Consider the following 70,195-nt stretch of genomic DNA (forward strand, 5'->3'; position numbering starts at 1 on the left):
AATGCTCATGCGGGCAATGACAGTGAGACCTGGATGGGCGTGATTGGGAGGAACGGCTCCCCTGATCAGAACCCGAGTGGTGTTCTGTTACTGGACTTCTGTGATCATCACGGATTGCCCAAGACACCTTTGGCCGTGGTTCATTAGATTTGAGGCCCCATGTTTTGGACACTCAGGTGAAGAGAAGGGCGGAGCTATCAACTGATCACCACTTGGTGGTGTGTTGGCTCCGGTGGTGGGGGAAGAAGCCGGTCCAACCTGGCAGACCCAAACGTATTGTGAGGGTTTGCTGGTCTGGCAGAATCCCCTGTCAAAAAGAGTTTCAACTCCCACCTAGAGCAGAACTTCGCCCACGTGCCGGGGGAGGTGGTGGACATTGAGTCAGAGTGGACCATGTTTCGTGCCTCCATTATTGAGGCAGCTGGTTGGAGCTGTGGCCGTAAGGAGGTTGCTGCCTGTCACAGCGGTAAGCCGTGAACCTGATGGTGGACACCACCGGTGAGGGATGTCGTCAAGCTGAAGGAGTCCTATCAGGTCTTTTTGGCCTGTTGGACTCCAGAAGCAGCTGATGAGTACCGGTTGGCCAAGCGGAATGCAGACTTGGTGCTCACCGAGGCAAAAACTCTGACGTGGGAGGAGTTCAGCGAGGCCATGGAGAATAACTTCTGGACGGCTTCGAGCTAATTCTGGTCCACCATCCGGCATCTCAGCAGGGGGAAACACTGTATATAGTGGGGATGGAGTACTGCTGACCTCAACACGAGAGGTTGTGAATCGGTGGAGAGAATACTTCGAACATCTCCTCAATTCCACCGACATGCCTTACCATGAGGAAGCAGAGTCTCTGTCAGAGTCAAGCTCCTCTGTGGAAAGGCCCTGGAGGTGGAGTTCCTAACTCCTGCTTGACACGTCTCTGCAACATCGCATGGACATCTGGGACAGTGCCTCTGGATTGGCAGACCGGTAGTAACCGGTCAGACCGGTTAAAAAGTAACCACCAGACAGGTGGTTCTCCTTTTTAAGAAGAGGGACCAGAGGTTGTGTTCTAACTATAGGGGATCGCACTCCTCAGACTCCATGGTAAGGTCTATTCAGGGGTTCTGGAGAGGAGGGTCCATCAGGAGGTCGAATCTCAAATTCAGGAGGAGCAATGTGGTGTTTGTCCCAGCCATGGAACAGTGGACCACCTCTCCAGCCTCGACAGGGTCCACGAAGGGGCATGGGAGTCCGGCCAACCATGTCTACATGTGCTTTGTGGACATGGAGAAGGTGTTCGACCATGTCCCTCTGGGAGATCTGTTGGGGGTGCTTTGGGAGTACGGGGTATCGAGTCCCCTAAAACAGGCTGTTTGGTCCCTGTACCACAGATGTCAGAGTTTGGTCTGCATTGCCGGTAGTAAGTCAGATTTATTTCCAGTGATGGTTGGACACCGCCAAGGCTGCCCTTTTTTGCCAATTCTGTTATGGACAGAATTTCTAGGCACAGTCGAGGTCTTGAGGGTGTGCGGTTTGGTGGTCTCAGCATTACATATCTGCTCTTTGCAGATGATGTGGTAGTGTTGGCTTCTTCAAGCCGTGATCATCAACTCTTCCTGGAATGGTTCGCAGCCGAGTGTGGAGCGGTTGGGGTAAAAATCAGCACCTCCAAATCTGAGACCGTGGTCCTCAGTCGGAAAAGGGTGGAGTGCCCTCTCCAGGTCGGGGATGAGATCCTGCCCCAAGTGGAGGAGTTCAAGTATCTTGGGGTCTTGTTTGCGGTTGAGGGTAGGATAGAACGTGAGATCGACAGGCGGATCGGTGCAGCTTCTGCTGTGATGCGGACTCTGTATCAGTCCGTCATGGTGAAGAAGGAGCTGAGCCAGAAGGCGAAACTCTCAATTTACCAGTCGATCTACGTTCCTACCCTCATCTATGGTCACAGAGTGTGGGTCGTGATCGAAAGAATAAGATCCCAGATACAAGCGGCTGAAATGAGTTTCCTCTGCAGGGTGTCTGGACTCTCCCTTGGAGATAAGGTGAGAAGCTCGGTCACCCGGGAGGGGCTCAGGGTCGAGCCACTGCTCCTCCGCATTGAGAGGAGCCAAATGAGGTGGCTCGGGCATCTTGTCAGGATGCCACCTGGACGCCTCCCTGGTGAGGTGTTCTGGACATGTCGCACTGGGAGGAGGCCCCGAGGACGAACCAGGACACACTGGAGGGACTATGTCCCCCAGTCCCAGCTGGTTTGGGAACGCCTCAGGATCCCCCAGGAAGCGCTGAATGATGTGTCTGGGGAGAGGGAAATCTGAGCTTCCCTGCTTAAACCGCTGCCCCTGCCACCCGACTTCAGATAAGCGAAAGACAATGGATGGATGGATGGAGTTGTACAGGCTATAAGTTCCATTAATGGTAGAAAAAGTTTTGAAATGGTTTATCGTGGTCTAATTCTTTTTCTTAAACTTAAAACCCTAGAATTGGAAAACGGGTGTGGACACTTTTTCTAGCCACTATGTGTCAGTCCTGTGACTGACAGGAGTTCAGTTTACCCCATCTCTGACAATAAGATCTATGTAGATGTGATACTAACCACATTGTAGTAGGTCTTGCTGATGATTGAGGTGTCGAAACCTTTTGGGGGACTTCTCATCATCCCGGACTTTGGTTTGTCTACTGGCTTGTCTGCACAGTAAGAGAACAGGAGATAAATATTCAGACCAGTAGCACACTTAGCAGAGTTGAAGTATTCCATGGACTTTTTATCAGAAACAATCCTATCGTTTGTTGTTGTTTTTTTTAGGGGGCTTTCTATAAATAATGTTTGATGCCTGGTGACAAATAATGTCAGGCATGTGTGATGATAGCGTGCAGCCTCACAGCAAACAACTGATGTTAGCCAGACCAATCCACAGCCAGCCCCCTGCAATACAGCTGATATTCTCTACACTGAACTTTCAGGATGTTCCTCTCCATCCAGCATCTGTGGAACTTCCTGGCTTTGTTTGTCAGTCCAGTTTCCTTCCTTTCCTTCCTGCCTTTCTTTAAGAAAAAAAAAAAAAGAAAAACAACACAACTTCCAGCTGTACCCATTTAGCTTGAGAATGTGTATGTTTGAGCATTCACTGCTTTGGACGTCCTTGCATAATTATTCTCAGCAATGCAGATGTGATGATAGAGGTGTATTGACATTGCTGCACCCACCGCTTCCTTTCAGTTCCCGCACATAGTTACTGGGGAACCAGCCAGTCTTGCCATTGAGCGAACCTTCCCACCAGCCCCCATCTTCCTGCCTGCTAACGTTTATGATGTCGCCCTTGGAAAAAGAGAGTTCGTCCTCATTTGTCTGCTGGAAAGGGAAGCGTGCCTTGAAAAGAAAATGGCCACACCCACTGCCCTCAGACATGTCCTGCGACAGAAGAAATGCACATGCATCAAAAGTCCAATAGGGAAACAGAATGTGAAATCATCTCTGCTTGTTGACTGCTATCAGGTGAGCGATATTTGCTACCTTTGCCATGATAACTTACAAGGCTGTGATACTGAGGTGGCTGCAGTTTGGAGGAATGACTTTGACTGTTCAGAGAATCAAACGATTTAATCCTCAAAGTGGCGGAGTGTGGCACACAAACAGAGATACCTGAATCTGCAAAACGATAATAACAATGAGCCATTGTAAATTCAAATCATATTTTTAAAATGCATTCATGCAAACACTGTTACCTTCAGTGGCTTTGTTCAGTGAGACCAAGCAGTTTAGGACCTTGGTGAAGTTCAGCCCCTGTAGGAGGTCACTGACCTCAAAAGGCTGCAAAATTTAGAAGAAGGAATATATGCAACATCATGACCATATTAAGATGCACAATCAGGTGATAACATCCTCTTGTTATAAATGGATCATTACATCAAACTACAGTACAATGACACACGCCTGCCTGAAAGCACTGTGTTTCGGTTGGGGTTTAGGATGCCATTCCATCTACAGTCTGAGGCAGGATTACTCCAAGTCTGAGCTCCCCCTGGTAATCTCTCCATTACACACAAAACATGTGCGCACACATGCACAGTCATTGTCAAAATACTTATAAGGTGCCTAATCTTGTGAAACAACACACTAACATTCCCAAGGCATAGCTGGAGCACTCAAGGTGTATTACAATGGCTGATGAAAAATATTATACATTTATTATCACTTTGAAAATAAACCAGAGCCCTAGTGCTGTGCAGTCCAGTGCAGCACTCAGTGATTAATGTAGACTGGTTGAGTAATAGAAGCCATCGCTCTAATAAACTCTTTCGCCTCACTCACTACCATTGGTTTAATTTACAATTGTCCAATTTGTACTATAATTAATTGCTGCAGTGCTGCATTTAAATGTTCTGTATTACAACGTAATCAGCCGCTTCCAAAATAAAATGATGAGTGGCCATTACACAGGTTACTTACAATTTACCACCATTTCCATTAGTTCAGTAAGGCTGCTACTGTCAAATAATATTGACTCAATAATCTATTTTATTGTTTGAATGAAAAGAGTGTAAAGGTACCAGTGATTGGCCATGGAGCTATCTATTCAGATGAGAGATATCATTATTTTCCTAAGGGCCAAAATATATTATCACAATTGTTTCTAATAAATCAGTCAGCTCCTACTGATTTAGAAGTCCTCCACGATTGGAGAGACAGACAGAATCGTCTGGATTACCATGCTTGATGTCAGACAGGCTGCCACTAATGGAGGCCTTGGCGTCCAGCATCATGGTGCACTTCTAATCAACCTGATTGGAAAATCCACTAGCTGCATGACATGTTGCATTACATCAGCCTACTACTCTCCTCTCCTTCATCTTTTGTTCTTGACATTCAGCCCTCCCCCACTCCAACTCCCACCATGCGGGCATCCTCCCCATTTTTTTACATTATGGACATCAGCATTGGACCCTGTGTTATATAATCTGATCTTTTCCATTATGACCTCACATTCCACAAATGTCAATAACCTGTGTGTGTTATCGAAGTCTGAAAGCAGCACTGAGGCAATACATCTGCTGCTGCATTCAAATTTAAACTCCAATTAAAATATTTTTATTGTAGTATTTGCAAAGAATATGTATCAGACAAACACCAACCAAATACATTCTAAGGTCACAGTTGAAAAAAGAACTATTCCTGCCTCCTGTTCCCATGACTACCGCTGGCTGGATGAATTTACACATTAACTTGACATATTTATGCAGTCATACACAAGTTGATCTGGTACTTTGTTAGTACTTAGTAGTGTTAATTGTATCCCTGTATGAACGTTTCACTCAACAGAAACCCTGAAAACAATTATCTACGTATGGTTTTTGTAATTCACGCTCTAATGTATGAGTACATTCAATGTCCCATTTCCGCGTTAACGTGACGTTTCCTGCCAAATAGTGCACACCTGTTAACTGTCCATTGCATGCTTCCACACCTGAATACAACAGGTTTCGGACGAGTAAAAGACATTTCAAAATGGTGGAAACTATAAATATCAACGTGGGCGTACATAGAAATGTCATTTAAGCATTTCAATAAAAACATAAATACAGTAACCCACCTCCAAGCCGAAAGCTCCGATGCCTTTGATGAATTCGCTAATGTTGAGTTGATACTCGCTGTCACTCCTCGGTTCCTGAAAAAACTACACATAAGAAAGCGTCCAATTAGAGCAGTTTATAACCCAGATTTAAAATGAAATAAAACAAAATAGTAAAAAAAAAAAAAAGGAGTGCTTTTCTACACAAAAATAACGTTTATTTCAAGTGTGGTTAGAGCTGGTAGTGATCACTTACGTCAGTGGCTGGCTACAATTCCGGTTGCGGTTTCAAACTAAAGATTTGTTTTGACGTCCTTTTATTTCGTTGGCTTCGCTTAGGCTTTTATGTAATTTATTTCCTGAACACAGCAATGATAATTCAAATACGTTGATTGGCTACGAAGGAGCTGCTTCTGTATTTGAGTCGAATATCACCCAGAGAAGTAGATGTTGCAGTACGACGCCTTTATTTCGAAAGAGACATGTCCGACCTTGTTTAACGCCATTGAGATTTGGTAAATAATTTACAGATCATTCATTTCATACACAACCTTAGTTTTCCCAGTAAACAAAGGTTCTCTTTGTGGTCAGTGATTTATGTTTAAATTGTGTAGTATTGAAATAAATGCTCCTCTTGTTATTCCTTCCAAAACATACTTTGTCCGTCGTCCCCGGTCTCAGTCGCTCCAGCAGCTTGCACAGCACCACCCCGTCCTGGAGAGACGTCCGGAGGAAAGCCTCCGGATCAGAGATGCTCTTCTTGGGAGACTCCAGCACCCCGAGCGTGATGAGCCACGTTACCGTCTGCTCGGCCGAGTTCATCGTCGACTCAGGAAGGTTGTGGGACGATGAAATGTTTCTTTTTAGAAAAGGGCAAAAGTGGATGATAGTCGGCCTAACGTACACCTCATTGTTGAATCACCACAGCTAATATTAATGTCAAAACATGGATTCTCTCTCTCTCTCTCTCTCTCTCTTTCTCTCTCTCTCTCTTTCTCTCTCTCTCTCTCTCTCTCTCTCTCTTTCTCTCTCTCTTTCTCGCTCTCTCTCTTTCTCTCTCTCTCTTTCTCGCTCTCTCTTTCTCTCTCTGTCTCTCTGTCTTTCTCTCTCATTCTCTCTCTCTCTCTCTCATTCTCTCTCTCTCTCTCTCTCTCTCTCTCTCTCTCTCTCTCTCTCTCTCTCTCTCTCTCTCTCTCTCTCTCTCTCTCTCTCTCTCTCTCTCTCTTTCTCTCTCTCTCTACATATATACATATACCAGTACAGTTAGTTAATCACGTCTGCTTTAACGGGTAATAAAGTGGTTCATATTTACTGTCGCTGCAAGATATGCCATTATTACATTATTATTATTAATTCAGAAAGCGTAAGTCTAGTAACGTTCCAATTGCCGCTGTTGCAAAAGCTCTCTCTCTAGTGATATACCGGTACAGTTAGTTAAGCACGTCTGCCTCAACGGGTAATAAAGTGGTTCCTATTTACTGTCGCTGCAAGATATGCCATTATTACATTATTATTATTAATTCAGAAAGCGTAAGTCTGGTAACGTTCCAATTGCCGCTGTTGCAAAAGGGAGTTGTGACGCTATCTGGTGGACAGTGATGGGAAATAAGTGGTCACCATTTAAAGCAGGGGTGGGAAATTGATTTTCTAAAGGGGCCACAGCAGAAACTGACTTGCCGAGGGCCAAGCCAACATGCTAACCTCAAATTTGTCTATATTATTTTTCAAAAGTGTATTGTCTTTTTTGCAGATATGTGTAGATATGGTATGTATTGTTATAGTTTGGAAACACAAATCCATCTGTCCATTTTCTGAACTGCTTATCTTCATTCATACAAAATTATAAGTGGTCATTAAAATTAAACCAGTTTAGAAATGTATAACACTGTTTTTGTGCAACAACTGCCAACTCATATAGCTGTTCCTAGTCAGGACTCCCAAATAAGTGGGAAGTATAACATTATTTAAAGAGGAAGTCAACCACTTTTTTTTCTTCGCAAGAAAATGTTCTATGCAGGCCCATTAGTTGAAACATGGCATTCTGATTAATATTAAGTTTGTGGAATATGAGTTAAGTGGTAAAATCCACCTCTTTTTATCCCTCTGAGGGGGCAGCCATTTTGTCATTTTTGTCGACTGAAAATGACATCACAGGTACTCAGGGCTCAGGTAACAACCAATCACGGTTCAGCTTGAGAAAACAGGTCAGCCGTGATTGGGCGTCTGTGATGTCATTTTCAGTTGACAGAAGCGACAAAATGGCCACCCCCAGAGATGGCTAAAAACGGGTGGATTTTGCTGCTTAATTCATATTCCACAAACGCAATTTTACAGAATGCCATGTTTAGACTAGTGAAGGCGCATAGAACATATTATTGCAAATAATTTTGGGGGGTTGACTTCGTCTTTAAAGCGATGTATGTATGTATGTATGTCTCCAGTGTTTCCTCACGGGGGGCCTGCCCTCCACACCTGGAGGTGTGGTTGGCCTTGTGTGGTGTCCTCTTGGAGGCTCCTTAGGCCCGGGTGACCAGGGGCCTTTGACATGTGTAGAGTCTACTTCGGTTAATCTGGGCCGATGGTCTTTGCGATGGTGGCGCTCCCTGTGGCCGTGGGCTGTCATTCTCAGCGTGGATGAGCTCCCCTTGGGTACTCTTTCCTCATATGATTTCTCTGTGCCTTGCCAGGTCTTTTTAACATAGTTTATCAGGTTGTGTATATGTCTGCGTTTTGAGTGCGTGCGTGTGGGCATGTGTGTGTGTGTGCGTGTGTGTTATAACCTTCATCCTACCAACTGAACCTTCTGACACCCATTCGGCACGTCAGGCTAACTAGTATAAACTATTTCTTTACATCCACAAAAGGCGAATGATGGACAACGGAAGGGTACCCACGCTGCACACGGATGATGAATAACGGACGCTCAATTTGTAGTAAAATGCCCAGCTCTGGATATCACCCCTTTTATCTAGGGGTGGGGATCTATGGGTACCTTATGATTCAATTTGATTCCGATTCAGAGGCCCATGATTCGATTGCATTTTATAGTCGATGTAAAACACTTTTTTTTTTTTTAAACAACTGCAGAACTCAAGGAAGGGCAGGGATTTATATTTGACACTTTGTCTTTTGTTAAACTGGCAAGGCAACCTGGTTTACAATAGTGTCAATGGCAGCATTTGCTGTAACAAATTTCTGTAACCGCTCCTATAACATCACTTACAAAAACATATCCAAACTTAATCTGATTTAGTGTAACCTGTATTTTAATACTTGAAAGTGCATTATACAGCATCTGATTGACATTACTGTGTATCTTAACAATAAACCCTGCTTTTATTCAACCTAACATTAAGCCCTGAGAAATTGCTATCAAACTCAACAAATGTATTAATCACAATATAACCCAACAGCATACTTTGTAACAACAAATAACAGACATTTAACTGCTAATCTTGCAGATGGTGTGCATATTCTAGGTTTTTGTGTAAGAAAAGAATCTGATCTACATGTTCTGGTGTTATTGTACTACGCTGAGCAGTAACAATATCACCTGAAGTTGAAAACACTCCCTCCGCAGATACATTGGTTCGGTGGTTTCAGGCATACACATATATAACTTGGCAAACCTGGAAAGCATAGAAAATTTTGCTTCATTCTCCCCCCACCAGCAGAGGGGGTTCTCAGACAGAGGGATTGGTGGGACACTGGTATATTTAGTAACCTCCTCCTCAGCTGACTGTGGCTGAACATCTTTTCAGAGACTGTACTACTGCTGTTTCGGTGCTTTGGTACAGATTTGGTATTGTCTCTGCATTTATCTTTCGGCATATATGAAATATTTTATACGTATGGATAAATTAGGAATAAGGCCAGTGTCGACCCAATATAATACCTGTACTAGGCTTGCCCGTCACTAGTTAACGTGTTCCAGCATTTTAAGAAGCATGAGATAGCATCAATGTTCGGGTGAGGAGGGTGAGGAAAAGTGAGTAGATATTGGTTAATGTTCTCCTTGTCTCCATTCTACAATCACATCTGTCAATTTTGCCAACTGGTCACAAGCCAAAGCCCACATGATGTGCAGAAAAGGGATGCCACTTGCTCCACTGGCCCATATGTCCATTTTGTAATCCTTTTCCATGTTAAATGGCAAGTTGTATTACTCTGTTCACATAGTGCCACTACAGTGTGTGTTTTTGTATTGTTACCACAATGTTCAAGAGTAAATTTTTTGAGAAAATACTGTATGTCTTCACTGAAAACATCCAGTGTGCCAGTGGGAAAAGAATGTGAAACCTTGGCGTCAATTAGCCTTGTGTATGAGCTGCCATAAAGTGTCCAATAACTGGATTATAACCGCACAATGTCCTATTCATTATTTAAATCGGACATTTAAAAAAAAGACAATATCTGTCTCAGGAATTAAATTTTATCCATTTAAGACTTAGTTGACTGTAAACCACATTCCAAAGTAAATCTTTGGAGGACATGGGTGTGCATAATTAAGCCTGGGTCCAAATGACTACATATGCCTCCTGTACATACACACTAAGTTGCTTTTCTGAAACGCTTTGGGGATCATATGGTGAAGATAAAACTCTATATAAGTGCACTCTATTACAAACCCTCAACATGTGAACTGTATATGAAAACAGAGGCGTTTTGGAAACTTAATACTGGAGAACAGGCGTCTTCCTGCCGCAGTGACGTCGCCCTGCGGGTGAGGGGCTGTTCCTGTTCTCAGTATGGGGTGTTTCTGTTAAAAATGGGAACGCCCATTTGTGGCTGCTGCTGGACCATATTGGAATCCTACAAAAGTTGTAATTTGCCCGTACATATCTGTATATAATCGTACACGTTATTTTCGAATGGCTACTGTCACGTGAGCGGAAATCAGCTTTAGCAGACGGAATCAAGGTCAGGCGAGAAAATCGTAAGGCACGAGAATGTGAATCTCGCGAGAGCGAGCAGATGACAGTCTGCAAATGGCGGTAGCCACGAAGTTCAACTTCATTAAAAAAAAGAATATGGTGGCATTAAAAGAAAAGAATTAAACATGATAAAACTGACATTGGCCATATAGATTCGCGATGTACAGCCTACATGTTTGAAAAGTTGCTTCTACCTGTCCAAATTACGCTGAAAGTGTACAACTTGACAGGTATGCAACCAGGCCCAGGGACTGCGTGCCCCCACTGGCGTCATTGAAGTACCTATTACACCCCTCATCCCCACCCCCTACAAGCAAAAATACCACACCAATTGGGGAAGATTCTTAGGACCTCTTAAAAGAATACCAGTTTAACTACACTTGTATAAATTGGTGGCTTTTGGGCCATGTTGAGGCCTCCAAAAGAGTGGTTATTTTGTTAAAATAACATAAACATGACAGTTCCAAGAAGTACTTGGGCCCTAATAACAACATTAGCTGTATCAATGTGTGCTTGTCGATCATCTTAAAATCATCAATTACATGAAAACTAGCAACTGGAAGAAAACTCTGGGCAATGCGGCAATTTCATCAGTCCTGTCAGATTTTCTGTCAGCAGCTCTTCAACTTCCTTGTTTGTCTGTAAGTGTTGCTTCCTCTTTCGCTTACTAGCATGAATGTTTTTCAGGGTGAGGCTTCAAAAAGTGTTTGGTAACGGCTAACACAGACAAGCAATGACAGAAAACAATTCTCACATAACTTACTTGAAAAACGGAGCGGCCTATCTCTGACAAGTTAGTTTGGTTTCCGCTTAGGATCATTGTGTGGGGCTGCATGGTGAGAAGATGGGTGAGTACAAGCGAGAAAGTCATTTACTTGCTCAAATACACCAACTTATTCTGATTGTCTGTCTGTTTGCAGCACTGGCGTGTTCATTCACGGATGTTTGACAAATCGGTGGTATTTGCAGTGGTGGCGATATCTGTCGATGTAGTTTCCATGCTGTCTGCTTGAGCGCGTGTGTGTGTGTCAGTGTGTGTATGCGTGGGAAATGTCGGGAGACACCAACACCCTGTCTTGGAGGAGCATGTCTCCCACCGGCCAATCCAAGACCCCAGACATGTCCCCTACAGCAACTCTTGGCAGCAACAGCATCTTCCCGGTGAAGATTATCAAAGTGTGTTTCCTCAGCAACAGCTTCAACCTCGGCAAGAACTTCAAATTGGTCCGCTGCGATGAAGGAATGACAGTCAGGGTATTTAACAACTCCTATGCTCACTAATACTACTGTGGTTTTGTTCTCCCTCGTGGGGTTCGGTTCGGTCTTGTGTGCGTATTGGAAGGGCGCCTCAAACTATTTTAAGACAATTTAGCCAACATAGACCACGAACTGTTATCAGTCTATCACTGGATTGACACATATGAGAAAGACAAACAGTCGCACAGACTCCATGAAAAAAGGCCCGAGCCAACATTCAAACTCATAACCTTGTTGCTCTATGGCACCAAATCAGGCAGCATGGTGAACTAGTGGTTAGCACATCTCTCACTGTTCTGAGGATTAGAATTGCTACTTGCAAATGAGCATGATCAAAAGATGACACGATTGATTGCTGCTTTCATCCGGTGTTTATTAGCTGTTACACTGCTAATGTTTACGTGGGCAGGCTGTGCAACAATCAAATGTTCTATTCTAAAGACAGATTCTTATCAAATTTGTATTCAGACATGACTCCTGACCACCCCTGGCTACATAGTGTACGTAGCTCTGTCACTGATGTTGATTGGTTCAGTTTGATGTCTATAATGTAAATCAGGAGTCTTCAATCCTGTTCCTCAAGGGCCGCTGTCTTTGAATCAGGTGTGTTGCAGCAGGGGGAGATGGAAAACAGGCAGGACAGCGGCCCTCGAGGAACAGGATTGACGACCCCTGTAGACAATGGATTAATGGGTTGCTCACTCGATAGTGTAGGTCGGTGGTCACTTGGGATAAAATGGAGGAAAATGATAATGAAATGGTACCACATCGATCCCAAAAGCTGCCGGCCCTCTGGGCATTTGCCCTGTTTGCCAGCTGGCCTGTCCAGCCCAAACTAACACGATTGCCTCATGCATCAGACGTTTATACTCACCAAAATGAATTTAATCACATTTGGGGGTTTGGCAGGTGTTAATTTAGAACCCTCTCAGGCGGGAACGTGAAGTGAATGAGGAGGAGTATTCAAAAATAGTCCCACAATGCCTTTCACTATGTTCAAACTGTAAATGCCAAGGTTTCCTGTTTTTTTTTTTCCGTTTTTTTTACATGCTCTATAATGTAGTTGTTTGTTTAGTGACCTTAGTGAGTACTACTGTATAGTGTTTGGAATCATGTATCCTCCTCCATTTTATTATTCATTAACTATCCGTTTTTGTACATGCACAATACATGCGTGAGAGAGCACTGTGGCTGAGAAATATGTGCTGTTGATTTAAGTAGTCAACTCTTTCCCACCGCTACAACCTGAAGGCGTTCAACTGCAACTGCCTTTGATTGTGATACGTCTTGTTCTTTGATATACCGACATTACCATCAAGTTGAAATAAATACATTCTGCGAAGTCATGTTTTGTGACATTTGCAGAGTAAATGTAGTCTGATTACTTGAGTGGTAAAAGTAATGTGTTGGATTAGCTGACACTGGAAAAAGTGCACATTTTGGATTAACTACTTACTTACGGGTTACCGGCATCACTGGTGTTGGTTCGCACATCCGCCTCACAGCTATGAGGGTAATGGGTTTTCCAATACAGGCTCTGGCCTTCCTGTGTGGTCTGTGTGCTTGTATGTTTTTCATTGTGGCTCTCTGGTTTCCTCACACGTTTGAAAAATATGCATGTTAGGTTCACTGAAGACTCGAGATTGTTCTTAGTGGTTGTTTGTTTATATGTGCGATGGAATTTGCTGGCGTCCACCCCAGGTGTGCTTTGCCCCTCCCCCAAAGTCAGCTGCGATAGGCAGCAGCATACCCGTGACCCTAGTAAGTCAAAGTCAATGCGTTTGGTGCTTTACTTAATTGAGGTACATTGTGATGTACTGTATTAGCAAGTCAAGGATATCCTTGGGACAGCACCATCTTCTGTCACAGGATGTCATCAGCGTTGTCCTGTCCGGTGGCTGCGTGGGTCCTGGCATAAAACACACCCAGTGTTATGGTCTCCGCCTCAAACACCTCAAGTCGTCTGAGGTACATTGGCTGCACCCGGACCTGACCATGACTGAACTCACTCAGCGTTATGAGCAGCAGCACCTGGAGGCTGAGTGGAGGTCTACATGCATTGATGATTGTGGCGGGGTACATGTGTTTGAAATGAAATGAGGCAAAGCTACTGTGATTGTTACTTTTCCAGATATGACTTAAGGATCAGGTACATTCCATCGGACTTCCTGAGAAAATTCCAAGAGGACAGAACCACCATGCTCTACTTTTACCAGCAGGTCCGTTATGTTGTTTTTTGTATTTGTATTGACTTTTTAAAAATACAATATTTTTAAGGAGGGTTATAAGCATGTTTGCAGGTACGCAGTGACTATATGCAGCAGTTTGCTTCTAAAGTCAGTGATGGGATGGCGCTCCAGCTTGGTTGCCTGGAGATTAGGTAGTGCAAACTTCAAAGTACATACATCTGTATCAGTTTTGCATGGAAGAAAAAAAAACACTTGCCTGCTCTGTTATTGTGTTGGCAGGAGATTCTACAAAGACATGAATCCGAATGGACTGGAGAAAAAGTCCAACTTTGAGCTGTTAGAGTAAGTCAGTGCCCTGTGATTTGTGTGCAATCTCTGACAATCAATTGACAATACATTGTCAAACATATCTGAGATTCTGGAGTTCAGACAATTTGTAATCTCATACAGAAGTCTTTGCTGCCATGCTCTGTCCACCGCCAGGGACACAAGTTGTCTGTCTGTTTAAAATACTTTCTGAATCTTGGACACATATGTTTTAGAATGGTCCTCATAATTGAGAACACGTTTCACCTTATTCCGACACCGCATGAGCCTTTGCGTGAATTATGTGCACAACTTCCGGTACGAATGGAAACCAGCCTTTTGTTTGAATCGATTGATTGATTGAAATTGTTATTTCAAACATAAGAGAGTAAAATATAATAATAATAATAATAATAATAAATGGTTACTCTTTAAAAAGTCCACTTTCTATCACAGTTACAGACTTAATATGAGAACGGCGTAGGCGGATGATATTTAAAAAAAAGACGCCAGCAATGTCATGTTTAACTACTTTCCGAACTCTGTTGCTTCAGATGTGAAACAATGAGCCATCTCAAAAGCTCTGAGGCGGTTCACACAGTCTTTAGCTTCAAGCAGACGTAGAAGCCAACCAAACCTACTTCCCATTGCATGACCGGGACGCTTGTCTCATTGTATTCTGTTTTTACATTTTCCACACCTTCGAAACTTCATTGGATTTGGTGTTTTATGGGTAATCCGTGACCCCCAGGTTTTGTGGTTTCTGACTTTTCTCCATTAGGAAGGATGTGGGACTGGACTTGTTCTTTCCAAAAGAGCTTATCAACAGCATGAAGGTAGAGATCCATTCTGTGGTGTCCTCCGCCACCCAAAGCTGATTTGTGTTTTTTGCCTTAATGTACGTCAGCCGAAACAGCTACGACGCATGATCCGGCAGACATTTCAAGGCTACGGCACTCTGAACCAGGAGCAGTGCATGGTCAAGTTCTTCAGCACTCTGGCTCAGTGTTATAGCTATACACAGGAGAGATTTGCCTGCCAGCTGGTGGTGAGTCTGTGTGGAATGGAAGTGAGAAAGTGCAGTAGGCCTATGTAAACTTTCCATGAGGTGTACATTTGTGACATCGATTTATGCACCACAACATTAGGTACACCTGTATCAGTTGTTGTATCAAAAATTCAGGCAACAGGGGAACACCGACCACTACCAGTGCACCTGCTTCCTTTTCCACAGACAAGTTAACCCTTTCATGCAAAGTGGTCTCTACAGTTTAAAAGTTGCTTTCGCCTATATCAATTAATCTAAAAAATATTTAAATATTTTAAATAATAACATTAAATCATAAAAAATGCATGAAAGGGTTAAAAATATTTTTTTTAATTTAGATTAATTAATATAGGCGAAAGAAACTTTTAAATAGCTGTCCACTGTAGTGCCCACTATGCATGAAAGGGTTAACTATCCTGCAACACTTATAGTTCCTTCTTCAACGATCCCCAGTACAAGATACTTCCAGAGGTGCAGCCAGCAATGGCAACACTTTTTCATCTGCTATAATAAATTTAGTAACAGCACTAATAAGTTAACATTAACACTGCCAGTGCTTTAAAGCGGAAGTCAACCCAAATATATTTTTTTCACAAGAATATGTTCTATGCAGGCCCACTAGTTGAAACAAGGCAATATGATTGATATGAAAAATGAGTTAAGCAGCAAAATCCCCCCGTTCAGGGGGCGGCCATTTTGACACTTCTGCCCACTGAAAATTACATCACAGACCCTCAGGGCTCAGATAACGACCAATCACGGCTCACCTGTTTTCTGAAGCTGAGTTATTATTGGTTGTTATCTGAGCCCTGAGCAACTAACTGTGATGTAATTTTCAGTCGACAGAAGTGACAAAATGGCCGCCCGCTGAAATGGCTAAATACGGGTGGATTTTGTTGCTTAACTCATATTCCACAAACACAATATCAATCAGAATGCTGTGTTTTAACTAGTGGGCCTGCATAGAACATATTCTTAACAAAAACATGTTTGGGTTGACTTCCGCTGTAAGTGGCAAAAAATACGTGCTTGTACTCCCCTTTTTCGAATGTTGCCCGGTATATATTCAGAGTTGGGCATTTTACTAAAATTTCCTGGTCCGTTTATCGTCTTCGGCCTGCAGCCGGGGTACCCTTCCCTTTTAGGACCCAGAAGCTTGGGGCCAATGGGTAACGGACGATGACATAGACGGAAATAATCCAACTATGTACGTCTAGTGTTCATCACCTACAAAATGGGTGTTCGTCATAGGCGGATAGACGGACCGTTCCGTCACATGGGCGGAATGCCCAGCTCTGATTATTTGGTCGTTGACACCAGCAGTCTGACCGTTCTTGTTCTGTGCAATTATTGATATCGCCGGCAACAACTTGAACAAGCCACGTGAACACATTTATGGGTTCAACTATTTTCAACCAATGACACTATAAATAACTATTTTCAAAGTTCCTACACACAATGTTTACAATGTTTACATTATTCACTCTTCATTCCTCTTCACATCTTTATTCTGCCACACAGTCGACTAGCGAGATGCGAGAGAAATAGAACAACAGAGGGTACTGTGGGCTCATGTGAAGTGTGGGTATGCCGTAAAAAGACCCGGTACATGAGAGGCTAAAATTGAGAAGGGCTGGTAATCCGTACTGGTGCGTACCGGCCCACATAAAACATTGCTAATAACCATAGCATTATTACTGTTAATACTATTTGTATCCCTTCTGTAATCCCTTTACCTCTGTGTTTGTGGAAAACAAACATGCAACCCACATGGCAATGTCATATTATTTTTCAATGTATTGTTTGATCAGCTTTTGGTTTAAAATTATTAATTGTACCTTATGTTGTGGCTGCTGTTTGTACCTGTACCTGTACCCCTAGCTGATGGTAGGAAACATGTTAGACCATTGACCCATTTATGCAAGTTGTGGTCTGTGCTGCAGTATATTTTCACATACTGTATCAAGACAGATTCTTGTATGTGATTGTGTGTTTCCCTAAAGCATGGTTGGCGTGTAACGATAGACCTGGTCATTGGATCTGAAGGTATCAGTCAGCAAACGGACAATTCAACAGTAAGCTCACCCTCTTTAAATGAAATACATTCCTGCTTTATGGTACATCTTGGTGAAATAAAGATGCTTTTCTCCCAGCCCATCCTTCTGGCCACATTCTCTCAGGTGAATAGTATCTTGTTCTCTGCAGAGAGCCATGGCCGAGCTCTGCTCACCGTATACATAGAGGGAACCAAGCAGGTAACTTGCCCTTGCCTTGACAGCCTTGATGCTAAGTAATAGTGTCAAATTTGCATAAAATACCAGTGCCATGGTGGGCAATAATGAAGTCCAATAAATACTTTGTTACTTTACCTGAATATTTATTTTTCTGATATATTGTTACTTTCTCCCCCTACATTTAAAATCAGATACCTGTGCTTTCTGCTCTTTTGTAAAAATAGGCCCATTACATTTTTCAACCACTGCGGATGACAGTGGCAAAGGTAAAGTTAACCACGGTTGACATCTAGGTTGATTGCAACCATTGGGTCTTAGGTGGAAAAACAGGGACAGCAGTGAAGCATTCATGTCAATGACAACTGATTCAGAGAAGCAAGATATTCCCCATGAATGGCTTTATTTAAGTCCGTCATTTAAGAATGCTTTGTTAGCAATGAAAACGATTCATGGCAAATGCATTGTCTTGTGCCAGCCTAACAAACACCATCTTATGTCATTCAAAAATTCTCCATCTAATCTGAAAAAACATACAAATATGTTGTATTTTTGTTTTGTTTTGTTATTAGCCCATTTTCACATTTTTGTTACTCAGTTCACTCAGCATGTAGATTTGCATATTCTCAGACTTTTTTTTCAAGATTTGTCCCCCCCCCCCAAATTCTTTGAATTTAACCACAACAGTACTTTGAGTCTTTCTTTTTTCACGTGTCTGCACTTTTTAGATAGAGAATATGATCTCTATCATACTGTATAAACAAATGCTCATAACATACTGTGCCAGTGTTACATGACTTTATGGGTGCAAAGATCTCTGGCCTCCTTGTGGTTTAGTTTAGCATTAAATATCGTGTTCCAACCCACAGCCCCTCTCGGTGAGTACGGAGTCTATGGCTGTAGCAGAAAACATGGCCAACCTAATTGATGGCTTCTGCCAGATGGAATGCTCCCCTCAGAGCTCGCTTATTAGCAGGCCTAGCAAAGGTACATATTTGAAGCAGTGGCCTAAAATTATGAATGCATGTGACGCATTTGATAAAGTCGTGTATCATTTATTCTTACAGTGAGACTGAAACTGCCCGACATTCCAAAACAGTGAGTAAAACATTTATCGGGCACCGCCAAAATATACATGTCAACCCTAGAAAATTATTATTGGAACATACATGCTTCATCAATGTGATAAAGACTGTTTTTACTTTTGTGGCTAATATTCTGTAAATTACTATATACCGTAATGTCATTTGAATTGAATTCATTGCACCACTTTTTTTTTTTTAGACAAAATAATTGTAATAATAAGCAACTGCTTAATTACTGCATAAGAAAATAAACTGTAAGCTGAATTTGTAGTCTTTGTCTTTATTGGACATCTCAGTTTAATAATTGCTGTCTAATCTCTTTTAGAAATGATTCAACTGGACCCAATAAAGGTTTGTCAGAGTTTAATACAAAACTTGACCACTTGCAGTCAACTCATATCCACACACAGTAAACATACACAGGGACATTTTCAGCATTTCTTTCTTCTGTCTTCAGATTCAGACATTTACGTTGAGATTCCTGAGAGTCCAATAAAGACGTGGGGTGAGTCAGGTTTCACTAAAGCCAAATAATCCATGAAAATGTGGCATGATCATTTCAAAAAATTATGATTGTACATTCAGAGAAGCAAGGGATCTCCCGAGCGGATGTCATTGTAGGTCAGATCCTGGGTGAGGGCTTTTTTGGAGAGGTTCACAATGGTGTGTATAGAAGCCAGGTAAATTGATCTGCACTGTAATGACATCACTGCATCGGCTACCATGTGTGATCAAATCATTGCGGTTAGTTACTGTGTTTTGTGTCAAAAGACAGGCGAGACAATCCAAGTGGCCATCAAAACCTGCAAGGACTGCTCAGCAGGTGTGAAGGAAAAATTTCTCATTGAAGCTGGTCAGTTTGTTTCATTCACTTAAACTTACATGCATGCTTTTCTTGAAACAAATCACATAAATAAATGCCTTAAATGCTCTTTGCAGATTTGATGAAAAATCTGGACCACCCCCACATTGTGCGCCTGATTGGAGTCATTAATGTTGATCCGGTCTGGATTGTCATGGAACTCTATGAACATGGAGAGGTGCGCTTGCATTTTTAGAAATCGTTGTTGTGTTCCTCACAAATGACATGTTAATGCTGAAAGATAAAAACTAATTTTTGACTATGATCTAGTATATATATTCCATATACCATGTAAATACTGTAATCCCCTCCTGAGGCTATGTGAGCGGAATAGTCATGCAGGTGTGGGCAAAGTTCTGTGTTCAAAGGCTAGACTCGATTTTTAAAACACACAGATGGGCCGGGTCATACTTAGATTGGGTTGAAAAAAGACTGAAAGGCTGAAGTAAAATTGTTTATTTAAAATAATAACAATAATAATAAAATAATTCAATCTCATTTTGAATTGTGCAAAATATAGAGTATTAACTATTACTGGACTCATAATAATATAAATGCTTGGATTGAAGAATTAAAAGTGGCCCAATGGGTCTTAAATCTCCCACCCTAGACATCACAGCAATCACAGCAATAGACAGACGACGGAAGGGTACCCACACTGCTGACGGATGACGAATAGCGGATGCTCAATTTTTAGTAAAATGCCCAGCTCTTCTAATTAATTGCAAAACACAAAACGGTGTCGGCTCTGATTAGCTGTTAGCTAGCACACACTTAGATAGAAATACACTATAAGCAGCAAAACAGCAAATAAAATGACATTCTGTAGTAAAATAAGCTTAACAAAATGTTGCTTTTTGCTTAGATTTGGGCTGATTATTATTTTTTTTTTGTGCCAGTCCAGCCCTGTCCTTGAAGGAATCTGACCGAACCGAGTGCCGTACTTTTTCTCCTTTCCAATGCGTTGATAAATGGTAATGCTTCTGGGCATGGGACAGAATAATAGAGACCTTAATAGGCATGCTGGTGAAGGGAAGAGAAGTGATGAGGAAGTGATGGGCAGGTGTGGTGTCTGAAGAGTAGGCAGTGGATTTTGCAAAGAGGAAGGAAATGGCTGTTGTGATAGTTGATTTCAAAAGAGAGAGGAACATATAGTCAGCTACAAAAATGGAAGCAGGTACACACAGGTGGAACTATATTCTTTGTAGATGATGAAACCTGAGAGAGATTGTAGACTGTAAAGTGCTGGCAGAAAAGAGTGTTGCCAGGCAACCCTTCGTGGTAGCATGCATCGGTGCAGATGGTACTGGGGAACACCTCGATCCGTCCCCCTTCCTGTCTCCGCCCTCAACTTTCGCTCGTAAAGGCGATTGCACCGATCTCCGGTGAAACACGGGACTTATGTACGTCCGAGCGTTTATGCCCTGTTTCAACTCTGATGCATTTAAATTAAACAAGAATGTCAAAAGTTGCACCTTCAAGTCAGTATTTCCTTTTCCTGAAGACAGACCTCCAACGCGGCAAGGCAGATGAATCTTATCTTAAGTCCAGCATAATTTTTTTTTTTTTTTTACTCACGTTAACACATGTTTTCCTGTATGTGAGTAAGGCTGGGAAGCGCTGGGAGTACGCGACTCCTTCGTTGTGGTGTTGAGAGCTCTAAATTCCCACTCTTAGTAGAACTTGAACTCGCCGTAATTCAGCTGACACGATTCACTCTCACACTGTAAAAAAATATGTCTGCTCAACGTAAAAAAAAAAAAAAAAAAGGATATTTTTCTCCACAAACATTTGTAGCCCACTTTATTTCTAGCTCTTGTGGCATGTACTCACCACTATCTGAACTGAAATTCAGAACTTTAAAAATATCCGTCATATCTGTGCTTTTTCATTTCAGAGCTTAATACTTAATTTTTTACAGTGGGAGAGAAGTGCCTGTTATTGTGTGCTGAAATAAGAAGAAAAAATGAAGAAAGAAAAAACTGTATGAGTAACTGTAGTCTGATTATTTGATTGGGTAAAGTAGCAAGGTTGATTAGTTGTAGGTGGGAAGAGTAATTTGAGGTAGGGATAGACCGATTATCAGCCGGGCCGATTATCAGCACCGATATTTGGCTTTTTACGAATATCGGCATCTGCCTTTTTTTAAACTCTGCTGGCCGATAAATCAATTTAAAACTGTGGAAATCAAAACAACGATGTGAAAGTTTAACATTTCTGTCATTTTGAAAGTTTCGTTTACAGTAGAAAACTACATGGAGCTATTGTTGAAGTTTTCCTTTATCCTTTTCAAGACATGCTGACAATCCTGGGTGCTCACTGATCTTTTTTTTAGAATTTTATAACAGATACTGTCAAATTTTTGGGGTAATAATGATTTTTTTTTTAAATCCCCATTATGCAAACCTGAAACATTGTTCAATAAAGATGCTTAAAGACGTTACAGCAAAGTTAAGAGTAAATTTTTTCTTTAGAATTTTATGCCAATATTTTCATTTTAACTGAAAATGAATATCGGCTCCAAATATCGGTTATCCGCCTCCTTGACTACTAATAACCGGTATCAGTATCTGCCCTGAAAAAAGCATACCGGTCTATCTCTAATTTGAGGAGCTGATGAATGAGGAAAAAGAAAGAGAAAGAAGAATAGAGGACGTGGAAACTGTAATAGCAAGTGAGGAAAGCTATGAGGAGGATAGACTGGAAAGGCTGTTGGTCTTACTAACATACTGGTGAAGATATGTAAGTGCGTAAGTAAGATGGCAATGGAATTTTCAACAGGATCTGAGAGAATGGGAAGATGCCTGAGGAAGGGAGAAAAGTGTGTAGGTGGCAAATTTTAACAACAAGGGTGATATGCACAGCAACTGAAGAGGAATTAAGTTGTTGAGCCATATAACGAACACTTGGGGAATAGTATTGGATGCCAGGTTACAAAAAGGAGGCGAGATTTGTGAGCAAAATTGTGGTTCCGTGCCTAGAAAGAGCACCACAGATTTCACGGTTTCCCTGAGAATGGTAATGGTGAAGTACAGAAAAGGTCAGAAGGAGCTGCATTATGTCTGCGGATTAAGAAAAGGAAAAGAAAAGCAAATCTGGATTTGCACATACAGTACTATGTGTTCGTCTAGTCCAAGACATGTATGAGCACAGTAAGACAGTGCGACGTATGTTGCTGGAATGACGGAAAAATTGAATGTGGACGTGGGACTGCATCAAGGATCAGCTCTGAGCCCCTTCTTGTTCACTCCGGTGATGGGCAGATTGACTGATGAGGTTAGACAGGAGTCTCCTTGGACTACATGTTTGCAGATGACATTATGGTCTGAGGTACACACGTCAGTCCGTCACTGATGGTGACAGCCTGGGACGGCCGGAAATAATGAGCGAAGGATGACTGACGGACTGACGTGCCCACCTCTGATTTTGATCTGTGGTGAGAGCAGAGTGGTAAAATAATCAAGCACGATGGACTTATGCGCTGTAAAGATGGAAAATGAAAGTCAGTTGCAGCCAAGACAAAGTATGCGTGTGAATTAGGTATGTAACGTTACATTTTTGATACAATACGAACGATATAAGGCTTAACACATTTTTTTGCGATAAAATTCAGCACAATAAAGACGATTTCTATATGATATTTCCATCAAAATTATGATACAGTAACAATCACTAATTAAAGGTAACTCGAAATCAGGGGTCACCAACTCCGGTCCTCAAGGGCCCCTAACCTTCATATTTTAGTTGTCTCCCTCCTCCAACACACCTGATTCAAATGATCAGAACTCATTATTTACCAGCCCCTAAAATCATTGCAAGTCAATGAGTCATTTTATGTTTCTCTGTGTTTACGGTCAGCTGGGGAAATATCTGAAGGAGCAGAAATATATCGTGACAACAGAAACATTAATCCTGTACTCTCTACAAATCTGCAACGCCTTATCTTACCTGGAGGGCCTCAACATGGTGCACAGGTACGTGCAGATGACCTTTTTCCTCTTCATGTGCCATTTCTTAACTTCGTTGCGCGTTCTACCATGCTTGTGTAGAGATATAGCAGTGAGAAACATCCTTGTGGCATCTCCTGACTGCGTCAAGCTTGGAGACTTTGGTCTCTCTCGTTACATAGATGACCAGGAGTACTATAAAGGTATTCAGAAGCGCAAAGATTTCAGGTGCCAGTGTTCCTTCTATTGTAATTTCTCTCCTTGATTATGCAGCATCTGTTTCAAGAATGCCAATCAAATGGATGGCGCCAGAATCCATCAACTTCCGAAGGTTCACCATTGCCAGTGATGTCTGGATGTTTGGTTAGAAACACCTTTGCAACTTTGATCTATAAACACTAGGGATGGGAATTTCGACTAATTTGCCCGCCGACTAGTCTAAAATTTTATTTGCGACTAGTCGACTAGTCTATAAGCAAGAAAACTTGAAATTTAATACATATTGAATTTGCCCTCAACAAAAGAAAGCGGCAGCATATCGCGTCATTTTACAAATTAGTTGGGTAATCTTTGCTGTGCGGTGAACATCGCCGCGCCTGGCTGGAACAAACGCTCTCATGCTCGTCTGCCTGGCCCCTCCGCCATCGACCTGCAGTTTCACATCGAGATTTACTTTGGATGTGGTTTCTCATCGCCCCGAGAGAGCGGTTGTAAGCGAGTTTATGCTTACAAAGCGTACAGACGACCTTGTTGTCATCTACTGCATGAAAATACTGCCAAACGGTGCCGTTGTTTTTCGTGGTAGCTTCGACATCTTCAGAATTGACTTTTCTTCCTCAAACTTAGTGTCCCCGCTCCCTACTATGTGTGCATGCTGGCGGGGTGGGCGTGGAGCTGCGGGGCCGGATGAGCAACTCTCTCTCTTGGTGCTCAGCTTGTTGACAGAGGCTTGTTCGTGAGGAACAAGATGCGTGATTCTTAATGCAGCGTTTAACCGACTAGTAAAATACTAAACGTTTAAGAAACCGCAGACGGTTAAACGACTAGTCGCGCACATCCCTAATGAACACACATTTTTCGTATACATTCGTTGGATATGTCATTCTGTGTAATTAATTACAATTAATGGTCATTGTTAACAGCATTATCACAATAATGCTGAAAGAAATTTAAATGATTTTTTTAAAACAAATTTTATTCTAAATTGAAATGGAATGACACCCGCAACTCAATACACAATGCAATTAGAAATTATTAATAGCAGCAACCAAAAAGAATTTTCATGTCTGTCCTTTCTTCAGTGCCACTTTCTCTAATCCGTACATCATGGCCAGCCTCACCAATGTCTTAGAAACTTTCCCCTTCATCATAGCAGAAACTCTTCTGTCATATAACACCCCTAACAAATAAACATTGTGCAATAGCCTAAACATTGCGCAATACACACCACAACGAACAGACTGCGTTGAATGGATTGAATCTTAGCTGATCACCTTCTAAGCAGCGCTCAGTCTTTGCCTGTCCCTGGCAGTGGCACTAGCATACCACACACACAGTAATTCGTAGAGTACATTTTACACTGAAAGTCTATATTTGTATATTTGGTCTCGGTAAACAGAGTAAAATAGTCAGCGTAATATTTACTCTGAGGATTTTACGTTGAATATTTTACCCTCAAATTTTACTGGGAGCAAATATAGTCATTTTAGTGTAAATGTCCTCAGCAAATTTTGCTGTAAAGTGATGGAGGAGGTGAGACTTGGCTCAATGATAGCCATGTAGAACTGCACCAACATCTTGTTTGGCAGTTTGAGTTTTCTCGGCCGCCGCTGGAAAAACATCTTCAGCTGGGCCTTTTTGATGAGGGAGCCGATGGTCGGCTTCCACTTGAGATCGACACGTTTATGAAGTATTGATACTTTCCATACCTCATGTTATGTTATGTTTTGCAATTTGCATGTTCTAGAACATTATTTTACCCTCAGGAACAGTTACTGGAACAGTTTATGTACTTTTCAATTGTGACACTTGAATAAATATCAAATGGCATTTAAGTTAAAACTTTGGAAACACGTGCCTTGTTTTTTTTTTGTTTTTTTAACATAAATTTTTATATTTAAGTATCGGAATATGTATCGGATCGCAACCCAAGTATCGGGACCCTTATCGTCCCAGTCCTAATATCCCTGTCGATCTCCTTGACTTTCCTCAAAATACTCAATTTTATCAACTATATGGCGTTGTCACTCAATAGCAACTGGTGAGTGCAAGTCAAGGCCCAGTCAACGACTTGACGTAAATGAAGTCCATCCAGCCATCCATTACCTGTACCGCTTATTCTCGCAAGGTTCGCAGACGTGCTGGAGCCTATCCCAGCTGTCATCGGGCAGTAGGCGGGGGACACCCTGAACCGGTTGCCAGCCAATCGCTGGGCACATAGAGGCAAACAAACATCCGCACTCACAATCACACCTAAGGGCAATTTGTAAATGAAGTCTTGCATTAAAATTAACAAGAGTGATTGCTGTTTTGACAAATAAAAGACTCGACGCAAAGATGGGAACACCAGATCTTTATCAAACTTTACAACATTGTTCCATTCCCCAATCAATACCTCAAAATGGGCCGTCGGGGGGTACACTTTAATAACCAATTTATTCTGGGCTAGTTCAAATGCCCCAGCGCGTAAGAAAAAAAGAGCACTGTTTGAAAATGCAGCCTTTTTCCAGTCAAAGAGCCCCCGCGGTGCCCTCGACACATGTAAACCAGAAGTGTGTGTTTGCGTCCAAATAGGTGTGTGTGTGTGGGAGATCTTTTCCATGGGCCAACAACCATTCCTCTGGCTGGAAAACAGACAGGTGATCACCCAGCTGGAGTCCGGCGTCCGACTTCCCAAGCCAATGTTGTGCCCGCCCGCTGTCTACTCCCTGCTGACCAGCTGCTGGGCCTACGAGCCGTACATCCGTCCCAGCTTCCGCCAGCTCGTCTGCTCCCTGAGGTACTCCGCTTATTACAGCCCCTTTGGGTGCAAAGCGGTATTGCTCATTCCTTTTAAGGGGATATTATGGAAAAGCCAAGATCCAGCACACTGGATCTAAGGCTGGACTCTTCTTTGGCCCGGCAGTATAAGGGGCGGAATGAGAGCTGGCTCGCTGCATGAAACAGAGTCGCCCCTGTAAACAACCTAATGCCAGCTGTAAAAATATGCACGGTATTTAAGGCTTGATCCTGGAGTAATTTTCAAAAGCATGTTATCAAGACACATGGGAGCTAATATAAATTGTGATCAAAAAATGCATGTCGCCTTCAAATGACCAAATGTATTAGTCACTGATTGTGCTTTGATGAAAGGGACATTCTCAAAATAGAGGAGACAGATACACTACACTGCATCTCGTCCAGCTCACCACTGGGCCATGGCCACACCGAGCCTCCCCCAAAGGTGCTGCATAGTCACATGAAGGCACATTTCTTTCTAGCAGTTATTTGACCACTAACACATCATCTCATGTGATGTCTTATCAGCCTTCCAGAGTACGCCCTACCAGCCCCGACGTCTCACACAGTCAGGTTCGCTTCACACGTGTCCATAAAATTGCAGTGCATTGGTCACTCTCACACATTGTGTCATGCACGTATTGTATTGCATCGTGACAAAAAACAGCTTATGTTTGTGTGTGTTCACGTGCGGGTGTGTGTGTGGGTGTGTGCGTGCGTGCGTGCGTGCGTGCGTTTGCAGGGAACAGCCTGGGATGTGCCAGTTTGGGAGAAAGGGCAAGAAAATGTTGATGATACTCTGCGAAGGCAAAAAAGAGAGATGGCGATGGATCGTCAGTGGCTCGAGCAAGAGGAGAAACAACTGGTGATGCACCCAAATACACACACACACACACACACACACACATCCACGCACGCACGCGCAATCACATGGTTGATGTTGGTTTGTCTTGCAGGATCCTGCTATGCGACAGGCTTCAAATACAAAGGTGTAATATTTATAATCATAATAATGCATCCGTTTCATATACTGTGGCACTCTTCTGGACACTGAAAGACGATTCACAACGGAGACATTATTCACGCACTCACACATTCACGCTCTGGTGGGGGTAAACTATATATGTAGCCACAGGGCAGGCTGACCGAGGTCGTGGCTGCCGGTGTGTGTCCACGCCCCCTCCGACAACCACCAAATAGTCACACCCAGCCATACGCACGACTCAAACAGCCGACCGTACGCTTACCGAACGGCCCGTTCAGCCTCCTGAGCCACGGCCGCCCCCATTTGTTTTGAATCATCCAGCTCAAATATATGCACTACACTGACATATTTGCATACAGAATTAGTGCTCAACAGTTGAAGCTGTTAAAATTCATGTGAACCCTCAGTCTGTTTGTATCATTTAAATGTTTCAACAATTCAAGCTACTCTGCAAAACACACAAAGCAACAGCTGACCTGATCCTTTTTCATTTGCAGATTCCAGAAAAAAATCCAGCTAATAGTAAGTTGCCTCAGTGTGGCTTGACTTTCAAGTTAAACTTCACAAATGGTAATAGTGGGTAAGTAAAATAACACAAGTTGTTTTTAAGGTTCTCCACCAACGTCCCCAGCGCCTCCTGACGTCACATTGGTAAAACCAAAAACTTCTTATCAGTTGCGCCAATGATTGAATCAAATATGTATTCTTTCATTCAGGTGATTAGAATAGTTGTGTTATAGTCTTGTCCCACAGCTGAATTGGACCGATCAGATGATCAGGTTTACTCGGGCGTGATGACGATAGTCAGACAGGTGGTACAGCTGAAGAATGAGGTCAACATGCTGCCTGCCACAGAGTACCCCAACGCTGTCAAAGTAAGTGTGCGCCTTCTTTAGGTCTTTTTACATTTGATGTAATCTGGATTCACCCTCTCTATTGGCCCCCTCCTCGCCCCTCACCATCCAGGCAGTTGGCGTCTCTCTGCGAAGCCTCATTCAACACGTTGATGATGTCATGCCTGACCTGCACAGCTCAGTTACAAGCGAGGTAATGGCATCCCTTGTCCACTGTCTAACTGCAGATAAAGGCATAAAACCTTCTCAATGCCAGCCATCAACCAATACCACCTTTGCACTAACATTCCTGCAATGAACACACTTCATTTTTTTTTTTATGTAAAATGGCTACATTTAGACATGTTTTAAATCAGTTTTTGTGCTTATCTCGTGAACCTGACTCAGATCATAGGCACAAAGAAGCTGCTGAACAAGGATTTAGGGGAGTTGATCAATAAGATGAGATTGGCCCAGCAGAACTCAGTGACAACACTGAAACAGGAATGCCAACGACAGATGCTGGCTGCTGCACACACCCTGGCACTGAACTCCAAGAACCTGCTGGATGCAGTGGACCAGGCCCGTGTCAGGGCCAACCTGGTCAGGCTGAGACAAGATGAGGCCAGCTCAGAGGATTAAGGGGTCTTCTGTTGTTTGTTTTAGTGTAGAATATGTAGTACATACAGAAAAAAAACTGACGTATGTAATGTACCTGCATGTAAAGTATGTCAACTGTTCAAAATTGGAAATCTGCCACATTGCCACAAATTTTACAGTCACAATGCTCGCTGGAGCTGGCACTGTTGCCGGATAAAAATAAAGGACCAACTGGTTGTTTGAGAGTTTGTACAACATGCTCAGTCACCGCCATAAAAATGGGAAAGAGAAATGTTTGCAAATGAGTGCAGTTAGCAGATAAACTGACTTAGACGAATAAACAGATAAACTATTTAAAATATTTATTTCCATTTTAACGTAAGACGTTTTTAGTTTTTATTGCGCTATTTTGCAATAAAAATAATTATTGCAATAAAAATAATCATTGCAAAATAACACAATGTTATTTTAGGAGGAGAACAAACGTCTTCCACTTCCTGGTCATAGCTTTCAGTGTATGGCGGAGCTGGCATGACACGTCAGGTTTGAATAGATTTTTACATGACCCGTCAGGTTTTGATACATGCACGCAAAGGGAGAAGGTTTGTACTCAATGTTCACAGTTATTCATTCATTCATTCATTCATTATCCATACCGCTTATCCTCACAAGGGTCGCGGGCGTGCTGGAGCCTATCCCAGCTGTCTTTGGGCAGTAGGCGGGGGACACCCTGAATTGGTTGCCAGCCAATCGCAGGGCACACAGAGACAAACATCCGCACTCACAATCACACCTAGGGGCAATTTAGAGAGTCCAATCAACTTACCATGCATGTTTTTTGGACTGTGGGAGGAAACCGGAGTACCCGGAGGAAACCCACGCAGGCACGGGGAGAACATGCAAACTCCACACAGGGAGGCCGGAGCCGGGATCGAACACACGACCTCTGAACTGTGAGGCGGACGTGCTAACCAGTCGACCACCGTGCCGCCATGTTCACAGTTAACAAAACAAAATTGCCCTGCACGTTTTTCCTTGTCAGTTGAAATGGGCGTCCACTAGAGGGCAGACTATGCCTGTGAGAACAACACCGCAGGGAGGGAACGCACATGAAAAAGAACACTCTACAGTATTGTGCAGGCTTACCATGCGGAAGAGAACAGCGGTCTTTCATTTTTAAATAACCCAACACAACACATCAGCCAGTACTTGACCTGGTTCAGGACGAATAGAGCGACGGATGAAAACACACTTCATACCATGACGAGCCAACCAGCCTGTTCTCTCGCTTATCGTATTCCCATGTGTTTACTGTCCAGAAGTCTCGGTGCCCGGTTTGCTTTTGTCTCGCTATCAGGGAATGGTTGCAGGGACACTAGCTTGTCCGGGTATCCGAATGAAGCTCTCTGGTCACCTGTTTACATGACCTGATAATCGGATCAGTCGTGCTACAGGCGTGTGACATGCGGGGATCGATATAAATATCATGTGATTTATCAACCTGGAGTTCATTCACTTATTTAGCACAGTATTCACTATTGTTTTTACACTTTTATTAAAGCAGCATCTTGATAAAAACAAGTTAGAAGTACTTGCTCAGACTAATACTTGCTCAATATCATAAAACTGCAACCAATCTTCACCAAAATTTATGCGAGGATCTCTTCTTATGTCAATTTCAATCGCTGCAAATATTAAAACAATCACCCTAATATTTGGGATTTTATGAGCATAACCGCTTCCTCTCCATAGGCGCTCATTACACCTTAACGACAAAACAGTTTTACTGTCCATAAAATCCAAAATATTATGGCTATCCTTCTAATCATTTCAGAGGGTGACTAATACTATAGTGTGGTGTTTCCCACACACATAAACTATCTGATCCCGTGGCACTTGGCACCCCATCTTATTCAGTGGCTTGTTGTAGCGCAAGCATATTAGCACAACGTTCAAAGCGCATGTTGCGGAGCCGTGCTCTTTCTCCACAAAATGAAAAGGAGCACAGGTACAGCGCCGAGGTGGTAGTCTTTTCAAACGAAGACTCTCAGACTATTTATTTCTGTGATCCTCAACTATGGGAAATGCCGGAAACTAGCGTTTATCATAACATTTTCTCATCCTCGTCTGGCGAGCCAGTTCGAAACGTTGCTCTTGTAGTCACAGATTCAACTTCTCCTACTTGTTGATACAACCGCCAACAACGCAACAAGTTCAATGCAGTTTCAAATAAAACACTCCGTGGAACGAAACCCGCTGTAACAAATACAACAAATATGTACCAGAATTCGCTCACGTAATCATTTCCTCATGAGAGCCCTCAGGAAGGACCTGGATATGTAGCTGCTTAGTTAGTACAAGGTCCAAGATCCTCTTGGAGCTAAAACAGGATCCTTGAGCTGCTGCAAACATAGAACTGGTGCCTTCACCAGAACTGGTGCTCCATCAGCGCTGATCAGCTTGGCACTGCAGGGGGTGAGGGACACCAGAAACAAGGGAGGTAGAATGTGCGGTAATTGGAAAGGATGAGCTCAGTGGACCAAGGGAACAGGTTGCACCATAGGAGTTAAAGTGATAGGGACAAATGTGGCGAGCCAAAGACAACCGTGGGATGACATTAAGAAACATTTGTGGAACGAGATGACTTAAAGACAGGAGTGAAATGATGAAAATTGGAAACAGGGTGTAGCGACCGTGGGGGTCACTCGTAAGAGTGTAAATAGTTGATAGCGGCCGGGAGCAATGCCTGCATTATTCCTGCCCGCCTCTAGGGGCACCACGTCAAAGTTTTATGTTATTTAGAGGGGAATTTGACAAAAAAAACTCATTAAATCAATCATAAAATGTGAAGGCGCTACGATAAAATAAGTTGTGAGCTCTTGGAATAAAATAGAGGTTAATACCTTGACCCAAACACACACAATTCACGCTTGATTTCGATATATGGACAATGTTTATTGACTACAACTAGTGGAACATTCAGGAAAATGCTACAATATGGCAAGCCTAAAGAAATGAAGAAAACAAGAAAACAAATATCGAAAATAATAGGGAGGTAAGAGAAGAATGGGACGTGTGAAAGTAAGGATGAATAGAGTCAAGTCGGCGGGCTTTATGAAATGCTTTATGGAAAGTTTGCTGCCGCTCGCTACCAATTTTGTCTGCACCCACTGGAAAGCCCTGGCGACCTACAAAGTGGTCACTTACGTTTGCCGAGGCTTTCGTGATGAGCGAAGGGGGTAAGGACCTTCACTCGTTTGCAGGTGGAAGGAAAAAAAGGGAAAAAGAGGAAAAAGCAGACTGCTTTGAGCGGGACCAAAGCTCGGTTGGGTTCTCATGGAGTCTGGTCGCTGTGCGGTGTTGGGCTCCAAAAGGGGGCAAAATTGGTGTGTTGCTTCAGCATTTGCTGCGGGATGCTCCACAAAGTCTGTTTAAAGGCCGTCCGAATCCACATCCGTTGTCTGTAGAGGTGGTCCAGGCGACGAAAAGTGGCTCCTTATCAGGAGTTTGTGTCTTTATGAGTGCATGTCTTTGTCAAATCCAATTGCCGGGGTCCCCTGGTGATTCAATTGTGTTGAAGTGAGGCTGGAGCTGACTTGATGGCATCTCCTGGCTGAATCTTGTCTCCAGCCCTGGAGATGTGGTCCACATGAAGGCACATCCGCTACAGGGTCAACAGAATGACAATGATATTTATTTGACTGCCACCATTACAAGAAAAAGAAATAATTAATATAGTCAACAAACAGACAAACCAGGTAGACAAACAAAACATGGGGACAGACTCCGCACCACGACAAGCAACAGGACACATCATGCACAAAAACAGGGAGCTAAAATTACAGAGGTTAAGCCCATAAAATAGGCTATAATAGAACCTTATGGTCACAGAAATAAATTTAACATTAGACACAAGTGAGGCCGCACTTTGTGTCGGAAATAGACAGGGTTTTTTTTTGTTTTGTTTTTTCCAAAATGGCCCCCAATCTGCCAAGAAATTCTCTTCAGTCCATATCTCTGCTTCTGTTATCGCTATAATGACAAATTTGCTGTCAAACGTGGGGACACTGAGCCTGAGCGGACCATGTTCCACACTTCTATTGTTAACGCGTCTGATCGGAGGGGTGGCCGTAAGATGATCGATGCCTGTTGCCCAAGCCGTTGGTGGACATCAGTGATAAGGGATGTCGTCAAGATGAATGAGTCCTACCAATCCTATAAATCCTTTTTGGCCTGTGGGTCTCCGGAGGCAACTGATGGGTACCGGCAGCTCTACACTGTCAACAGTGTCATCAAAGGTGCATGGGAGGTCACCAAACCTACATGTTTACATGTGTTTTATGGACTAGGTGAAGACATTCGACCCTGTCCACCGGGGGATCTTTGGGAGGGTGCTCCGGGAGTATGAGATACCAGACCCCTTTGGTCCCTGTTTGGGGAGGTACTATATTTTACATTTTTCTGTTTCGGGACCGCCTTCTGTGAGGGGAGAAAGTTGATAAAATGGGGCCCGAGAACTTTCTATAGAACATACTTTTTTTCACAGTCTCAAATGTTGCACATTAGCGAGTACCATTCGCTAAAGTATCTACTGATACAATGTGTATGCGTGTGTATGTAGGGTGATTGCTTGTGGCGACAACAGGGTGACAACTGTTATCCGCGCCCTGGTTTGACTTTAGTGTGGTCTTTCTGGCATATCGGACGGAACCAATGTGGTTTTAGTCGAGTCCTCGCCAGAGTATTAAGTGGACATTTCCTCACGAATCACAAGCAACTACGACTGCCCAAGAAGTGATCATTTACTCACTAATCACAAGAGCAGACAATTACGACTGTGACAGCACTGTAAGTACTTTGTCTGAAGTTACTTATGTTTAACAACAACAATTCTTTTGTGTTTTATCTGACATTTTTGTTTTGAAATGGCTTAGTAATTTGCTTTTGGGCTCTGCTGGGATGCTTTACAGATATGACCTGTGGCTATTGCGTACACTGTAAACACAAAAAATGTTACTCAGAAGTATTGTGTCCATATGAACTAACTCACTTTCTGATAACTTGTTCTGAACACTCATTTTAATCAAGTTGTTAATAATTCCTGATGAAATTAATCTACTCAGTTGTCTGAGTTTACATGTCTTAAACAAATTAAGTACTGGATTTTTTTCGTAGTGAAATGCTGTCTATCCCATAGGAACTTCATATTTTTGTTGTTTTTCCTGTTACAAAAACATTTAATGCGTACAATAACTATTATATCCTTGACGGCATAACAGTATTTAAAAATAAAACCCATCCATCCATCCATTATCTATACCGCTTATCCTCACAAGGGTCGCTGGAGCCTATCCCACCAGTCTTTGGGCAGTAGGCGGGGGACACCCTGAACTGGTTGCCAGCCAATCGCAGGGCACTAATTTTATAATATAGATGATAGATTAGCACTGTGGCGGCATGGCTCAGCGTGGTCGTTTCTCAACCAGGAGGTTGTGGGTTCGATACCCGGCCATTGTGACCATGTTGAAGTATCCTTGAGCAAGATACTGAACTGGGGGGTTCAGTTGTTCCTGATTCTGTATCATCAGAAGGTAAATGAGGTACACTGTGTGAAGCACTTTGATTAACAAAGGTAGTTAACTGCCATATAAGTGGCAGCCCTTTTAACCATTTAGCACTATAAACTCAAAATAATTAAGTTGGTGGTAGTACTGTGCACTCAATATTAATAGCATGTTTAAACGTAAAGAGTTCAAGTTAAGTTTACTTATTATTTCTAAGGCAATGAGTTTCCATATTTTTTTAAATAAACTGAACTTTTTATTTTTTTACAGTGTATGAAGAAATATTGAAACAATAGAAACAACTCAAATTAACAATCATTTATTTTTATTGCTTAATTTCATGTATTGCGAATTATGTTTGATATGCCTTTTTTGTTGTAAGTGCGCAGAATCGTATTTCCAATTGTATGTACAGTAATGTACTTATACTTTGAATTTTGTCTGTTTAAAATTTGCCACATGCGACGATAGATAATTAAGCAGTAGTATCCTTTGGTTGTCAAGTGTAAACAATTTTACTCTTCTTTTGCACAGGATGGACTCGAATTTTCACAAATTCCTCCAAGAGCAGCAAAAGTTAGATGATAAGGTCATTGCAACCTTTATTGAGGGGAAGGTATGTACCTCTGATCATAACATGTCATTTCATCAAGGTGGATATCCAAGGAAATGTTAGTGCGTCATATGTGTAGTATGACATTGAATGCAAAAATCTGTAAAGTTTTTAATTTTTACACTTACAATATCAGTCTCGGTAATCAAGTTTCATATATGTATATATATATATATGTATATATCTATATATATATATATATATATATATATATATATATATATATATATATATATATATATATATATATATATATATATAAATATATATATATATATATATATATATATATATATATACACACACATATATACATATATATATATATATATATATATATATATATATATATATATATATATATATATATATATATATATATGCGTCCTTCTGTGCTTGTGTCCATATTGAGGTAAACTTAAAAAAAACAAGTACTGTAACCACAATTGAAATCAAACGAAATTGAGCAATTGACTGTGAGCACTAACACATTTGGGGCCAGATATAATCCTGAAATGAAGTTATTTATTAATGCATTATTTACTTTCCAACAAAATGAGACTAGCCATGAAATTCACACTGTTGGAGGAATGCACCAATGTTTGACATGTTTGCAGTCACCACTGACCACTGGGTCTTCAACTTTTTACCAAGGAAGGCCAAAAGAATACAATCCAGTGAGTCAGCACTGTGAATATTGTATATTTCTTCTAGTACTTGCTCAAAAGTTGTCTTTTTTTATCCTGAAAACTTTAACTGCAAAGTTTTGTTCCTCAGGAGAAAGTATAAAAATACATTTATAATTTTGCCATGCTTTGTCAAAGTCGGTATGGCCAAAAAGGAGTTAACAAAGTGCCTGTGAAATGTTGCTACGTACCTGTATAAAAGCGAGAAAGCAAAATAACATGAGGTTCTTGTCCAAGAAGTCTCCATCAAAATGTCCTTCATCCTTAAGTCTGTGGAAGAGATCCAGCCAGAATTCCACACACTCTCCACGGAGAAAGCCCCACCAACTCTCTATTCTTTGATTTGATGTACTTCTTCCAACGAGAAAGCTTTTGTCACCAGCATGCGCATCATTGTGGGTCCGACGAAGTAAACGCTGCATATCTCGAATGAAGCCGTTTTCTGTCCCCATGTCTGTTCTAACGAAGCGCGCACATCCACCTAATTCATTCACAGTTTCTAGAAAGTAGCCACTGATGACATTTGGATCACTGCTTGTGTGGTATGCATTCAGCCACAAAATTCGTCTGGAAAATACATCGATGGCTCCATTGATACAAATGCCAAATGGCTTTAATTTGTCGTATGAGTCGACATGCCATACAAAATTTGGCCCCTTAGCAAAATATGCTTGTCTGTGCAGTCTTCTTCTTGTTCTAAATTTAGTGCCTTCTGGATCAACTGCGGAAAGGAGCAGTCGTACATCTTTCTTACGTACACGCAGTCCTCTGTCTTTGCATTTAGTGCACATCCACCTGTAGCCATGGAAAGCTCCGGAGACTTGTAGCTCCTCTCTGAATAAGTCCACAACGGTATGTGGGAGGTCATATTGGAGTCGGCGGTACAATCCATGCTTCTTGAGAATTCGTTTGAGGGATCTCAAACTCAGAACAATCCTGTGTTTGGAGCTCAGCACATACACAATGTGTTTGTAGTTCAGACCCAAATGAAAATAGAGTTCTATGAGCTGAAGTTGATCCATGACGTCACATGCGTTCTGCAGGGGTGGCAAAATAGAATTTTGTTTTGATTTCTGAATCAAACGATTTCTGAAAATACTGCGAATGTTTAAAACTTGACGCACGAAAGTTTAACATAAGCGAGCCATTTCAGACAAAAACGTCAGATAAACACAAAAGAATTGTTGTCGTTAAACATAAGTAACTTCAGACAAAGTACTTACAGTGCTGTCACAGTCGTATTTTTCTGCTCTTGTGATTAGTGAGTAAATGATCACTTATCCGGCAGTCGTAGTTGCTGGTGATTCGTGAGTAAATGTCCACTTAATTCTCCGGCGACGACTCGACTAAAACCACATTGGTTCCGTCCAATATGCCACAAAGATCACACTAAAGTCAAACCAGGGCAAGGATAACAGTTGCCACGATAGGGTGATTGCTTGCGGCGAGCGAAAAAGGTTGCAAATGAATTTGACGCACGAAAAATGAACATAAACACGTTGGCTAATTGTAGCCGTTCGCTGCTAAATCTGCTCAAGCAACACAATCGAACTAGATCAATACTATGTCTATTTGATAAAAGGGGATGAAAGTTAAAATAAACCACGCCATGACTGTTCTAAAAGTGTTTCACAAAGCATTGCACTACATTATAGTAACAATACACCTCCTAATTTACCTTGACAGATATACGACCGTGTGTACGACGGAATGCTAGCGGTTTGCTAAACTGTGGGTATGATTAGTAAACTGTGGGTATAGATGAGTAAACTGTGGGTACAGTTTATTAAACTGTGGGTACAGATTAGTAAACTGTGGGTACAGATTAGTAAACTGTGGGTACAGTTTATTAAACCGTGGGAATAGATTACTAAACTGTGGGTACATATTAGTAAACTGTGGGTACAGATTAGCAAAAAAAAAAAAAAAATTTCACACCCTGGCACCAGAGGGGCTCCGTAGTTGTCCATGTATTAGTTATTCATCTTTTATTTTGAAGGTAGATAACGGCACTCACTGGTGGTGGATTACCATAATGCACGGTATTAACAATCGCTCTGGCAGCTGTCTTGACTTTGTTTTTCCATGCGCCTTTACTGCTCCCCCTCCCCCAGGTGGTTGCCTGCCCCAGTGGTGCTGTCCTCTGCACGCCCCTGCATGTTCAAATCAAAGTAAATTCGGGTTCAAGTCAGTCGAATCGTTCATACATTTTTGCCAAGCAAGCCATTAAATTAGTGACTTAAGTCGACGAGACTCCCCCACCTCTTAGATGTGCTGTATGTATCCTCAGTTTAAAGAAAAGAAGGTGGAAGAAAAACAAGGCTTCCCATTGTCATTAGCTGTCAGACACCCAAGGGACTCAGGAAAGAACATGTTTGCACAGACCTTCTACAAGCAGAAAGACTTTGAAGGGGTTTGTTAATGAGATACAATATTTAACATGGCAAAATGTACAAAATGTCCATCTGTAATATTCCACATTTATGTTCTTTAGCTATTGATCCAACCTGAGACTGACAGTTTTCGGCTGTTTTCTGCTGTCTATTGTATATAGCATTTGTGATCATTTATTTTGTTGTTGTATGTAAAGTGCTTTGTTACAGCTGTAGCTGTTGTAAAAAGTGCTATATGAATAAAAATTATTGTATTGTTGGGTTCGATCCCGGCTCCGGCCTCCCTGTGTGGAGTTTGCATGTTCTCCCCGTGCCTGCGTGGGTTTTCTCTGGGTACTCCGGTTTCCTCCCACATTCCAAAAACATATGCATGGTAAGTTGATTGGACTCTCTAAATTGCTCCTAGGTGTGATTGTGAGTGCGGATGTTTGTCTCTGTGTGCCCTGCGATTGGATGGCAACCAATTCAGGGTGTCCCCCGTCTACTGCCCGAAGACGGCTGGGATAGGCTCCAGCACTCCCTGCGACCCTTGTGAGGATGAGCGGTATCGATAATGGATGGATGGATGTATTGTGTTGTGTTGTATGGAGAATGACATGCATCTGCTTAACATCTGCAACTTAACATCTTCCAAGCCAAAAGGTTTTCAGTTGGTAATTATTCCTTGAATGGTGATTTAATAAACTCTACTGTTAAATATGATGCCTAGTTATTTCAATCCCACACAAATACCAGATGATTTCGACACGTGTTATGAAACTCTTCAATATGTAAGAAAAGAACATTATTACCCGTACTCCTCTAGGCCTGGGCGTTGCCTGTTGCATAAGAAAGTCAAGCTCCTCATAAAGAGGCTCTGCAAGTTTTGCCTGCCAGAGGGTGTCTTTCACATTTACAGGCAGCAGCTGCAAATCATCCTGAAACAACTTCTTCCCGGGTGAGGATTCCAGTCACTTGAATAACTCTTGTTTTTTAGGTTTTTTAAATTATATTTTGTCTCTTTTGTGTGTGTGTGTGTGTGTGTGTGTGGGTGTGTGGGTGTGTGGGGGTGTGTGTGCGTGTGTGCGTGTGTGTGTGTGTGCATGCGGGTGGGGGTGCGTGCGTGTGCGTGTGTGTGCGTGCGTGTGTGTGTGGAGGGGGGGAGTGTGGTTGCAGGGTTGCGTGAATATATATGTATTTATTTTTTTGCTTACTTTATGAACTTAAAAACAGTTTTTACAGCTGCAGAAACAGGCTTCCCACAATTACGTTTGTCTTTTTTTTGTCTTTTTATTTACTGCCGCAATTGGGCTTCGTTGTGTATCGTTGTTAAACATTATGGTCCACCCTACCCCCACGCCCCCCACAATGAGCATTCACACTTAATACACAGGAACATGCATGCATGATTAATTGAATACGCTTTCACTTATGTATATATTTATGTTTGAAATGCACATTTTTTGGACAGCTTTCTCATATGTTATCCAGCATAAAATCCCCATATGTTCATGACCCTTTAAGATCAGTTGAACATAAAGCCTTTGCCTTTCCCAGATGCTTGCAAACCCAACAAATAACTGGTTTCTTGTGCTTGGATGCAGGATGAAAAGGAAGCTAATCCTCGATGTGGACACAGGCGTGGATGATGCTCAGGCCATCATGATGGCCTTGTCAGCGCCCGATGTGGAGGTACTGGGGATCACCTGTTGCCATGGAAACACCCCCCTTGAGAAAGTCCTGAAGAACACCCTGCGGGTTCTGAAGGTGTGCAACAGGCTGGATGTAAGTAGCTACACGTTCCAATCCTGATTGAACTACGTCCACGCTTTGGAGTTTTGACAAGCCATTAAATCCAAAGATCCCAGTGTACGCGGGATGCTCGCAGCCCCTCCTGTCCAACAAACAACATGCCAGTGATTACCATGGGAAGGACGGGCTGGGTGACGTGCCAGATCCAGATGCTCCGGGATTGGAACTGGTGCAGAAGAAAAAAGGTGTCCAGGCCTTAATCAAAATGGTCAAGCAGAACCAAGGAGAGGTAAGACAGGCAAGGCTACTTTTCATTATCAAATGCCAAAGTGAGAGCCATAGCAGGCCGTGTCTTAATTGTACTGTAGGTGACGCTGGTGGCCACGGCACCTTTGACTAACCTTGCCGTCGCAGTGCAACTGGACCCTTCCCTTCCCAAGAAACTCAAAGCTCTGTACATCATGGGAGGCAACATTGAGTGTACACGTCTATCGCCTCCAAACATGCACTAGAACCCTTTTTTTCTCCGTGATCTGTTGTATAACATGCCGTGTGATGTGTACAGCCAGGGGTAACACCACAACATGCGGGGAGTTTAACTTTGTTGCCGACACAGAGGCTGCCTACATTGTTTTGGAACGCTACACTTGCCCCACCACCATCGCCTCCTGGGAGTTCACCTGCAGTAACAGCCTCCCCTGGGTAAGCCTGGAGTCTCAACTTCAAGTTATGTATATTTTTTGAATGCTTTGACTTTTATGTTTTCTGTCTTCTCTCCGCAGTCTTTTTGTGACCAGTGGCTTTCTCTGCAGACTGAAAAAGCTGTTTTCATGAAAAGCATTTCATGCCTCTCCAGGACGGTAAGAGTCTGGGCTCCATTTTAGCATGTAGAGTAGTTACACCTAAAGGGACATACAGCATTACACAGACACATTTTCAGAAAGAGGCACCGAACAAATAAGTAGTTGAAATTTCACACTTGTTGAATATAACACTTTTTATATGCAAGCAATTAAATCAATTTTCCATACTATGTCCCCTTTAAGGTGATGCAATTCACGTTTGCTCACCCCTCGACCAGGATTTTCTTTGACATCTTAAGTGGATATTTTCATGGCGTTGAATCGATCGCAACTGGACTGCTCTGGTTGTCTTAGAAAGTTGTCATCGATTAAATGCCATGTCATCTTCTAAACCGCTTATCCTATATAGGGTCGCGGGGAGTTGCTGGAGCCTATCCCAGCCGTCAATGGGCGAAGGCAGATTACACCCCGAACTGGTCGCCAGCCAGTCGCAGGGCACACATAGACACTGTCACTGAGCGGGAATCGATCCCACGCTGCCCGCACACAACTCGGGCGTGTGTACCACTACACTATCAGCGGACCCTCGATTAAATGCCATGAGAATAAATTAACCTGGATGAATGAGAATATTCACAAGCATCTAAGTGCATATTACCACTCTTCATGGAATGACAGAAATCTCAGTCAGCGGAGTACCAGAAGGAAATCACAGCAGGAAAAGGGTTCAATGCTTGCGACACCTATGCCCTGGCCGCCGCCATCGATAACTCACTCATCACAGAGAGTGAGCAGGTAAATGACAGTTTCTTTTCATTCTCAGTTGAGTTGAGTTTTAAAATGGAAATAAAGCCACATGCATGTGATGGGAATTTAGGTCGCTGTGACAGTGGAGCTGGGCGGGGCCTGTACCCGTGGCATGATGGTGTTGGACTACATGGACCTGCTTAAGAAGAAACACAAGGTAACCGTCATGAAGAAAGTTGACTTGGAGAAGTTCAAGCGGATGTTCATCGCTTCACTCAAGTAGGATCATTTGCAAAAGCCAAGATAAGAATTTAAATAAAATCTTCATTCAAAAAATATTTTTTGTTTGTTTGTTTACATGAACAGTTTAAAATTCTGTCCCTCCTTTGCACAGTTCAGGGTTTTTGATGCTCCACAGGTACTTTTATGTGCATTTTAAAAGCAGAGTGAACTACAGGAAAATCTTTTTTGCAAAATTCCCCAAGCTTTTATCGCACACATGGACACGAATAATTCCAAGCATGCGGGGGTTTTGAAAAAAAGTGTCTCTACTTCTGCAACACACAGCACATCAGCGACAGTTACAGCGAGACATGACGCAATGAGCTGCACTCTGTCTACTGACTCGAAGCATGAAACCTCACGACCGCCGGTCACCTGCTATACACACATCGCTTACTGCACTAACTCAAAAAAAATATCAACACGTAATATGGATGCAATATTGTACATTCTACAAAAATAACAGTAAAATCAGCGACAACAAGTGGCCACAGTACTCATCAGCTTCAGTAAATAACATGCGTCATCATTTCGTACTTGTGTTCGATGACAAATGTGCTCAAAACCTAAATTCTACGCAATAATCACAACACTGGGGAATATTTGGACTCAACTACTAACAGTATTGCAACTTATTCTCATTATTTTGACACTTTCACTCACCTGCAACACACAGCACATCAGCGACAGGTACAACGAGATATGACGCAATGAGCTGCACTCTGTCTACTGACTTCCGGGTCAAATGGACCCCCTAGCTGTCTAGGGTGCCTTAATTAATCTTACAAATCTTATTTTAGTTAGCCACTGATAAAATACTATAATACTTGCACATAAAACATGTTGAAAATTATTGTACCAAAATAATAACAAAAAAAAATGATATTCCTGGGTGAGGAGCATGGATGTCATCAACTTATGTACCCAACACTGTCCAACAACAACTACCATGGGCCCCACACTCTCCCCTCCAAAATAAATGTCGTCTCGACATTCGGACTGTCCCAGAAGACCTTGTCTTCAACCGCAGAGGAATGGAAGTCACTGGAGTCAGTTCTCAAGATACTCTGTTGATCAACAGTCTTTAGCATGACATCCATCTCCAACTTCATGCATGCACGCAGAAGACGTCACTGGCCAAGTGATATCTGTATCGTACTCCGTTTCTTTATACGGGCAGTGTATCTGCGACTGAAAGGCTTGACCCTATCCATCCCCCATTACCTCATTAATTCACACATGAAATATGTTACACATATACTTATTTCTACATGTGTCAAGCTCTGGATATCTGGTACAGAGTCTCTAATTATATGCAACGAATGAAACAACTTCAAAACGTTTTCCGTAATACTGCATCTATTCACTATTATCTTAACGCAACATTTTACAACATACTAAGTTACTTTGAACATTAACTTCAACGGTCAACACTACTTACACTATCTACGTGTGACTGAGGGTTGACCTAGTGTCGCATAGGTAAGTGTTTTGGGTGGTTGTCTGTTTCGAAAAGGATACTTTCTCGTTCGTGATGGCTGTGGGTCGATCTCATCAGCTTCATCAGATGACACCTCCGTTTCAGAGTCAATTTCTGCGACGGGTGACACCTCTCTTACAGGTTCGACCATTCCACCATCATCGCCATCTGATTGCTCATCCCCTTCATCGACGTGATCTTCCTCAATCCTCGGGTGGAATTCTTCCGCCTCCACTCTCAGCTGATGTTTAGGTTGGTCTGAGGGTTCTACTGGACGAGTGGTGATACCTCTCCAACAGCCGATGTTGTCTGAACTGCAGTAGAAGGTTCCTGTGGAGTACTCTAGTCCTTCCAGTACCATTCTCGGGTCGAATCACATAGACTGTGCTGTCTTTCTGTTTCCTCTTGACCACAACATGGACTTGATTCTCCCAATACGACCTTAGCTTGCCAGGTCCTCCTTTGTTCTTGAAGTTCTTTACTAACACTCGACATCCTGGCTGCAGCTCTGCTCCATAAACCTTTCGACATAAAGCCTTTTTTAACTTTCTTGTCCTTTCTGAGCAGTCTGTGAAGCCAATTTATATGCCTCTTGCATCCGCTTCCTCCACTTACTGGCGTATTCGCTGTGAGAATGAGTCTGATCAATTGGTGTTAAGCCAAACAAAATATCCACTGGAAGACAAGGGTTCCTACCAAACAGGACATAATATGGGGCATAGCCTGTTGCCTCGCTCCGGGTGCAGTTGTATGCATGTACCACCTTGCCTAAAGACCTCCCTCTGGCAGGTCCAACTTGGACAAGAGTGTTTGATTAAATCTTTCTGCTTGCCGTTGCCAGCGGGGTGATAGGGAGTTGTATGTGACTCTTTGATGCCACCGTACTCCTCAAGTTTGGAGAATAGCTTGTTCTCAAAGTCCCTTCCCTGATCATGATGTAGCTTTGAAGGAAATCCAAACTTGAGTACAAAGTCTCCAAAGATCTTTTCAGCAGCGGTTTTTGCAGATTTTTTGGTACAAGAATAGGCCTGAGTGAACCGCATAAAATGGTCAATCACCACTAGGATATACTCATATCCGCCTTTGCAGCTCTCCAGGTGCAGGAAGTCTATTGAGACCAACTCAAAGGGGTATGTTGTCACAATGTTCACAAGCGGTGCTCTTACTTGCTTGCTTGGACGCTTCCGTTTTGAGGCAACTACACACTTGTGTCACAAAATGAGTTACATCTCTCTGCATGTGTGGCCAATAAAATCGATCACGAATGAGGCTCAATGTCCACTCCAATCCAAGATGTCCCATTTTCTCATGGAGTTCCTGATAAATGAGTTGACGGAATGCTGCTGGAACTACTAACTGGGATCGAGTTGCAGACTTCCGATACAAAATACCTTCCTGGTTGACACAACTTGTGTCTTTCTCTTAAGAGGACAGATGTGTCGTCATTCCTATCCCTTCCCTTCAGGTTAGGCCACTGTCCAGTTAAACACTGTCCAGTTAAGGGGCCATAATTTAAGATAATGCTGTGCTTAACACTAAACTTTGCTTTATTTCCCCGTACATTATTTTACCAATAATTCCGGCATAATTTGGAACCCAGATTCAGCAATAATTTGTTAGACCTAAAAAATGACATCATCCGCTCCATTGTTTGATGTTTTGGAGCCTGGAGAATTGCATTTTTTTTCTATTGCCCACTACAATTATTTTTCCAACACTAAGATTGCATCCCAAATATTTGACTTGTTGTTTCTCCATTCATAGTTTATTTTTGCTTATTTTGTGCTATTCTTCAGCCAAATGTTATAATAATGAACAAGAATTGTTCCGCCTTGTCGCAGGGTCAGACAAGAGAGGAGCAGAGGAATAAAATACCAAGTGGTATTTTAATTCCCAATCACTCTGTTCACTTACACACTTCACACGGGGTTTCACAAACGACTTGCACAAACATACACACACACAGAATTTAAGTGTACACAGGTCTTCACCATTGTTTCCTTTTTCACACTTTTTTTTTTTTCGTTTAGTTCTTATTTAATCCTGCAGGTTTATTATTATTATTATTATTATTATTATTGTTATTTTCTTTTTTTAAGCTGGCCAGCAAAGTCGTATCTTGTTATCCAAATGTTTAAGTGTTGTATTTTGGAAGGACACTGACCCTCCACAAATTTCCAATCTTTGCATGCAAGGTTTTGTTTAGGATCACTTTTATCACCGATTACCGTTAGTTTTCCTCATTCTTTTGATGTAGAGTCAGTTTTATGACACTTAGGGTGTCCTACACTGACTTTTACCTTAAAACAGGGTAACAATCAACACAGTGTGTGGCAATCCTCAAGCTTCTACCGCAAGAGGCGGAGGATTCTTGCCTATTGCGTCCACACAGAATTGTCACTTACAATCCTGTTTATATCCACTCACACAGTTTACAGAGTCACACTTTTAGCAGCGTTTTATCACGGAAATTAGTACGTACAGGGCACCGTTGCCCTAACAGTTTTATAGACTCACTTTGTCTTGCCATGATAGGGACTAGTATTCTCAAGGCATACACAGTTTTAAAGACTAACTCTGTCTTACAGTTTTATAGACTCACTCTGTCTTACAGTTTTAAAGACTAACTCTGTCTTACAGTTTTATAGACTCACTCTGTCTTACTCCACTTGACAAGGGACTAGTATTGTCAAGGTTTTTTTTACGCAATTCACTCATCCACGAGTGTCGTGAGTTTCCCACTCACCCAGAGATGTCTTCACTCCTCCGTCAACCTTCAGTTTACAGAAGTAGAGCCAACTTCCAGTCCCAGAAAGAGTCTTAGAGCCGTGGCCACGGACTTTACCAGGAGGTTGACTGGACAGCTGGAAGCCTCTGGCATATTGGGATCCGGCTCGAAGGACCAAATGTAAGAATAGTAATGTATATCATGAATCATGATATACATTATCATACAGTGACGCAGACCATGAAAGTACCTTCTGCGCATGCGTGTAATACCCTTCCATACCATCGGCGGCGGTAGTCACCATTTCTCATGGTTAGAAAAATCTAACCGGAAAGCTATTGGCGGGGGGCGAATTAGAAATACGTAAACAATGCATTCAGCTATATTCTTCGCTCACGATGAACTCCCACGTGAAGTAAACCATCACGTTCTTGATCCAGTATTGTGAGTATTGAGAATGGCTGCACCCCCTACCGTTCTATCCTTGTTTGGCCGGAGTCCCGGGAGGAACCGATTCCAAACTCTCCATTGGAAATCATTATACTTTCATTGCTTATAACGTCCAAAAACGGCGATCGATTGGCACCAAAATTTATGTGGACATCCTTACTAATGACCACTTCAACATATCAAAAGGATTAACCTCTCCGTGGCTGATTTATATGGGAATGAGGAAATGTGGAAGTGAGCAGAGCTACATAGATTTATGCTGGGACGAGCGCACACTGCTTCTTTGGTTTAAAAAAAAACAAACAAAAAAAAAAACACTGCTTCTTTGCTGATCACGGTTAGGACGGGCGAGGCATTAAACACCAGTCAGGATATTTACAGAGACTGAAGTGGAAATGAGACGTGCACATTTATTTGGATGAGGAATGGCCCCAGTTTTTCAACCTACAACACGCCGTCCAATTTGGAACGTAAGAGCCGAAATGGTGCATTCCAATGCGGCCACACTTGGCTGTGCAGTCAGCCACGCTGGAACTTTTTGTTCGCTGAACATTGGCGCTTGTTCGATGAGGGCTTACCTCACTCTCACGCCGCTTCACTCAGGCAGAAGGTGGCGGCTGCAAGCAGTGTTGGACAACGCACGCGACTGCTTGGGAGGCAACCCCGCGGCATGAAGATGCAGGCTCATGTTCACCTCCACACGCTGCGCGGACAGTAAGGAGATAATGTTGTTGTGCTAACGCCTTTTGTTTTAACGGCCTGAAGCTAGTTGTTGCTATTAGCCGTCCCGTTATCCTACCTTTAGCCGGGGAGGGAAGGGGGTGGCAGTATAAAGATCCAATCTGCCTGCCCTGCTGCTCCCTGCAAGCCGCCGTCTCCCTCCTGGGAGTTGACACGAATTTAGCATTGGTAAATGTCCGGAATATAACCAGTCCAGGTTCGTGTGCGCATTTATGCTCTTGTCCGCTTCAGCTTATTAAAGTGGAGGAGCAATCGCCATGGTATTTTTGATTTTGTGGAGGTGATCATGATGATCACGTTTTGTCAATAAATCCAAACTATTGTGCAGAACACTTTTATACTTTCACAGATTGAAGTGGACAGGAGTAGTGATGTGCATTTGCATTTTGGTGGCGATCGGTCGTCGTTTTAGACGACAGAACTGACAAAGCGAGCAATATTACCACGCTTGCCTCCCCCCCGCCCCATGACGTCGAACGCTGAGACCGAAAACATAACATAAGCCACGCCTCAAAAGGGGGCGGGGCAGTTTGTCGTAAATCTAATCACCAAAAAAGACCTTAAATCACGACAGAGTCTTTTGGGGGGGGCACTTTAGTACTGATGTCATTTTTACATGCAAATCTAAGTGCCAATGTTAAGCTCACCCACTCTTAAGTTTGTCCCTTTAAGAGTGAGTGTTTCAGATTGGAGGTAGTTTACCCCCAATTGCAAGTGACACTTCTCCAGTTTCCTCCCCAGAATTAAGGTAACAACAGGTGACCGGTGCGAGCAGAAGTCCAGAGATCGCCTCAAATCAACTGTTGTGAAACATCCAGGTATAGCTTTGTAGATCAACAATCAACAAGACAGGTATTGATGTAAGAATAATAATGCATTTTATTATTCATGTGTTTGATTTTTATCATTAGGCCAACTTGCTTGGTGTGCTTTGCTTTCACATATGTATGTTAATTGCTCACACACACACACACACACACACACATAGATAAAACAAGTTCATAGTGTTCCAGATGCTTTCGCTCCCCTTTCCCTTAGAGCTGGAACACCTTTGTTATCAGGGACACCGAAGAAAAATAAAAAGAGAGGGTGCGCAGGAGCCGGGCAGAGGGTTTTAGGAACTGTAATCGTACACTTCCCTGCGCTCTCCTTGCAAGTAAAAGGACAATATTGTTGTTGAGTGTCTTCTCTCCTCATTGTGTGCATTGTTTATGAATGTCTCACTTGGTGTGAACCTGACAATTGATGAACCTGAAAATTGACTGTATGGATTTTTGCCTCCCAATTGGTGTCGGATCTGGTGGAATAGAGTCATTATTACCATTAAGAATTTGATTTAGACACCAAATGACAGGATTGGCTGGAGGCTGTACAATGTCCTCATCAAGAGTAATAGGCTTGTGCATAACAAATTGAATATGAAAAGAAAATGTGCTGTATTTAGATTTGACATCGCATGGGAGTTCAAAATTTTGAGAAAAGATTTGTTCAGTGTTGCTGAAAAATTGTTTTTGACAGTTGCTCAAATGTTTGTAGTTTCTATAACATCATACCAATGCACAGTAACTATTATTGTGATGAATTAAGCTTTTAACTGAATTTGGTTTCATTAAAGAGCTTTTCTGTAATTCATTGCAATGCCTCGTGCATTGCCTGCAAACTTTGAAGTTATATGACACTATTAAAGGGGTGTTGGCATCTCGATTATTGGCGGAAACAGGTTGGCAAATTGTCATTTGTCATGAAAATATTTTTTGAAAGGGGAACTATTGGATGAATCTGTTTCAGTTCCAGTGTGAGTAAGGACAGCATTATAGATGAAATGTATTTCAATAAAGATTTATTCAATTGTGGGATGAACTAACATTAAGCATTGTCAAATAAATTCTAAGAATGCTCAGTGAATTTTTAACCCATCGAATGGTGTATTAGTGAGTTGATTTTGGTAATAGAACAAGAACATTGTGTAGTCTCTACAAACTGGCGGGCATTAGTGCAATTGTGCAGTCCTGCACCTGAGCTCATATCGTGCAATACCCAATATTCCCCACTACTGTAATACCGTGCAATACTCAACATTCCCCACTACTGTTAGTCTAGTTTTATTTTTATCCAATGCTGTTCCTTACATTTCACTACAGCACTGCAGCACTGTCACTTACTTAGAGTCTTTTTTCCTCTGTACTATGTACAGGCCGAAATGAGTGTTCCTCATATTTTTTATGTAGATGTAGGTTGGTGTGTATATAAATGTGTCTATACACATGTTACTGCGTATATCTACATAGGTTTGATCCTAAATGTTTGCCGTCAATGTTATACATTAATGGCCACATTATGCCGCCGCCCCTGTGTGACCTATATCTTTGCTGCTGTAACAATGAAAATTTCCCCACTGTGGGATCAATAAAGGCATTCTTATCTTATCTTAGTAGTGCTAGGCATGTTTGGATTTTGTGGATGCTTTGTGTGTTCCTTGCATTAGGGCCTTGATTATCAAGAGTACAGAACGTGCAGTGGGTAATCTTGTCTGTGACACCCTTGGCACACTTCAGTTAAATCCTTAGAGTCACACATTGTCACATGGGATTGGCAGAGTCACCCCCATTGTGGGTGGGTAGCCAAGAGTATGAGAGTAGGAATTCTGAGAGAGGGGGTTACCTTCTTCCGCAATCTCGCAGAGAAAGAGTCCACAGCTGTGTCTCGATCTTTTTGGCATCCATTAAAGAGTTCAACTTAGAACATGAAGTCTTCTGGTAGTTACTATTAACTAGTGAGAATTAAATCTAAAAGAAGCAGACAGAGGTAATTCTCTCAAAACTTTTCACTTTTTAAATGCATACAGGATTGCTGCACACGCATTTGCAATTTTCTATCTAAGGGCCACCAATCTTTCCGGTGATACACAACACTCTTTGTGGTACCTATGGGGAAGTTAAGCACATGAAAATGCATATGCTGCAATTCCACTGTAGCTGCACTTTGGCCATCATTACCCAAGCAGTAGTTCACAGTGCAGATACATGTCTAAAAGCTAATGGCCACCGCTTTGAGCACCTCTTGTAATTGTAATTGTAATCTTTTGATGTCTGAGTGAATTTGCTATTAAAATATTATAATATTCATGCAAGTTTTCCTTTTACTAATGTGTGTATACATTATTTTGGCTGACTCTGTAAACACATACCCATAGTGTATTTCAGTATACAGGTATGAGAGACTTTCAGTTGTGGGTGTGAGAGTGTTTCAGCAGTGTATTGCAGGGCAGTTGGGAACTTCGGTACAACTCCTGAATGGCCTGTTAATTCCAGGTCAACCTGGTCTAGAGTTTCTTATATTATATAGGACTTCTTTCCCATATTGTGGCTATCTTCAATGGCGGAGTATGCATTGTTTTTTCTTACATGCACTGCTGTCACAGATTTGTGTACTTCCTGCTTAGCTCTAGTCCAGTGATTCTCAACTGGTATGTCGGGACCCAAAAGTGTGGATCGTGGACAGCTACTAGATTTTTTTCAGAACAGTACTGAAGTGTAACCAAGTTTCCACATAGAACATACAATATTAGGTAGGTGTCAGGAAATGTTGGCCCACTTCCTCTAGTCACTAGCTACTCTTCAGATAACTTCATTCCAGCTCAGCCTTTGACTAGTGGCTGTCATATATTTACAGGGAGCTGAAAAAGTAGGTATACAGTTATAAAAAAGAGAAAACACGTACAATACTCAGTGTTTATTATAAGAAAATTTATTTTAATGTACTGCTAAACAGTGTCCGCAGCTTGACCGATAGTAGGGGTAAACAGACGTTTATGTTTACATGCATCAGGCCTACTATTGCTTACAAATAGGTGCTGACTTTTACTCTACAAGCCAGCACCAGTGTAGCGTGAATATGTTTGAGTTGACTTTCGCTTTAAACCATGACTCAGGAATGCACAACAAACAATGACGTCCCAGTCATATTGCTTCATTTCTGGCACATTACGATATCAGGAGCCCAAAACGTGTTGTTAGAACAAGGAAAATCATGAAGCAGATTATTGTGTTACACAAAATTTTAACCGTTTAAGATTTTAGTCGTTTAACCGTTTAAGATTTATTTAACGTTTAGTATTTTACTAGTCGGTTAAACGCTGCATTACACGCAAATTGTTTCTCACGCCTCGGCCTCTGCCTCTGTCAACAAGCTGAGCACCAAGAGAGAGAATTGCTCCCCTCCCCCCTGCCCACTCGCACACATAGTAGTGGGCGGAGACACTAAGTTTGGGTAAGAAAAGTACATTCTGAAGATGTCGAAGCTACCACGAAAAACAACGGCACCGTTGGGCAGTATTTTGATGCAGTAGATGACAACAAGGTCGTCTGTAGGCTTTGTAAGCATAAACTCGCTTACAACTGCTCTCTTGGACGATGAGAAACCACATCCAAAGTAAATCTCGATGTGAACCTGCAGGTCGATGGCGGTGGGGCCAGGCAGACGAGCATGAGAGCGTTTGTTCCAGCCAGGCGCTGCTTTCTTTTGTTGAGGGCAAACGGTTCAAAAAATTCATGTATATCGAGCCTAAGTACGTGGTGCCAAGTCGCAAAACAATAACGGCCCAACTTGAGAGTAGCCATAACCAAATGAAAGAGTAGATACTACGAGCGTTTGAGCGCGTCAGCTATGTGGCCAATGCCTTAACTACAGATGGATGGACGGCCATAGCCACCGAATCTTACATGACTATAACATGTATAACGTATTTGGACAAAGGACAAAGGACAAAGGAAGCTGTGTGCTTCATGCGCCTTGGAGGAAAGACACACAGCTGAAAACTTGGCTGCGGAGTGTGATGGGTACGTGGGCACTAGAAAATGAAGCCGTCGTCTGTGTGCATGATAATACACCTAACATATGGCGAATGAGACCCTGCTGAACTGGGAGTCAGTACCATTACTCATTACATTATTCATAATAAATGCCATGCATTGCATTGGCAAATGTATCAGAAATGTATTTCTCTTTCAATTGTTCACTTTTATTCAGTCAGTTGTTGTTACATCAATAGAATTTAAATTAACAAACTGTCCTTAATGTTTGGGCTGAAATAGCCCCTACTGTAAATACACAAAACATTTGCATTTAAACTTTGAATTCAATATGTATTAAATTTGAAGTTTTCTTGCTTATAGGCTAGTCGACTAGTCGCAAATAAAATTTGAGACCAGTCGGCGGGCAAATTAGTCTAAATTCCCATCCCTAATATATATATATATATATATATATATATATATATATATATATATATATATGTATACTGTATGTACAGTGTGTGTGTTTGTTTGTCTCTGTGTGCCCTGCTGTCCCCCGGTTGGATGGATATATATGTACAGTGAGAGAGAGAGAGAGAGAGAGAGAGAGAGAGGGAGAGAGGGAGAGAGAGAGAGAGAGAGAGAGAGAGAGAGAGAGAGAGTTTTAGTATGATTACAATTAAAAAAAGCATAAATATGTCCCATGTCGTCATTGTATTTCGATCGAAACAGGAATCAAGTCAGTGTCAGACACAAGCGTTACAGCCGCAGCACGCTTTTACGCTCGGATGGATTTTCTTTTGTTTCGGGGGCATTGAAATTGTACCATTAGAGCTGGGCATTTTACTACAAATCGAGCATCCATTATTCGTCATCCGTGTGCAGCGTGGGTACCCTTCCGTCGACCCTCATTCGCCTTTTTTTCCGGGGGGGAAAAATAGTCCCCGTCTATAGGCCGGTCCGCCTCTAATATTAAATTAAACTGCTGTCTGTCGGAGAGTCTGACTAAACTTACACTAGCACAACCAACACGTCAATGTGTGTGAGAGTGTTTCAGTTGTGGGAGCGATCCAAATAAAAAAAATGACCAGTGGTGTGTGAAAGCACTTTGTATGAGAGGTAAACGGCCCCGTTAAAGCAAACAGTGCTGACTTCTTGAGTTGGTGGAATGGTGCCTAACTCAATGATCAGTAGCCAGGAAGCAGACTAGCATCTGCAACAACTAGTTGACTTTTTGACATTTTATCTACACTGGTACTTGAACCATGACCATGCAGTTCCAAAGCCCAAGGCCTCACAGTTGAGCTAAAAACTTTTGGGCTTTGATATGATAGTGTCTTGGATGAAGCATTTTAAAATGATTCTTTTGCTCTGGAATGTCATCCAGTCCCGCTTTCAAGTCACTAACTCTGTGTGGGTGTGGTTACTATGCGACCAAAACAGATGTGCGCTCGTGCTTGGCTGCGCACAAACAGCACTGGAATGAAAAGCTCTCGTGTAAGGGGTGCTTGTGTCATGCAAGAACACCAATTTATGGCAAGCATAATGAAGCGGAATGTAATCGTGTATCACTCACAACATTCAGAGCTGAAACCTGTCATCTTGTCCATTCCGTCCATCCATTTTTTTACTGGCACTTTTCTAATGAGGGTCCCGGGTGACAGTCTTAGCTGACTGTGGTTAAGAGTTGGGTACACTAACATACATTGCCCCAATAATCCTCTCAAAGAAACAAATCTAAATCACGCTTTCATTTACCTTGATGCTCTGTAAGCACAGTAAGTGATTGGCTCCAGATTGTGAATACTCTAGTTCTGTCCCGTGAACATTGTGAATGAGAGCCAGCCAGGCCTTGCATGCTGATGTGGCAGTCTGGCAGAGGCAAGAGGCATTTACTGAAAAGTCCAAAATGCATGATGCTTTCTCTGGTCAGAGGCAACCGCGTGAGAGTCATATGAGGACTCAGGAGAATAAAAGCTTTGTGGCTTCATCGAAAAAAACATAATGCCACATATTTAACAGCAGTAGATAAATGAGGAACAGTGTGAAGCGCTTTGACTATCAAAGGTAGAAAAGTGCTATACAAGTGACAGTCCATTACCATTCCCATATGACATTCCTGACTTTTATTCCAATGCCGCCAGAGCATCCCAAAAACAAACAGTGTTCAACTTTGACCATCTTGATTTTGAATCAACAGGACTGGTTCGCAAATACAGAAATAGAAAAATAAAATTGTGGTGTTTAAGTTTGACACACGTGCTCAGTTATCGTTTTACTCCTATGCAGCAGACCGTCTTTACTTAAGGTGTGCTTATTCATGCATCCATCTATCCATTATCTGTACCGCTTGTCCTCACAAGGGTCGCGGGCATGCTGGAGCCTATCCCAGCCGTCATCGGGCAGTAGGCGGGGGACACCCCGAACTGATTTCCAGCCAATCGCAGGGACAAACAAACACACACACACACACTGACAATCACACCTTGGGGCAATTTAGAGTGTCCAATCAACCTATCATGCATGTTTTTGGAATGTGGGAGGAAACCGGAGTACCCGGAGAAAATCCACACAGATGCGGGGAGAGCATGCAAACTCCACATAGGTCCGGGGCCAGGATCGAACCCACAACCACTTAACTGTGAGGCGGATGTGCTGACCGTGCCGCCCTGGTTTATTTATATGACTTGAAAAGTTACATCAGATCACTTCTGCTGGGAGGAGGAATGGTGGAGTCTCACTTTATGTAACTTGAAACAACTGCTTGAGGCTTCTTTTTTTCTTTTCCAAACAAGTTGTCCTCAATGACCAACATACATTGCCGATTGGTGGCTGTTACGTAATCTTTTCCCCAATCTAGCCACACCCCACGATACTAAAGCAGGTTGTAGCATGAGGAAGTGTCACTTCTTAACTGAAGAGACTCTGTTGCATCAAACAATCTTGCCTGGCAGGTTAGTTGATTGTTTTTTACAGACCTCTTTCTCAAACCTACTGATTAACTCTTTTACAAACTCTTTCTGGACTAATCACATATCAATGTCAAATTTGGCATAGATTACAAAAAATACTTAAAGAAAACTCAGCTTAGTGAGTTGTTTTAGCATTGTTGTGTGGTTGATTCACTTTGTACTTTTCTTTCTTTCTCAGTCTGTTTGCTTCATAGTCTGGAGGTGTCTTGTGTGTGACCATAGTGTGGTTTTGAGATTAAGAAAAAGGCTGTTTCCTGCAATTGTTAGCAGGACTAAAGCAGCTGTGAGACACTTTAACATTCCTTCCTTAAGATACAGCGGGAATGTTGCTCTGGTGACCAAGTAAACTCAAATGTGACCCGGAAAAGGCGTAGTGCAGAGTTGTTGTGAGCAGCACACCTGCATGAAAGCTCCCCTAGATGAGTTCATTTGTTGTGGCTGTGAATGTGCGTAACGGAGGATTTTTATGACTTCACGGCCACGAGTTGTTGCCAAGTCTCCCTCCTCTACTGCCTCCAGATATAATGAAGAGGCTGATCCTCGATGTGGACACAGGGGTGGATGATGCTCAGGCCATCATGATGGCCCTGGCAGCCCCCGACGTGGAGATATTGGGGATCACCTGCACACACGGCAACACTTCCCTGCAGAACACCTTGAGGAACACCCTCCGTGTCTTGAAAACCTGCAACAGGCTGGATGTGAGCATTTACTTGCATGCATGTTAAATAGTTGCCACATCTTAACTTTCTAATGTCATGCATGATAGATAAAGGTATACCCAGGATTTGAGGAGCCCCTACTGGGCAACAAAATAAATGCAGGAGACTTTCATGGGAAGGACGGGCTGGGTGATGCCCCTGATCCAGATGCTCCGGGCCTGGAACTGGTGCAGAAGACAAATGCTGTGGAGGCCATCATTTCCATTTCCAACCAAAATCCTGGGCAGGTGAGTGGATCAAAAATCGAAAGCAATACCGTACACATTATATTTGTTATATTTGCTCTTCAGATCTGCATTCATCTTGCAGAAAGCCCCACGTGCGCAGCAGAGGTCCCAAAAATGCTGGCTTTAAATGTGCATTGGATTGGGGTTAAAAAAAACAACAACAAGAAAAAACATCACTCAATGGCACACAAAACATTTACAAATAAATTACAGCTAAATGGGGGCTGGAGTAGCTGTTAGTAATCTGCCTCAAAGTTGAGAAATACCTGTTCCCTCAATGCTTGTGTTTCTCCTGGTGCTTCCAGAAAAATGCATGTTAGGTCACGTTATCTCATGACAAACTGCCAAATGCAAATGTAAAAGGAGCTCTTCTAATTTGAAAATAATATTTATTCATACATTTATTATTATTATTGTTATTATTGACAGTCCAGTTAACATTATTATTATTATTATTATTTGTAGGAGCCAATTTAATAATGGTCAATTTTTGTAGCGTGTTGCATAAACTAGGCAATGTTGACATTCATACAGTATTTGCATATTGGAGAATTTAGTTAAAAACGATAATGGTTATTTTATGCATATATTAGACTTTATTTGTTGAAAATATGCAGAGATAAGTTATGTTAAAATACATTTTTACTCTAAGTATTTGCTAGAGTGTCACGTGACTGGCGAGAGTGTCCAGTTAAGTGGGAGTAAGCTGGACGTTCGACAGATGAGGTCAGCTCATGATAGAAGCGACAAAGTTTTTTGACCAAAGAAAGATACAGGCAAACAGATTACTTTTTTTGTACAACCTTTTGTTTATTAAATAATCAAGACCAAGTTGTTGTCTTGTCATTTGCGTTCAAGACGCATCATTAATCTGACCTCAAAGGTGTTTTCTTTTGTGGAATAATACCTACATTATTATTATTATTACTATTAGAGTAATGTTAAAAATATTCATTTTTTTCTTGCCGTTTGTTTTATATTTGATCTTATGTCGCCCGCCTACAGCTCTTTGATACAGATGTGGTTGTTAAAGTGCTCTATAAAATAGCAGTGTTAAAGCAGAAGTCAACCCAAACATTTTTTTTCAAGAATATGTTCTATGCAGGCCCACTAGTTGAAACAAGGCATTCTGGTAAATATTGCGTTTGTGGAATAAGAGTGAATCCACCCATTTTTTAAAAGTTTTTTTTAATTTTATCTCAAATTAGTAATCCTGGATTTGACCCCTGCTGATTTGATTTTGAGTTGAGATTAATTTTAAAGGATCATTCTTTGTAAAGTAATGCAATGTGAAAATGTGAAATATTAATGCAACTTGCGTTTGCAGGTGATCCTCGTGACAACAGGACCCCTCACCAACCTGGCCCTCGCTGTCAAAATGGACCCTTCCTTGCCCGCCAGACTGAAGGGCCTCTACATCATGGGAGGCAACATAGAATGTAAATGTCCCGTTTGCAATTTATGCTGCCCACCAAGATGTTGAGGATGATGGACCCATGTGTTTTGTCACACGTGCAGCTAGAGGGAACACAACCGTGTGCGGGGAATTTAACTTTCTGGCTGACCCAGAGGCTGCCTACATTGTTCTGGAACGTTACACCTGTCCCACCACAATCGCCTCCTGGGAGTTCAGCTGCAGAAACAGCCTGTCGTGGGTAAGTAGCATATGCAACATCTGGTGATTTTTAAAAGGGAGCAAAGGTTTTTCTACGAGCGTTCCATGGTCCAATCATATCTCCCTGTATTTATGTGCCCTAGTCCTTTTGTGATGCCTGGTTGGCCCAAAATACACCAAAGGCGCGTTTTATGCAGACTATTTTTGCTCACACCCGCAAGGTAAACATGATTTTATACAGCACCGATATACAAGTCGCCTCATCTATGTACAGCAGGCATAAGCTTGCATTATTAGACATTGAAGAAACTCGACAGATCCTCACTTTTACATGTTAACCTGTTGGCCCTGTAGATGGTTCAGACAGATCGGTATCAAAAGGAGCTGGTGTCAGGATCTGGATTCAACACGTGCGACACCTACGCTGTGGCTGCAGCCATCAGCGACAACGTGGTGACGGAAAGCGAGGAGGTAAGCGGCGCGCTTCTCTTCGATTCTTACAGAATGGGGATTAGGCTCCACGGGGAAGGTGAGAAGTGAACAAACATTTATGTGGTGTCGCTGCCACAGGTGGCTGTTACGGTGGAGTTGGAGGGAAAAAACACCAGAGGCATGATGGTCCTGGACTATATTGACGTGCTACACAAGGAGCGTAAGGTCACCATCTTGAAGAAAATGGACCTTGAAGTGTTCCAGCAACTGCTGATGAATGCATTGAAGTAGCGCTTCCACATGATTTTAGAAGTGGCGGCAGTATAGTGGCTTCTGGTTATGTTAAGTATCCATGTGTTATCCAGTTGACAATTTTTTTTTCTAGAAAATGCCCAACAGTGAAAAACAGACCCCTGTCAATTAAGTTTGCGAAGAGTGATGTATATTAAAGTGACGGGATGGCCATGTTTTCACTAACAAGTTCATTTGATATATTTTTTTGATCAAGAAAATGAAAAGAGTTGTCATTTTCTATTTTATCAATAAATTTGGGAGAAATTAGGAAATAAGTGAGTCCATGAATAACGCTTCTTGTTAATGAGGAGAATGGCCGCGCCCCCTACCGTTCTATCCTTGTTCGGTCGGAGTCACTGGAGGGACCGATTCCAAACTCTCCATTGGAAATCATTGTACTTTCATTGCTTATAACGTCCAAAAATGGGGATCAATTGGCAACAAAATTTATGTGGATATCTCTACTAATGCCCACTTCAACATAGCAAAAGGATTAACCTCTTCGTGGCTGATTTATGAGAATTAGGAAATGTGGAAGTGAGCATGAGCTACATAGATTTAGGCTGGGACGAGCGCACACTGCTTCTTTGGTTAAAAAAAAAACAAACAAAAAAAAAAACACTGCTTCTTTGCTGATCACGGTTAGGACGGGCGAGGCATTTAACACCAGTCAGGATATTTACAGAGACTGAAGTGGGAATGAGTGGACGTGCACATTTATTTGGATGAGGAATGGCCACAGTTTTTCGACCGATAACATGCCGTGGAACTTAATAGCCGAAGCGGTACGTTCCATTGCGGCCACACTCGGCTGTGCAGTCAGCCTCCTCGCTGGAACTTTTTGTTTGCTGAACATTGACGCTTGCGGGTGGCTGCAAGCGGTGTCGGACAACGCACACGACTGCTTGGGAGGCAACCCCGCGACATGAAGGCACAGGCTGACGATCACCTCCGCACGATGCACGGACAGTGAGGAGCTAATGTTGTCGTGCTAACGCCTTTTGTTTTAACGGCCTGAAGCTAGTTGTCGCTATTAGCCGTCCCGTTATCTTACCTTTAGCCGGGGAGGGAAGGGGGTGGGGGTATAAAGATCCAATCTGCCTGCCCTGCTGCTCGCTGTAAGCTGCCGTCTCCCTCCTGGGAGTTGACACGAATTTAGCGTAGGTAAATATAACCAGTCCAGGTTCGTGTGCGCATTCATGCTCTCGTCCGCTTCAGCTTGTGAAAGTGGAGGAGCAATCGCCACAGCACTTTTGATTTTGTGGAGGTGATCATGATGGGATCACGTTTTATGTCAATAAATCCAAACTATTGTGCAGAAACTTTTATACCTTCATAGGTTGAAGTGGACAAGTGTAGTAATTTGCATTTGCATTTTGGTGGCGATCGGTCGCCGTTTTAGACAACAGAACTGACAAAGCGAGCAATATTACCACGCTTGCCCCCCCTCCCTTTAATTCTATACTTACTTCAAGTAAACCATTTTCATTTGAGCCAGGGTCTGGCTTTGCCGGCTCAAGTGCCCCTCACCACAGCCATTAATGGCTGCTCCAATCGCCTGCTGGTAGTGGATGTTTCTTTATTTTTTAGATTGGTTTATTTGAAAGGAGATATGCAATTCACAGAACACATGAAAAAAACACGGTTTAAAAAAAAAAAAAGCCAGAATTAGCCAAACGGCAATTTTTCATCTGTAATCCCCTGCCTATGATGTAAAAAAAAAAAAGCATTAAAGTACAATTACAAGAAATACATATACTGTAAATAGCAAGGCAAGGCAAGTTTATTTGTATAGCACATTTCATGCACAAGACAACTCAAATTGCTTTACATAAAACATAAAAAATGTTACAGAAAGAGAAATAAAACATTAAGAATCTAAATCAAAATCATGAGGAGGGCGGCACGGTGATCGACTGGTTAGCACGTCCGCCTCACAGTTCAAGGGTCGTGGGTTCGATCCCAGCTCCGGCCTCCCTGTGTGGAGTTTGCATGTTCTCCCCGTGCCTGCGTGGGTTTTCTCCGGGTACTCCGGTTTCCTCCCACATTCCAAAAACATGCATGGTTCTAAATTGCCCCTAGGCGTGATTGTGAGTGTGGATGTTTGTTTGTCTCTATGTGCCCTGCGATTGGCTGGCAACCAATTCAGGGTGTCCCCCGCCTACTGCCCGAAGACAGCTGAGATAGGCTCCAGCACGCCCCGCGACCCTTGTGAGGATAAGCGGTATCGATAATGGATGGAAAATCATGAGGAATAATTAGATTAAAATGATTAAAAGCAAGATAAATAAAAAATAAAATAAAACATAAAAAATACCATGCAGATTTCATGCTTAGGCGCATGAGAACAGAAATGTTTTTAACCTGGATTTAAAAGTGTCTACATTTGGTGAAAGTTTAATCTCCACTGGCAGTTTGTTCCACTTGTTTTGCAGCATAACAGCTAAATGCTGCCTCCACACGTTAGTCCGGACTCTGGTCTGGACAAACTGACCTGAGTCCTTGGATCTGAGGGCCCTGCTGGGTTTATATTCTTTGTACATATCATAGCCTAAACCGCTCTGGGATTTGTAAACAATCCGTAGAGTTTTAAAAACTATTCTGTAAGTGACAGGAAGTCAGTGTAAAGACTTTAAAACTGTTGTAATGTGTTCAGATCTCTTAGTCCTGGTTAAAACTCTAGCAGCAGCATTTTGGATGAGCTGCAGCTGTTTAATGATCTTTTTGGAAAGTTCTGTTAAAAGGCCATTACAGTAATCCAGTCTACTAGAGATGAACGCATGGATGAGTTTCTCCTGGTCTTTCTGGGAGAGAAACCTTTTAAATCTGTTGATATTTTTCAAATGGTAAAAAGCTGATTTTGGTGACAGCTTGGCTGTTGAAAGTCAGATCTGAGTCTATTATCACTCCAAGGCTACGGACTTGGTCGGTGGTTTTTAGAGCCCGAGTCTCAAGATGTTTACTAATACTGACCCTCTTCTCTTTACTGCCAAATAGAATAATTTCAGTTTTGTCTTCATTTAATTGTAGAAAATTCTCTCTCATCCAGGTGTTTATTTTCTCCAGACACTGACACAGTAAGTCCGCCGGGCTACAGTTGTCTGGTGACACGGACAGATAAGGTTGTGTACCATCTGCATAGCTGTGATAATTAATGTTGAAGTTCTGTATTATTTGACCCAGAGGGAGTATATACAAGTTGAACAAAAGAGGACCAAGAACTAACCCCTGGGGTTATAGCCAATCTATCAGATTCATAACTATCAATTTTAACAAAATAACTCCGGCCTTCTAAATAGGACCTAAACCATTGAAGGACTGTTCCAGAAAGACCAACCCAGTTTTCCAGCCTATCCAACAGAATGTTGTGATCTACGGTATTAAATGCAGCACTGAGGTCCAACAGAACCTCAACTGATACTTGACCAGAATCAGTGTTCAGCCTAATGTCATTTAACACTTTCACCAGTGCTGTGATGTGCTCGGAAGCTCAGAAATGTCACAAAGTCGCTAGCTGGTTAAATACAACTTTCTCAATAACCTTGGATATAAAAGAGAAGTTAGAAACAGGTCTGATCATCATAGAGGCATTGAGAGTCGTTTTCTTAAGGAGTGGCTTACTGGCAGCTATCTTTAGTGACAGAAAAAATGCCTGTGCCAGTGAGCTATTAACTATTTGTAGGAGATCACTATCTACTGAGGTTAAAACTTTTTTTAAAAAGTCAGATGGTATCACGTCCAGAGTGCATGTTGTTGATTTCAAATGCTGAACTGTTCCTTCTAAGATTTCTAAATCATCCATATTAAATTGTGACTTAACATTCAAGTTCTTTCTAAGTTTTGGACACAGGTTAGTTTTCCTATTTGTCTGCATAGTGTTAATTGTTTGTCTAATGGTCTCAATTTTCTCGCTAAAGAAGTTGGCAAATTCGTAGACTAAGTCCTTCACACATATTACAATATACATGAAAACGAATAATTAACTATAGTTAAGAGGCAACCTAAAGCCGTGACGCGAGGAGGACTTTTATTTAAAGATTTCCCCACAATAATCGTGTCGCTTTCCACTCGCACTTGATCACTGCTTAGCAATCTGTTGATAAGAGATGCACTTTGGAGAAAGCTATTCTAAGATAAATTAGCTAGTGAAGCTTCTACTTGCAAAAGATGAGTTTAACCAACTAGTGGATAATGATAGTCTCCAGTGAAGTCGTAATGGGACGTACTGTGACGAGGCTTTAGGTTGTTCTGTGCTAACTTATTTGAAAAGGACCATACCATGCGCTGCACTTTGTGACAGGCATGAAACAGTGGCACTCACACACGTCATTTGCTAAATGAATACCCAACAGAGTGAGGTCAAGTCTACAAACACCATCGAGTACGTTGTAACTAGCAATGGTAGGATACATTGCGTTAAATATGAGTTAAAAAAAACCTCTAGTAGTGTGTGCGTGCTCGTAATTGCATACACATAGAGCTCAAATTTCCGTGTGAGCATTTCAAGATACCCCAGCTACGCTTTGAAGTAATTGCATAAAATGTATTTTTTTAAAATATTTTTTTTAGTTTAAAGCGCCCCAAACCTTGGGCATCTTTTTTCTTTCTTTCGCCATTTCTCAATTTGTGCTCTTATCCGTTCTGACTAGGTATAAACTGATTATCGGCCGGTTACAACAAAAAAGCACGGCATAGTCGAACAGATTGTGGACTGTTGCAGAGAGCTAGCACTGTATGGGAATTTTGGGGAGTTCACTGAAGCATCTCAGTAGTACAAAACGGTCTGGCTTTACATTTTTCCTCGACATTCATTGACGTCAGGCGGGAGGAGTAGGGCCAAACGCCAAGCAAAAAAGAAAAAATGATCAAAATGGCTTACCTCTTCTACAAGCAGTGCTGGCAAGGGATTGGCCGGATTGTCATCTGAAAACCATATGGCCCCCAACGAAATCTTCACTACATATGAAGGTAAAAGGCTTCACCTTGCTGGCATTAAACTGGTCTTCTGGACGTCCGCACAAGTTCATTCATCATTCACATTATCCCTCTGAGTTTTTGGCTTCGGGCAACAAATAAAGATACATATGTGGACAGTCGTGGTGTCTGTAGTTGTTTCAACAAGTTCCATAGCAGCAGTGTTTACTCGGCATGTTTCTTTCTGAGATAAATGGGCAGAATACAAGATGCACTAACAGGAGTCGTCTGCAAGCGCGCATCTACACTTGTCTACAGTCTCTGTTGTGACACGCTTGATGTGACGTCACGCGGCATGCTATGTGGACCCATAAGGTGCCCAAAAATATGCCTGATGTAAAATATACAAATCAAGCAGCAAACTTACATGCATCAAACGAAAGAATAATCAGCAATGTCAGGTTATAGATGATTATATAGACAGACGAAAAGCCACGTCTGCTTACGCTTATTCCGTCTTTTTTTTTTTAATTTCCCGCTTACCATTGATCGAGTGCAAAATGGGCATCGGTCATAGGCGGATAAATAGACCGGTCCGTTGGCTAGCCGGAATGCCCAGCTCTGGTTTTGATGAATATCGGCAACAGCCTTTGTAAAAAAAACAACTAATGGCCGATAATAAATCAATATAAAACTATGTTAACTTCAAGGAACTATTGATTTAAATTTTAGGTTTACTTTATGATATTCTTCTGACCCTGGGAACACTCTGCACTTTTTGTTTTTGTTTAAAATCAAAATAAAGATAAGTGAAACGTTAACATTTCTGTAATTTTGAAACATTGTAGGACTTTATTTACTGTAGAAAACTATATGGAGCTCTTGTTTAAGTTTTCATTTAACTTTTGAAGACATGCTGATGATCCGAGGAGCTCCCTTTTTGTCAGAATTTATGTATATTGGCAAACATTTAGAATAATAATTTTTTCAAAATCAACACTATGCAAGTATGAAAAATTGCTCAGTAAACATATCGTCACTGTCCTGTGAAAAACACTGATCTCGATTTTATTTCATTTTTTCTTATTTTTACATGAATGGTGTTTCCGCGTTACAGACATTGCATTAATGTGAAAATGAAAAATGTCTCCAAAATTGGAGATAGCCTATGTGTTTCTCATAGGACAGCAACGATATGCTTAAGGACGGTTCAACAAAATTCAGAGTTTACTTCTTTTTTTTTTGACGCCAATATTTTCCTTTTTGCTGAAAATTAATATCGGCTCCAAATATCCATCCATCCATCCATTATCTATACCGCTTATCCTCACAAGGGTCGCAGGCGTGCTGGAGCCTATCCCAGCTGTCATCGGGCAGTAGGCGGGGTACACCCTGAACTGGTGTCCAGCCAATTGCAGGGCACACAGAGACAAACAACCGCACTCACAATCACACGTAGGGGCAATTTAGTGTGAACAATAAACCTAACATGCATGTTTTTGGAATGTGAGAGGAAACCGGAGTACCTGAAGAAAACCCACGCAGGCACGGGGAAAACATGCAAACCCCACACAGGAAAGCCGGGGCAGGAATCAAACCCACGACCTCTGAACTGTGAGGTGGACATGCTAACCAGTCGACCACCGCCCGGCTCCAAATATCCAAGATGTATTTTGTGCGGCTCTTGAAATGGCTGAAGAGGAGGACTCATGTTTTTTTTGTTCCCCCTTTAATCATTTTACGGGAATATGTCAGAGCCAAGGGAGAAGTTCACAACTACACAGCCCGCCCAAAAGTTCTGACAAATTTTCGGCTGTTTTCCGGTGTCTATTGTATATAGTGTTTTGTGTTAAATTATTGATTTCTCTTGTTGCATTATGGCTACTTTTGTTGTTGTATGGATGTGCTTTGTTACAGCTATAGCTGCTGTGAAATGCGTTATATAAATAAAATTGTATTGTATTGTATTTTGGAGAAGTAGGAGCCATTTTAAGGATGAACATAGTCGAAAATTGATCGAAAATATTCACCAAAAATCAAGCAAAACACCTTTTCTCATTCTGATGGCTGTAGTACAGGGCAAAGGAAGCCCCTTACTACTAAACCTCGAATTTTCACCATATATGGTCCTTTTGGAGAAGCTGGAGCCGTTTTGAGGATGAACATAGTCGAAAACTGATTTAAAAAAATACTCACCAAAGATCAATCAAAACACCTTTTATCATTCTGATGGCTGTGTATATATATATATATATATATATATATATATATATATATACACGTGTGTGTGTATATATATATACATGTGTGTGTGTATATATATATATATACATGTGTGTATATATATATATATATATACATGTGTGTATATATATATATATACACATGTGTGTATATATATATATATATATATACACACATGTATATATATATATATATATATATATATACACATGTATATATATATATATACACACATGTACATATTTATATATATATATATACACACATGTATATATATATATACACACATGTATATATATATATATACACACACATGTATATATATATATATATATATATATACACACATACATACACACACACGCACGCACCCCCACACACACGCACACGCACACACACACCCACACAGCTGTTAAGTTGTATGGACTTATGGATGTGAATTGTTTGTAGTTCATCCGTTCTGAAGATGAATGAGAAGATAATTCCCATCAGGAAGTCAAACTTGGATGTTGAAAGTCAAGAAAACATTTTATTGATAGAGCTCTGGAATGTGTGCCTCATGAAAAAAGTAAAGGCTGTTTCATGTTTTCATATGAAGTTGTTTTTTGTTTTTTTTTCCATTTCAAGAAAAACAAAAGCCCAACAAAAGTTTTCTCATTTCTTTGTGACTATATATTACAACCTCACAGAATTGTATTTACAAATCATACAAAAAGAACTAAAAGCTGTAGCTCATCTCCTCCTTTGTTCCTGCAACGTCGCCACATGCAAACAGGCGTTTTGACTCAAACCGAAAACAAGTGGAGTCATTCCAGAGTCAGAATCAGTCACTTTGATGCTCTGTGAAAACCAAACCGACGTCCAGCTTCAATCGCACCACTCCTACTGGACTCTGTACTTGTAAAACCAGCAGAGACCTTGAGTAAAGTTCCAGCCCAGTGAGATGGAGAGGATGTAGAGGAGCGCCAGCGGGGCAAAGGGATACAGCAGCACCACTGTGTTCTTCAGGAATGGCAGAGCTGTTTGAACACATTTCAACACATTACACGCTTAACCTGTTTTGACGTAATAGATTTTCAGACTAGATGGAATACAGACAACAAATGTTAGTCGAACGTTTTGCTCACCACTTGGATACATCAGAACTTGAGTGTATGATCTGCTGCAGTGACTGTCACAAGGGTGTCTGTCAGATGGCTTTGTTACATCTTGGCTAGATTACTGTAATGCACTTTATTTTGGAGTCAGCCAATCCTCTCTCAAACGTCTCCAGTTGGTCCAAAATGCTGCTGCCCGCCTACTAACTGGAGCTCGGAAGATCGAGCACATAGCACCAATTATGGCCTCCCTTCACTGGCTCCCAATGCATTTTAGAGTTCAATTTAAGATTCTCCTATTTGTCTATAAGTCATTAAATGGTCCTTCCCTTTGGAATGACCTCCCACTGGATGTTAAGGCAAGCCCCCTCTCTGTCTACTTTTAAGACCGGTTGAAGACACATTTCTATTCTCTGTCTTTTGATCCAACCTGAAATTTTCAGCTCTTTTCCGGTGTCTATTGTATATACTGTAGTGTTTTACGTTAATTTATTGATTCCATTTTGTTGTATCACGGCTATTTTGTTGTTTGTTAAGTGCTTTGCTTTGTTTTGTTGCATTCCACCCCCTTGTGTTAGCCAATCAGCTCCCTCCTATCTTGTGTTTTTCGTTGTCTTGTCAGTATGCTTGTATTTAAGTTCCTAGTTTTTGTTATGTCCTTGTCAGATCATTGTCGCTGTCGGTTTGTTTTGTTTCTCCCAGTGTTATTTTTTGTGTCTTAGTGTTTCTTTGTTACTTTGAGTTTTGGACTTTTCAAGATTTGTTTGTCCTCATTTTTGTTAATAAATATTTTCTTCATTACCCCCTGCTTCTCCTGCCTCCCTGCATTTGGGTCCTCCATCCCAGAAACATGACATTTATTTCCAATAACGCATTTTAAAACATTTGGTTATTCTTCTTAGAATGTATTGCATAGAGTCATACAGACCCCTATTTCACACATGCGTGTACACACCCACACACACGCACACGCACGCACTAAACACTAGCAAGGTTTTGTGTAACATTTTCTGAATTGAATTCACTGCAACAATGAGTGTATTTCAAATGTAAAGAGGCCTCACCATTGTACCCCAGGAAGGTGATGTAGAGATAATAACTGATGGCTATTAGCCACAAGGTGTTTCCTACAAAGTATCCCAGGAACCAGTCAGATTTAATCACCATCACATCTGGAAAACACAAGACCACAATTAAATATGAATCCCTTTTCAGACTGCTGGTTGAAGGCAGATGTTTCCAATGTTTTCCCCCTGTCGATGTTTTGTGTGAAAGACATCGAAGCGGAACAGGGGTGATGAATGCTTCAAGTTTAGCACCAGAGGCAGGGCGGTGCCCGTGTGAAAGGGGAAAAGTGAAACGCTGGTGCATATGTCCGATGTTAAGCACGCTGCACTCACGTCTCCCGCCCTGTTGTGTTGAAAGGAATTATCGCTGTCCAACAAGTATTGCATACAGCACATCAGATGCTGCCAATGACTTTGTCAGGTCAAATACGCTCAAACACATTAAAAAAAAGTGTGTATATTCAAGGAAATTCACTAAGAAAAAAACGACTGGGAAAGATTTGGACATGGCACAAAAAAAAAAAAAAATCATTTCAGTTGGCTAAATCTAATACTCAGTCTCAGACATTCATGTTTCAAAGGATGTCAAAATTCTGTGTATTCTAACATCTTCTAAGACCCCTGGCAAAATGATGGAATCACCAGTCTCTGAGGATGTTCATTCAGTTGTTTACATTTGAAGAAAAAAGCCAATCAGACATGACTGTTGACCCAAAAGTAAAGCCATTTCAAAAGGCAACAATCTGGCTTCATACACTTTTAGACCAAATAGAGGGAGAAAAAAATACGGAATCACTCAATTCTGAGGAAGAAAAAAAAATGGAATCACCCTGCAAATTTCAATTCCTAAACCTCATCATTATACAGAAACAATAAAGTTGGATCTTAAAAATTAGATTAACGCCATTAGAAAAAAAAAAGAACAACTGATTTAATTGGTTCACTTACGGTTGATGAAAAACAGCTGCAGGAAGTGCAGAATGACAAGGAGCGGGTAGAAAGCGTTGAGGTGGACGTCAAACGCATAACCCCACTCGACATCAAACTCGCGGCTTGGGTGTTTCAGCAAATATTTGTTGCTTATCACCCTAAAAAGACAAACAATTAGTTTCACTGGTGAGCAATCTTTTTTTTTTTTTTTTTTTTACCATAGCAGTTATTGCATCGGCATATCTCACCACATGAGAGTTGATATGAGAAGACCCACTCCTATGCAATCAACAAAGACCACCCAAAGCAGAAGCTTCAATGTCTCAAGAACTCCCATGTCCAGCACCAGACCAAAGCCTATTGTTGAAACTAAATGTACACATACAAGGTAGATAAAGATGAATCATTTTACCTTTACATTGTAACTTCATCATGTTACCAAGTAACACCAGACTTGCCGCATAACCAGATGCTGAGCAGGACCAAGAAAGCTGGGTCATCCCGGGCCCACTGGTCCTTGGTCTGTTTCCTGTAGTGGAAGTTGCGGTAGACTCTCTGCGGTGACGTGAACAAATAAAGCATCTGCCACATCGCGAATTCAAAGTCCATGTGCCTGTAATGGAGCAGCCTTCGCAGGTACTTGTAGCGCTTGGCACCCGCTGTGTGACGTGCAGCATCCCTCGAACCAAGGGAACCATTGCTGTGTTGGCTGGTGGTTGGCAACATGGAACTAAAAATAACATTGATGGCAGAAACATGTTCTTGGGAGTTTAGAGGACTTGCTTGTAAGTTGGTGTGCATGTGTGTGGGTTTGTTTATGTACCATAGTGCCAAATGGCAATTCATTGAGAAACAAAATGCAGTTATATTGTGCTTATATATTACTATTGTTAAACTGTATATGAATGTGTGTGGATGCATCTACGCTAATTAGACATAATTGTATAGAGCAGTAAAAAAACGCAGCTAAAACAGCGTTGTAGATAAGGATCAAACATAACACATTCATCAATATTAAAGATAACGTTTTACTTTTAAACGTATATATATATAACATCAAAAACATAAAACCAGTCCGTTTACACTTTACTGTACATTTTCTGTAGCATGTAAACATAAAATCTCGCACAATTAGGGTCTCGTAATTTCAACAAACGTGTTCACTAAATCCTTCACAGTCTGACACAAGAAGGAATTACGAATAAATATCAACTGTTATTTAACCAGACACGATCGTTTTCAGACTTAAATCGTGCTAATATACTGTTGCTAACAGACACCTTTAGCTACCTGCTAACTACAACTATCGAAAATGTTGCAGTGATGCTGACAAAAGCTGTTTGAACGCAGTTAAAATGACATTCACTTTCATCTGCAGGGATTTACCTTTTTGTTTGTGTCCTTTCGTAAAGGACGGCAACTTTATTCTTGCTTGTTAGTGTAGTTGTTTATGATGCTTCAAGTGTCGCGAAACTGAACACGTAGAAGCTTCCGGTAATAACGAGGGACACTATGGGTAATGTAGTTGATAGCTGACAAAGCATCGCCAGTACACACATCAAGATCGACAAATTTAAATTTTAGCAGCGATATAGAACACACAGTAAATATTGAAAAAAAGTCTCTGTATAATGTTAGATGCAATAATCCGATAACAATTTGGAACATTATCAAGGTTGTCTAGCGTTTTCCTGGTTCGTCCACTAGATGGCAAAATTACTTTTAGTGTGAATTTCGAGGCCTCATCTCGAACGGAAGTCGAAGGACTGAGCTAGTTCCGCTAACTACGTCGTTGCTTGTGGATTTCAAGAATATATTCACCGCTGTTCTGGTCCAGAAGGCCAAATAGCGAAAGG

At 41.8% G+C, this 70,195-nt stretch overlaps 7 protein-coding genes across 8 annotated transcripts in view; 4 read left to right on the forward strand and 3 right to left on the reverse strand.

Annotated features, from left to right (window-relative positions):
- arhgef7b (Rho guanine nucleotide exchange factor (GEF) 7b) overlaps window positions 1–6,551 on the reverse strand; it is a 13,913-nt gene extending 7,362 nt beyond the window's left edge. Inside the window, exons 1-6 of one of the 2 annotated variants that reach the window (XM_086047410.1) lie at window positions 6,198–6,551; window positions 5,562–5,645; window positions 3,697–3,781; window positions 3,504–3,619; window positions 3,178–3,382; window positions 2,567–2,658 (exon numbers count right to left, since the gene is read on the reverse strand). In XM_086047410.1, the coding sequence (XP_085903536.1) occupies window positions 2,567–2,658; window positions 3,178–3,382; window positions 3,504–3,619; window positions 3,697–3,781; window positions 5,562–5,645; window positions 6,198–6,362 (747 nt within the window). In that variant the 5' untranslated portion in view covers window positions 6,363–6,551. The remainder of the gene's footprint in view (window positions 1–2,566; window positions 2,659–3,177; window positions 3,383–3,503; window positions 3,620–3,696; window positions 3,782–5,561; window positions 5,646–6,197) is intronic. The other variant, XM_086047418.1, reaches the window with a different exon arrangement.
- A 4,536-nt stretch (window positions 6,552–11,087) lies between these two features.
- Window positions 11,088–29,069, forward strand: LOC147152492 (protein-tyrosine kinase 2-beta-like). Its single transcript, XM_086047430.1, has 30 exons — window positions 11,088–11,322; window positions 11,395–11,728; window positions 13,601–13,779; window positions 13,863–13,950; window positions 14,032–14,111; window positions 14,200–14,262; window positions 15,008–15,062; window positions 15,134–15,274; window positions 17,278–17,349; window positions 17,428–17,529; window positions 18,375–18,492; window positions 18,573–18,603; window positions 18,916–18,941; window positions 19,048–19,095; window positions 19,176–19,270; window positions 19,362–19,443; window positions 19,530–19,630; window positions 23,311–23,426; window positions 23,502–23,602; window positions 23,673–23,762; window positions 26,193–26,397; window positions 26,751–26,841; window positions 26,925–26,969; window positions 27,139–27,261; window positions 27,353–27,385; window positions 27,879–27,903; window positions 27,992–28,032; window positions 28,122–28,256; window positions 28,348–28,428; window positions 28,623–29,069. The coding sequence occupies exons 2-30, from the start codon at window positions 11,525–11,527 to the stop codon at window positions 28,854–28,856; spliced, it is 2,805 nt and encodes a 934-aa protein (XP_085903556.1). The 5' UTR covers window positions 11,088–11,322; window positions 11,395–11,524; the 3' UTR covers window positions 28,857–29,069.
- A 6,483-nt stretch (window positions 29,070–35,552) lies between these two features.
- On the reverse strand, window positions 35,553–36,468 carry LOC147152493 (uncharacterized). Its single transcript, XM_086043871.1, has 2 exons — window positions 35,869–36,468; window positions 35,553–35,570 (listed from the first exon to the last, which is right to left on the reverse strand). The coding sequence occupies exons 1-2, from the start codon at window positions 36,466–36,468 to the stop codon at window positions 35,553–35,555; spliced, it is 618 nt and encodes a 205-aa protein (XP_085899997.1).
- Window positions 36,469–38,909: 2,441 nt separating this feature from the next.
- LOC147152494 (inosine-uridine preferring nucleoside hydrolase-like) lies at window positions 38,910–41,689 on the forward strand. The gene is made up of 8 exons (XM_086042519.1): window positions 38,910–39,007; window positions 39,654–39,834; window positions 39,911–40,090; window positions 40,170–40,281; window positions 40,367–40,503; window positions 40,584–40,661; window positions 41,283–41,399; window positions 41,482–41,689. The coding sequence occupies exons 2-8, from the start codon at window positions 39,655–39,657 to the stop codon at window positions 41,632–41,634; spliced, it is 957 nt and encodes a 318-aa protein (XP_085898645.1). The 5' UTR covers window positions 38,910–39,007; window position 39,654; the 3' UTR covers window positions 41,635–41,689.
- Window positions 41,690–54,691: 13,002 nt separating this feature from the next.
- Window positions 54,692–58,362, forward strand: LOC147152495 (inosine-uridine preferring nucleoside hydrolase-like). Its single transcript, XM_086047451.1, has 8 exons — window positions 54,692–54,779; window positions 55,317–55,498; window positions 55,567–55,746; window positions 57,074–57,185; window positions 57,265–57,401; window positions 57,505–57,582; window positions 57,716–57,832; window positions 57,932–58,362. The coding sequence occupies exons 2-8, from the start codon at window positions 55,322–55,324 to the stop codon at window positions 58,082–58,084; spliced, it is 954 nt and encodes a 317-aa protein (XP_085903577.1). The 5' UTR covers window positions 54,692–54,779; window positions 55,317–55,321; the 3' UTR covers window positions 58,085–58,362.
- Window positions 58,363–65,761: 7,399 nt separating this feature from the next.
- Window positions 65,762–69,863, reverse strand: unc50 (unc-50 homolog (C. elegans)). Its single transcript, XM_086047472.1, has 6 exons — window positions 69,726–69,863; window positions 68,798–69,069; window positions 68,588–68,708; window positions 68,358–68,497; window positions 67,407–67,514; window positions 65,762–66,264 (listed from the first exon to the last, which is right to left on the reverse strand). Exons 2-6 carry the CDS (start codon window positions 69,063–69,065, stop codon window positions 66,128–66,130), a joined length of 774 nt encoding a protein of 257 aa, XP_085903598.1. The 5' UTR covers window positions 69,066–69,069; window positions 69,726–69,863; the 3' UTR covers window positions 65,762–66,127.
- Window positions 69,864–70,032: 169 nt separating this feature from the next.
- The window catches only part of ndufs1 (NADH:ubiquinone oxidoreductase core subunit S1), a 10,714-nt gene continuing 10,551 nt past the window's right edge, over window positions 70,033–70,195 (forward strand). The window contains exon 1 of the mRNA XM_086047464.1: window positions 70,033–70,194. The gene's annotated coding sequence lies outside the window, so the exon portion shown is untranslated. The remainder of the gene's footprint in view (window position 70,195) is intronic.

This window comes from Filicampus tigris, chromosome 1 (genome assembly GCF_054856515.1).
Source record: "Filicampus tigris isolate MCC_2025a chromosome 1, RoL_Ftig_1.0, whole genome shotgun sequence".
Lineage (NCBI taxonomy): Eukaryota > Metazoa > Chordata > Actinopteri > Syngnathiformes > Syngnathidae > Filicampus > Filicampus tigris.

Excerpts from the sequence above, each read along its gene's own strand:
- LOC147152493 (XM_086043871.1), bottom strand. The coding sequence starts at position 36,468 with ATGTGCACTAAATGCAAAGACAGAGGACTGCGTGTACGTAAGAAAGAT.
- LOC147152494 (XM_086042519.1), top strand. The coding sequence starts at position 39,655 with ATGAAAAGGAAGCTAATCCTCGATGTGGACACAGGCGTGGATGATGCT. Across the intron at positions 40,091-40,169 it reads TCAAGCAGAACCAAGGAGAG|GTGACGCTGGTGGCCACGGC; the intron begins GTAAGACAGGCA and ends ATTGTACTGTAG. Across the intron at positions 41,400-41,481 it reads TCATCACAGAGAGTGAGCAG|GTCGCTGTGACAGTGGAGCT; the intron begins GTAAATGACAGT and ends ATGGGAATTTAG.
- unc50 (XM_086047472.1), bottom strand. The coding sequence starts at position 69,065 with ATGTTGCCAACCACCAGCCAACACAGCAATGGTTCCCTTGGTTCGAGG. Across the intron at positions 68,498-68,587 it reads CTCATATCAACTCTCATGTG|GGTGATAAGCAACAAATATT; the intron begins GTGAGATATGCC and ends TTGTCTTTTTAG. Across the intron at positions 66,265-67,406 it reads CACCTTCCTGGGGTACAATG|CTCTGCCATTCCTGAAGAAC; the intron begins GTGAGGCCTCTT and ends GTGTTCAAACAG.
- LOC147152492 (XM_086047430.1), top strand. The coding sequence starts at position 11,525 with ATGTCGGGAGACACCAACACCCTGTCTTGGAGGAGCATGTCTCCCACC. Across the intron at positions 15,275-17,277 it reads GATTTGCCTGCCAGCTGGTG|CATGGTTGGCGTGTAACGAT; the intron begins GTGAGTCTGTGT and ends GTTTCCCTAAAG. Across the intron at positions 23,427-23,501 it reads GGCCTCAACATGGTGCACAG|AGATATAGCAGTGAGAAACA; the intron begins GTACGTGCAGAT and ends ATGCTTGTGTAG.
- LOC147152495 (XM_086047451.1), top strand. The coding sequence starts at position 55,322 with ATGAAGAGGCTGATCCTCGATGTGGACACAGGGGTGGATGATGCTCAG. Across the intron at positions 55,499-55,566 it reads AAACCTGCAACAGGCTGGAT|ATAAAGGTATACCCAGGATT; the intron begins GTGAGCATTTAC and ends CATGCATGATAG. Across the intron at positions 57,583-57,715 it reads TTTTTGCTCACACCCGCAAG|ATGGTTCAGACAGATCGGTA; the intron begins GTAAACATGATT and ends TTGGCCCTGTAG.